Raw genomic sequence first — 72,089 nt, forward strand, 5'->3', positions numbered from 1 at the left:
GGCCCACTTAGTCCAGCTTGACCAGAATCCTGCTGAGTCAGTTCAGCAAAAATCCTCCCACCCCTGGTATCTGATCAAATGCCTCCTCTCCCAGGTGGCAGCTGCTCACCCTGGTCTGCCCTCAGCATGAATCTTGTTGAACAGATCTACCTCTTGGTGACTGCCCACCCATTGGCCCCGCCTCCTTGGATCCACCCCACTTGTCCTTGGAGCTGAGCTCCACATCTCTCCTCTACCTCCAAACCCTAGCTGCAGCTGGCTCTCTCCAATAAAGCCTTCCTTACCATCGTCAAGGGTCATGAAAAAGTTTCCTTTACCGGCTCTTTGGTTGGGCTTTCCATCCTCCCCATGCAGCAAGAAAAAGTGCTTCTGAGTAGAAGTCAGATTGTGTGACATCCCTGCTAGAAACTTCGAAAAACCTCAGACCTGCTTCCTCTCATACCTGGAATCAAATTTTTAAAACCTGAATATAACCTCCCACTGCCTTCATGATCAGAGATTTGACCCTAGGATATGAATCCCTTCCTGTGTTCCTCTGCTCCAGCGAGTGCCTATGCTGAACTCCCCTCAGTCCCGAGTTTTAATATTTATTCACTCTAAGACTTTACCCCCCACAAAACTCTCACAGCTATCAGCTCCTTGTCTTCATGTTCTCAATGACCCATTTCCTTTGAGAAAATGTCCATGTTCACATGATGCAAAACCTGTCTCATTCTGCTTCTGCGTCCTCTTGCCTTCATATTTTTTTCAGATGTTTTAAGAGAAATTTTATTTTTTAATGCAATGACATTCTGTATAACAAATGTAATGTGTGGGAGTCATCTATCTTTAGATGCTATTTCTCATAATTGGTGCTCAATCTCAATGCTTCCTTAAAATTCTTTTATTTTATTTTTTCAGTGTCTTTGTATTTTTATGTCACTTGTTTCTGTTTGAATTTATCTGTGAAAGGTCTGCTTCTCCCATACCCTATATGTGTACCCAAATTGAGTATAAACCCCAAGTGAGCATGGTTCTTACCCATCTTTATTGCAGTCCCTTCAGTTCTAAAATTGTTCCTGGCACCTAGTGGGAGATTTTACTTGAATAAATGAGTGCCCATGGCCACTTAATGAGGTGGGTGATGGCATACTTGTTTTACAACTGGCAATCTGGGCCTAGGACCCTTGGCTCAAATGCTCAACTGTTCAACAAATAGAACTTCAAACCCATGTCTGTTGAGGTCAGGAAATAACCCTGTAAGCAGTAGCGAATTGAAAAAGCATACCACTCAACTGCTTGGTGAGTCTCTGAGATGTTTTCTTTTTTTTTTTTTTAAGGATTTTTTTAAATTAACATATAATGTATTATTTGCCCCAGGGTGCAGGTCTGTGAATCATCAGGCTTACACACTTCACAGCACTCACCATGGCAATACCCTCCCCAATGTCCATAACCCAACCATCCTCTCCATACCCCCCACACCCCAGCAACCCTCAGTTTGTTTTGTGAGATTAAGAGTCTCTTGTGGTTTGTCTCCCTCCTGATCCCATCTTCTTTCATTTTTCCCTTCTCTCCCCCCCAGAGCCCCACCCTACCTCTCAAATTCCTCATATCAGAGAGATCATATAATTCTTTCTCTGATTGACTTATTTTGCTAAGCATAATACCCTCGCGTTCTATCCATGTCATTGCAAATGGCAAGATTTTATTTCTTTTGATGGCTGCATAGTATTCCATTGTATGTATGTATATGTGTGTATGTATGTATGTGTATGTGTGTATATATATATATATACACCACATCCTCTTTATCCATTCATGCAAATGGCAAGATTTTATTTCTTTTGATGGCTGCATAGCATTCCATTGTGTATATGTATGTGTGTATGTGTGTGTGTGTATATATATATATATGTATATACACATACCACATATATACACATACCACATATATATATATATACACATACCACATTTTTATCCATTCATCTGTTGATGGACATCTAGATTCTTTCCACAGTTTGGCTCTTGTGGACGTTGCTGCTATAAACATTTGGGTGCATGTGTCCCTTTGGATCACTACATTTGTATCTTTAGGGTAAAACCCAGTAGTGCAATCACTGGGTGGTAGGGTAGCTCTATTTTCAACTTTTTGAGGAACCACCATACTGTTTTCCAGAGTGGCTGCACCAGCTTGCATTCCCACCAACAGTGTAGGAGGGTTCCCCTTTCTCCACTTCCTCGCCAACATCTGTCGTTTCCTGCCTGGTTAATTTTAGCCATTCTGAGGTGGTATCTCATTGTGGTTTTGATTTGTATTTCCCTGATGCCGAGTGATGTGGAGCACTTTTTCATGGGTCTGTTGGCCATCTGGATGTCTTCTTTGCAGAAATGTCTGTTCATGTCTTCTGCCCATTTCTTGATTGGATTATTTGTTCTTTGGATGTTGAGTCTGATAAGTTCTTTATAGATTTTGGATACCAGCCCTTTATCTGATATGTCGTTTGCAAATATCTTCTCCCATTCTGTCAGTTGTCTTTTGGTTTTGTTGACTATTTCCTTTGCTGTGCAAAAGCTTTTGATCTTGATGAAGTCCCAATAGTTCATTTTTGCCCTTGCTTCCCTTGCCTTTGGCGATGTTTCTAGGAGGAAGTTGCTGCAGCTGAGGTCGAAGAGGTTGCTGCCTGTGTTCTCAAGGATTTTCATGGATTCAGGTCTTTCATCCATTTTGAGTCTATTTTTGTGTGCAGTGTAAGGAAATGGTTCAGTTTCATTCTTCTGCATATGGCTGTCTAATTTTCCCAACACCATTTGTTGAAGAGACTGTCTTTTTTCTATTAGACATTCTTTCCCGCTTTGTCAAAGATTAGTTGACCATACAGTTGAGGGTCCATTTCTGGGCTCTCTATTCTGTTCCATTAATCTATGTGTCTGTTTTTGTGCCAGTACCATACTGTCTTGATGACAGCTTCGTAATAGAGCTTGAAGTCTGGAATTGTGATGCCACCAACTTTGGCTTTTTCAACATTCCTCTGGATATCCGGGGTCTTTTCTGGTTCCATATAAATTTTAGAATTATTCATTCCATTTCTTTGGGAAAAAATTGATGGTATTTTGATAGGGATTGCATTAAATGTGTCGATTACTTTAGGTAGCATAGATGTTTTCACAATATTTGTTCTTCAGTCCATGAGCATGGAACGTTTTTCCATTTCTTTGTGTCTTTCTCAATTTCTTTCATGAGTACTTTATAGTCTTCTGAGTAGATTCTTTGCCTCTTTGGTTAGGTTTATTCCTAGGTATCTTATGGTTTTGGGTGCAAATGTAAATGGGATCGACTCTATAATTTCTTTCTTCTATCTTGTTATTGGTGTATAGAAATGCAACTGACTTCTGTGCACTGATTTTATATCCTACACTTTACTGAATTCCTGTATGAGTTCTAGCAGTTTTGGAGTGGAGTCTCTTGGGTTTTCCACATAAAGTATCATATCATCTGCAAAGAGTGAGAGCTTAACTTCTTTTTTGCCAATTCAGATGCCTTTATTTCTTTTTGCTGCCTGATTGCTGAGGCTACGACTTCTAGTACTGTGTTGAATAGCACTGGTGATAGTGAACATCCCTGCCATGTTCCTGACCTTAGGGGAAAAGCTCTCAGTTTTTCTCCTTTTGAGAATGATATTTGCTGTGGGGTTTTCATAGATGGCTTTGATATTGAGGTATGTACCCTCTATTCCTCCACTGTGAAGAGTTTTGATCAAGAAAGGATGTTACACTTTGTCAAATGCTTTTTCAGCATCTATTGAGAGTATCATATGGTTCTTGTTCCTTCTTTTATTAATGTATTGTATCATGTTCGTTGATTTGCAGATGTTGAACCAACCTTGCAGCCCAGGAATAAATCCCACTTGGTCATGATGAATAATTCTTTTAATGTACTGTTAGATCCTATTGGCTAGTGTTTTGGTGAAAGTATACCAAAAATAAGATTGAATACAACAAAGGGATAAAATATGACTATAACCATTAAAATTTTTAAAAAATTTTTTAAAGGTATCGATAAGATAAAATAGTTTAAAATGTTAAAATAGGAAAGAGGAAATAAGAATTTTAGAATAAATTTATAGGGGCACCTGGGTGGCTCAGTGGATTAAAGCCTCTGCCTTCAGCTCAGTTCATGATCCCAGGGTCCTGGGATCAAGCCCCACATCGGGCTCTCTGCTCAGTGGGGAGCCTGCTTCCCCCTTCTCTCTGCCTGCTTCTCTGCCTACTTGTGATCTCTCTGTCAGATAAATAAAATCTTTTTTAGAAATAATTTTAGAATAAATTTATACATTTATAAAAATATTTATAGAGTATTTTTAAGTTTAAAATTTTAGCAATTTGGGGTCTCTTCTGATTCCATACAAATTTTAGGATTATTTGCTCCAGCTCTTTGAAAAATGCCAGTGGAATTTGATTGGAATGGCATGAAAGTATAGATTGCTCTAGGTAGTATAGATATTTTTTTTTAAGATTTTATTTATTTATTTGTCAGAGAGAGTAAGTACAGGCAGACAGAGAGGCAGGCAGAGGCAGAAGGAGAAGCAGGCTCCCCACCGAGCAAGGAGCCCGATGTGGGACTCGATCCCAGGACCCCGGGATCATGACCCGAGCCGAAGGCAGCCGCCCAACCAACTGAGCCACCCAGGTGTCCCGGTAGTATAGATATTTTAACAATGTTTATTTTTCTGATCCAAGAGCACGGAATGGTCTTCCATCTTTTTGTGTCTTCTTCAATTTCTTTCATGAGTGTTCTGTAGTTCCTTGAGTACAGATCCTTTACCTCTTTGGTTAGGTTTATTCCCAGGTATCTTACAGTTCTTGGTGCTATAGTAAATGGAATCGATTCTCTAATTTCCCTTTCTGTATTTTCATTGTTAGTGTATAAGAAAGTCACTGATTTCTGTACATTGACTTTGTATCCTGCCACATTACTTAATTGCTGTATGAGTTCATGTAGTTTCGGGGGTGGAGTCTTTTGGGTTTTCCATATAAAGTATCATGTCATCTGCGAAGAGAGAGTTTGACTTCTTAATTGCCAGTTTGGATACCTTTTATTTCTCTTTGTTGTCTGATTGCTGTTGCTAGGACTTCTAATACTATGTTGAACAAGACTGGTGAGAGTGGGCATCCTTGTCGGGTTCCTGATCTCAACGGGAAGGCTGTCAGCTTTTTCCCATCGAGGATGATATTTGCTGTGGGTTTTTCATACATAGATTTTATGAAGTTCAGGAATGTTCCCTCTATCCCTATACTTTGAAGTGTTTTAATCAGGAACGGATGCTGGATTTTGTCAAATGCTTTTTCTGCATCAATTGAGCAGACCATGTGGTTCTTCTCTCTTCTCTCATTGATTTGTTCTATCACATTGATTTGCGAAAGTTGAACCATCCTTGCAACCCAGGGATGAATCCCACCTGGTCATGGTGGATAATCTTTTTAATGTGCTGTTGGATCTTATTAGGTAGGATCTTGTTGAGAATCTTAGCATCCAATTAAAATTTTTTTAAAGATTTTATTTATTTATTTGCCAGAGAGAGATCACAAGTAGGCAGAGAGGCAGGAAGAGAGAGGGGGAAGCAGGATCCCTGCTGAGCAGAGAACCCAATGCGTGGCTCAGTCCCAGGACCCTGAGATCATGACCTGAGCCGAAGGCAGAAGCTTAACCCACTGAGCCACCCAGGTGCCCCAGTTAATTTTTTAAATTATAAAATTTATAAACAGAATAAGAAATAAGAATAAGAAAAAATAAAATTTAAAAAATTTAATTTTGAAAGGTTTAAGAATCATGGGGGAAACGTCATGAATTCTATGTGTTGCTTTCCCCTAGCTCTGAAGTCCTGAGATTCTCATCCGTGAACTTGGTCTTGGCTGGATGTTCTTGCTGATCTTCTGGGGGAGGGGCCTGTTGCCATGATTCTCAAATAGCCCAAGGCAGAATCGTGCCACCCTTGTCAGGAGCCTGGCTAAGTAATCTGCTCGGGTTCAAGCTCGGGAGCTTTTGTTGAACGCTTTTGATAGAGCTCTGGAGGATGGGAATGAAGATGGCAGCCAGCCAGTCTCCAGCCTGGGGGAGTCGAGAGCTCTGGGCCCCACTCCTCAGTGCGCCCTCAGAGAAAAGCAGTCAATCCCTCCTGTCTCCCTGGTCTCCGGCCACGCTCTGAGCTCACCCAGCCTGTGACCGAGCATTGCTGTCTCTGGCATGCAGTCCCCTTTGGAGTCTCCAAACCCAGCAGATTCCTGCCATGCACTCCACGCCACTCCAGAGAAGGAAGGAGGGGTCTCCCTGGATCTGCCACTTGTGGGGTCCCTGCTCAAGAAGCAGTGGTCCAACTGTACCTCAGATCACAGTTTAAGGGAACCCGGAGCTAAGAGCCCCTCCTCGGCTCCATCTCTGCCCCCGACTTCCCCGCTCCAATACCTGGCAGCTCTGCTGCACTCAGGAAGCCCCGGTCTTTCTGTGACCCCGTGGGCCCTGAGACCACACTGTCCCCATGAGGGCTCCGCCCCTGCTTAGTCTCTGGAGCGAGGTCCCTCCGGGGAGCAGACGTCTAAAATTCCCATTTTGTGCTCTGCTGCTCCACTGCTTACCGGGATCTGGCCCCTCCCCCACCGTGGTCTATATTCCCATCGCTTCGGATTCACTTCTCTGCATGTCATACCTTCCAGAAAGTGGTTGATTTTCTGTTCCTAGAATTGCTGCTCTTATCTTCAATCTCCTGTTGGGTTTGTAGGTGTTCAGAATGGTTTAATAACTACCTAGCTGGACTCCTGTGACCTGACGTCATCTCAGTCTCCTACTCCTCCACCATCTTGCTTCTCCTCTCTGAGATGTTGTCAACTCAAGACTGTTCTGTAGTCAACCTCCATAAACATCCTAAAACACGTCAACCTGTCATGTCAGGTCATGTCAACATGTCAGGTTGTTCTAGAGAGCTAAAGTGGGTAGTTCTCATTAGCTCATTTGTACACCAAATTTACTAAAAACTAACATGATCTGCTAGGTCCAGGAGATGGATCTGTGAGGACTCGCTTCCTACTCTCAGAGATTTGCATACTCTCAAAAGGGTCCCAGACTCCCAAAATGGGAATCACTGTGTCAAGGCAAAAACTAAGGGAGTTCTGAGTGAAGTTTTCCTCTTCAGGGGAGTTGGTTTCCAAAGAAGCAGGCTGGGCAGTGAGAAATGCCCAGTTCCTGGCACAGGGGCAACCAGTGTTCTAGACAGGAGTACTCATTCATGGTCTCTTGTTTCTTCCCTTGATTCTTTAATGCCTGAAGCTCAGATCTCTCATGGAGGACAAGATGGAACCTTCTGCACATCTGGGTTTTGGTCTGCAGCCCCTCCTGGAGCAGCTCAGCCAGGAGGAGCTGAGCCAGTTCAAATCTCTGTTGAGGTCCCTTTCCCCGCAAGAGGAGTTACAGCACATCCCTCTGACAGAGGTAGAGGAGGCTGATGGGAAGCAACTGACAGAAATTCTCACCAACTGCTGCCCCAGCCACTGGGTAAATATGGTGACCATCCAGGTCTTTGACAAGATGAACCGAACAGATCTGTCTGAGAGAGCAAAGGATGAGCTCATGGGTAAGTAGAAACTAGCCCACAAGATGTCCTAGGAGGAAGGAGGAGTAGCCTCCAGTGTTTTATATGTATAGAAATAACACTGAGCCTTGGAGAGGCCACCCGTCTTGAACCCAAGTGCTAGACTTTCCTAAAGTCTGGTATCTCTCATTCTAGCTATTTCTACTCTACCCCGGGATTGTATACCTTCCCTGGCCACCTCAGTCTGTATCCCTTCTCTCGTCTAAGATTGTTCCTGGAGTATATTCCAGATCCCATTCTCTCACACATCCAAGGTGTTAAATTATTACATACCCTCTGGTTTTCAGCTCCCACTCATGTTTCCTTCCGCACACTCACAGACAAACCCCAACCTTCCTTCGATCAGCATCACTAACAGCATTTGGGGCTGGGTGAGGAGACCTCCTTTGTATTGCACGATATTTAGCTGTACCCTTGGGACCCCAGTGCTAGCATTCCAGCACCTCTACCCGTTAGATGCTAGCAGCACACACCTCTCACTTGAAATAACCAAAAATGTCTCTAAACACCGCCCAGTGTCCCCTAAGTGGAGCACTGAGTTTTAGGTCAGCGGTTGTCAGCTTTCACTCTTCTGGGCAGTCCTCTCAGGAGCTTCAATATGCTGATGTCCAGAACCGATCACCAGAGACTTTGAGCTAAATGATCTGTGTCTCCCCCAGATGTGGATTTCTTGAAAGCTTCCCAGTGATGCCTGTGTGCACACAAGGTTTTATAATGTCCTGGGCTCTGCTGCCTAACAGTGGCTGTATGCACTTAGCGCCCACTGGACATGTGGTTGGTTCCGTTCAGGCATGCTACCAGGCTAGGACACACATGGGCTTTTAACTGCATGGGTTAATGTACTATCTCATGAGCCACTCTTACACTGACTACACATCAAAGTGATAGCATTTTATTATTTTTATAATTTTTAATATTTTTTTAATTGTGTTAGTCACCATACGGGACATCACTAGTTTCTGGTGTATTATTCCATGATTCATTGTCTGCCTATAACACCCAGTGCTTCATGCAATTTGTGCCCTCCTTAATACCCATGACTGGGCTCACCCATCCCCCACCATGCCCCCTCCCCTCTAGAGCCCTGTTTGATTCCTGGAGCCTATAGTCTCTGGTTCATCTCCCCCTCCGATTTCCCCTTCATTTTTCCCTTCCTTCTCCTAATGTCCTCCATGCTATTCCTTCTGTTACACAAGTAAGTGAAACCATATGATCATTGACTTTCTTGGCTTGGATTACTTCATTTAGCATAACCCCCTCTAGTTCCACCCATACTGATGCAAAAGTTGGGTATTCATCCTTTCTGATGACTGTGTAATATTCCATTGTGTCTTAGTTACATGAAAATTATGAAAGTCAGTTGTACCTCTTTAGACCTTGCATTATGTAGCTACTAGGAAATACGAAGTTACACAGGTGAGAGGCGTTATATTTGTTTTGGAGAGTGCTCTAGAGAGTGCTCTAGAGAATATTTTCTCTCTTCTTCTTCAGCAAGGGTATTCAAAGGTTCTTCCTTACCTACCATTTTCTTTTTCCTTAAAAATGGCCTGTTTTATTCCATCTAGAGATCTGTTTTTAGCTTGCTGTTCCTGGCCTTCAATGAACAGGGGAGGGTTTTCACTCCCAGCTGGCCTCTGGAGATTATAAATTTGGAAACAGCATGAAGAAACCCCAAGCTGAGCAGCTATAAGGGTCTGGCTCTGAAAAGTGTGGGTTTCCCCACCTCCTCCTCTCCCAGAAGCAGCCGTGGAGTCTCTCGGAACAAGCCTCCAGCATTAGATAAGCTACCTCATTGACTTCTTATGTGAGACTTTGGAATTCAGGGGCTTGTTTTAATTAGACAAGACATGGTGCTGAGCACTAAGAATTCAAGGAAAGCCAAGCCTTCCTCTCTGCAGCCATCCCAGTGGGTGAGGAGGGAGACCAGGGGAGCTCCATGAGCCGGTATGTATACGAGAAGTCAGTAAATGCACACAGAAGCAGAAAGGCAAGAGCTTTCCTTGGAATCTGGATAGGCTGGATTTTAGCATGACCTACAGCAAGGGTTGGCCAACCAGACTCCCAGACCAGCTCCAGCCTGCCACGTACTTCTGACCTTCCCACAAGCTAAGAACTGTTCTTGTATTTTTAAATGGTTGGGGGGATCAAAAGACTGCCTTACCGCCTATGAAAATCATAGGAAACTCAAACTTCAGTATTCATAAATGAAGTTTTCTTTGCGTGTGACATGCTTATTTGCTCATGTTACCTATGACAGCTTTTGTCCTACAAGGTCAGAGATGAGCAGTGTGGCCTGAAAGGCAGGAAATATTTACTGTCTGGCCCTTTGCAGGAACTAGAAAATTAAGTTTGCTAACCCCAGCCCAAAGGATTTTTGAGCTAGTGATTATGAACATTCTCTCCTCTCCATATCCCAAATCACCAGTATCCTTAGTGATAAGACTTGGGCTCAAGGCAATAGTAAATGGGAGCGTGGTTTGAAGAGCAAAGGCACAACCATTGATAACCTCAACCTAGATGTCCTGACTTCTTCTATCAATACACAAGTGCCAAAGGGTTCTACAATGATGACCTAACCAAATGTCAGAAGTAGGCTGGTGGTCCATCAGATCTTACACTTGGCAATGCTGCCAAGTAGGTATTCATTCCAGTAAGTGTTCAGACTAAAAGCATGCAGAATTCTTTATTCAGAATCCTGCTCTTGGCTTTTATGACCTCGTTGCCTTTGCTCTGTGGCTTGTTGAGGATTATTTTTTCTTCCGTTCTTTCAGAATTCTTGTTCTTCTGCCTCATCTTCAAAAGGAATGACTGGCTGGCCATTTTCTCACTCAGCATCCTGGTCCTGGTTGATATCCCTTGGAGTCTTACTGGCTATTTATGTCCTGATGCCTTTGCAAAGGCTATCTTTACACCAGCATTTCCCCTGAACTTTAGATGCCCGCAGCCAACTGCCTCCTGGGACTCTCTTTGGGACTCTCCCAGGCTCACCACTTCTTTATCCAGTGTTGAGCTTATAGTACTCCCTCTCCCATCAGGACTCCACTGTATTCCTATATCCCCTCCCAGGACAGTTTGGTTTTATCTACCTCATCAGAAACCAGAGGATTAATCCATGAAAGCTTTGCAATGGCCTCAAGACAGAGCAAGGGTGCACATGTGTTAATTTCTCTCACTGTGTGAACTTGACTGGAGCCTCCTGGGACAAATCCGCCATGATGAGCACTCTAGGACGTGCAGCCTTCTTGAGCACCAAACCCGCCACAGTCACAGCCTTTCCTTTTGTTTAACTACACCCCTACATATACCCTCAGGGCATCATGTCCTTGACCTGCTCTGGAGCTAGGACTGTGGCACACACCCATTCTTACTCTCCTCCAGGTAGACCCCCACTAGCACTCCCAGCCTCTAGGGCTATGGAAGCAGGGTCGTGGAGACCAGCTGGTCTTGCAGCTACTGAAGACATACTTCTGTCCTCTTATTAAACCATTTCTTGGGGCCACCTGGGTGGCTCAGATAAGGGTCTTCCTTCAGCTCAGGGTCCTGGGAGAGAGCCCCATGTCAGGCTCCCTGCTCAGTGGGGAGTTTGTGTCTCCCTCTCCCTTTCCCTCTCCCTCTGCCTGCTGCTCCCCTACTTGTGCTCTGTCTTTATCAAATAAATAAAATCTTTAAATAAATAAACCATTTATTGTCAGGCTGGACTGGTCAGCCTTTTTCTTCAGTCTTACGGCTCCTTGGGTCTTTGGAGGTGATTGTGCATACAACTCCCTCCCGTGAGACAGTCACTGTGTGTTCTCAACCACATAGGAAGCCAGAAAAGGCACGTAAGCCCAAGATTGTGGCCTGATACACTTCAATCTTCTCTCCCGTAGCATGTAAAGGTCCTTTTTATGTCATCTGGGCTTAAGTATGAGACCCAGTTGTCAAACATAAGTCTTCTGGAAGTCCCACCCTGTCCCCAGGCAGAAGTTTCAATAGAGATGCCTATAATGGCCCCTCTTTTCTCAGGGTTCACCAGGACTCCAGAACCAAAATATGCAAACTTGGAAGAAACCCAACAGTGTGCAGAAGGAGAGGAACCAGGTTGGTCAGTGTTGGAGCGAGCCAAGCCACAACTACCGCATCCTGTTCTGTCCTCTCTGCACCCTCCTTTTGGGAGCTCCATCTGCCCCCACGTCCTTTCCTCCATGGTTTATAACCCCCAGTAGTCTCACAGAAAATGCCTTCCTCCCTCACTCAGGAGCAAAGCAGGGAGAGGACCCTCGGAAAGAACTGGATTCCTTCAGTTCACAGAAAATCAGTGGACTGTACGGAGTTTCTCTGCAATTTTTCAATTTCAGTTGCTCAGACTTTAGGAAACTCAACTCCCAGATGAGAAAGTTGAGATGTGCTGTATGTACATCCAGCACTCTGGTCCTTTAACATCACTGAGTGGCTGAAGTCAGCTGGGTAGTATCGTTTGTTAATGGCCCTGGTAAAATACAACCTGCGTATCCATAAATTTCACTCAAATTAAATGTGCTACCACTAACTTTCAGTAAACCTACAGGATTTCCCAACCATCACCACTATCCAATTTTACAACATGGACATCACCCCCAGAAAGTTCCCTTGTGTCCACACATGGTCACTCCCTAGTCTCTGTCCACCAGCTCCGGGCAACCATTATGTTATTGTGTCTCTCTAGATTTGGCTTTTCTGGTCTTTTTTTGTTTTGTCTTTCCTGTCTGTCTTTTATCACTTACCATAATGTTTTTGAGGTTTGTCCCCTTTGTTGAGTGTGTCACTGATTTGCCGTCCCTTTTTATTACAGAATGATACTCCATGGTGTGGCTATGCCACACTTGATTGTCCATTCGTTGATGGATGGATGGATATCTGAATTTTTTCTACTTTCTGACTGCCTTGCATCACGCTGCTATGAACCTTGGTGGGCTAGTCTTGACATACGCGCATTTTCACTTACCTTGGGCAGATTCTCAGGAATCATCTGGCATTCCACACAGGCATGACATCATTGCTTACTCAGACAATGGAGCAGCTGTACTGGGTTGGGCTGTATGGAGGTCTGTCTCCTGAAGCCCTGGTGTGTGGTCTAGACCAGCGGGAAAGATGGACGAGTAGCTTCAATGGATCACATTGAGTTTTGACAGAGCAACTCAAACAAGTATTTATTGTTATGGGTCTACAGAGGACAGGCAGGAAACTTGGTTTAGAAGGTCATTTGCTGGGGTGCCTGGATGGCTCAGTGGGTTAAGCCACTGTCTTCGGCTCAGGTCATGATCTCGGGGTCCTGGGATCGAGTCCTGCATCGGGCTCTCTGCTCAGCAGGGAGCCTGCTTCCCTCTCACTCTCTCTGCCTGCCTCTCTGCCTACTTGTGATCTCTCTCTGTCAAATAAATAAAATCTTTAAAAAAAAAAAAAAAAGGTCATTTGCTCTGTTTGTCTTTATAAACCCAGCCTTTGCACCTCCCAGCACACAATATGGACAAAGATTAGATTCTGCACTCCTTGGATCCGCTTTAACACTGTATTTCTGGTAAAAGAAATTCACGGGTCTTTGTGTCAAGCTCATTTTTTATTTGTATTTTGCAGCACTTACTCAAGTACAGGGAGAAGATGTCCCAAACCCAGAAGCGGCAAAGGAAGTTTTGGAAGAAGAAAAGCCAGGTCTGTATCCTGTCTTCCTGGAGGAGCCTGGTGTCAGGCCATTCTTTTTTGTCTTTTTCCTATGTACCACAAAGTATCTTTTTTTTCCTAATGAATAACCAGCTATGTCCTTCCTATCCCCTACCTCCAATCACTGAAGGTAAACAGGATAAATACAGAAGCATTTTGAAAGAGAAGGTCCAGCAAATCTGGAAGGACTTTTGGCCTGGAGCCTGTGAGAACATTCACACGGTCACCCAAAGATACGAGACACAGATTCCATTCTGTAATCCTAAAATGCTCGGAGGGCCATTTCCACACACGGTGGTGCTGCATGGTCCGGCGGGCGTGGGGAAGACCACTCTGGCCAAGAAGTGCGTGCTGGACTGGACGCAGGACAGCCTCGTGCAGACCGGCCACGTTGCCTTCTATCTCAGCTGCAAGGTGCTCAGCCGCAAGGGGACTTGCTCCTTCGCAGAGCTGCTGGCCGAGAGCGCCCCAGACCTGCAGCTCGCCCTTCCACAGGTCCTGGCCCAGGCGCACAAGCTCCTGCTGGTCATTGATGCTTTCGAGGAGCTGCGCGTGCCCTGGGGCACGGGTGCACTGGTGCACGAACTGGGGGGCGACTGGAGGACGCGGAGGCCTGCGCCGGTCCTCCTGGGCAGCCTGCTGAAAAGAAAGCTCTTCCCCACGGCCACCCTGCTGGTCACCACGCGGCCCGAGGCCCTGAGGGAGCTGCGGCTCCTGGTGGAGCAGCCGCTCTTGGTGGAGATGGAGGGGCTCTCCGAGCGCGACAGGAGGGCGTATTTCCTGCGACACTTCGGAGAGGAGGCTCAGGCGCTGCGGGCTTTCCAGCTGATGAGAAGCAACGCGGCGCTGTTCCGCATGGGCGCGGCGCCCGCCGTGTGCTGGATGGCGTGCACCTGCCTGAGGCTGCAGATGGCCGAGGGCGCGGACCCCCGGCCCACCTGCCGGACCGCCACACCGCTGCTGCTGCACTTCCTCTGCAGCCGGTTTGCGTCTGCGCAGGGCCAAGGCCCGGGTCCGCGCCTCGCAGCTGCCCTGCGCGCCCTGTGCCTGCTGGCCTCCGAGGGCACATGGGCGCAGACCTCAGCGTTCGATGGACACGACCTGCGCAGGCTGGGTGTGCACGAGTCTTACCTGCGTCCTTTCCTGGACCGGGGCATCCTCCAGAAGGACAGAGACGCCCGCGGCTGCTACCGCTTCGTCCACCTGAGCGTCCAGCACTTCCTGGCCGCTGCGCTCTGCGTCCTGGGGAGCGAGGGTCACCAAGACGTGGGGAGCCCCGTCTGGCACACTAGGGGTGTGCAGAGGCTGCTCTCCAAGGAAGAAGGCCTCAAGAACCCCCAGCTGGCCCCCGTGGGGCGCTTCCTGTTCGGCCTCACCAATGAAAAGAGAGCCAGGGAGCTGGGGACCACCTTTGGCTGCCCAGTATCCACGGAGTTCAGGCGGGAGCTACTGGAATGCACAGTGCGGTCCCCTGAACACAGACCCTTCTCCTTGGTGACGGACATGAAGGAGGCCTTGTATTGTCTCTATGAATCCCAGGAGGAGCAGCTTGTGAAGGAGGCCATGGCCCAGGTCACAGAGGTGTCCCTGCATTTGGAAGATACCTCGGACCTGGTGCATGCATCGTTCTGCCTCAAAGGTTGTGACCGCTTGCAGAAAATGTGGCTGCGGGTAGAAAAGGGGGTGTTCCTGGAGAACGATACTGCATGGGGATCAGAGGCTCAGGCTGATGGGTAAGGACCTGCCCTGTTCACTCTGTTAGTGCCCCGGCTTCTGCCTCATGCCCTGTTCCAGTAGCAGCAGGGCAGAGTGTCCTCCCTGTGGCTTAGGGTCAGAATTTTCTTCTTACCAGAACTTCTGCCGGCTTGCCATTCAAGGTGGGGAGCACGGTGCTCAGATTAAGGATGGGGCCTTTGAACCAGACCTTGTTTTGAGACCTGTGTCCTTTTTTCTCCAGCTGAGCAATTTTTGCAAATGGCTCGACCTCACTTCAGTCCTCGTGTTGGTTGTCTAGGTTGCCCATCTGTATGGGGTTGTCCCGTTTAGCATGACACATGGAAAGGCATTAAAGATGGGAAGTCAGAGGCTGATTCAATGAGGTTCTGAAAGCTGCCCCCATCCGCGATCATGGGCACGTCACTGATGCAACTGACACAATGAGATGACCCCAGGCAGTCATGAGATGTTGTTATTCTTGATGTAGCCTCAGGTAACATCAGCTGAGCTCATACAGCGTTTCCAAATACTATTTATCCCCTGGTGGCTACTTGCAATCTTCCCTGTTGAGGTGAAGATCCTGGTTTCATTAAAGGGTGTTTGAGTGGGATTAGAACTCCAGTCTGCTGGTTTATGAAGCCGCCCTCCCCTGTCACAATCCAAGTTCACTGCTCATGGTCCTGTGTAGGGCCCACCAGACACATATTGATACTTACCTTATCAACCTGCCTCTTCCTCAACCCTAGGTGGTCTTCAGAAATCCAGTATCTGAAATCCTCGTGTATATTCACGGGGCCAGAATCAAATGCCCCCCCTTGCTTTCCTGGTGGAGGTGTCTGTTTTACACATCCCCTTCACTTTCCCTCCCATTCCTTCCCCATGTAGCAGAGAGTCGTGAACTCGAGTCACCTCAGGGAGTGTCGGGACCCTGACGGCTGGGCCAGAACATTTCTCCACCTTGAAGATCACCGGCACTCACAGACCTCATTGGTTAAGTTCTTTATTGTAATTCCAGTACAGCTAACATACAGTGTCATACTAGTTACCCGGATACAATATAGTGACTCAGCAGGTCTACACAACACTCGGTGCTCATCGTGATGACTGTACTCTCAATCGCCATCATCGGTTTTACACATCTCCTACCACCCTCCCTGCTGGTAACCATCAGTTTGCTCTTTTTAGTGGAGAGTCTGTTTTCCCTTTGTATCTTCCTCTTCTTCCCCCGCCCCATTGCCCATTTGTTCTGTTTCTTAAATTCCACATATGAGTGAAATCCTGTGGTATTTGTCCTTCTCTTACTGGCACAGGTGGTTTCCTGTTACACACGGTAGCCACAGTCATGTCTTGGCAGAGGGCAGGCTTTCGTTCTTTTTAATGCCTGAGTAATATTCCATTGATTATATGTACTACATCTCTATCCGTCAGAGGTCACTTGGGCAGCTTCTCTGATTTGGCTTTTGGAGATAATGCTGCGATAAACATAGAGATGCGTGCATTCCTTCGAACTGGTGTTTCCCTTCGTCTGTGTCCTCACTTTGTTTCTTCTCTCATCCAAGTGTTTATACAGGCCTACGTGCTGGTTGACCTAAATCTTTCTTCTGCAGGAGGGTCATCAAAGAGCTGCTTTGAATGCAAATGAGATTGCACGAATAGCCTCCTGTCTATCTCATCCAAGATCCTAAGTCAAAATAGTATTTTTTTTAACTAGGTTATGTTAGTCACCATAAGAGTATGTCATTAGTTTTTGATGTAACATTCCATGATTCATTGTTTGTGTATAACACCAGTGCTCGATGCAATCCGTGCCCTCCCTAATACCCATCACCAGGCTCACCCAGCCACCCCCTCCCCTCTGAAACCCTCAGAGTCCATAGTCTCTCATGATTTGTCTCCCCTTCTGATTCTCACCCCCTAGTTCATATCTCCTTTCCTTCTCCTTCTCCTAATGTCCTCTGTGTTATTCCTTATGCTCCACAAGTAAGTGAAACCATATGATACTTGACTCTCTCTGCTGGACTTATTTCACTCAGCATAATCTCCTCCAGTCCCGCCCATGTTGATACAAAAGTTGGGTATTCATCTTTTCCAATGGCTGAGTAATAGTCCATTGTCTATATGGACCACACCTTCTTTATCCATTCATCTGTTGATGAATCTGTTGATGTTCCACAGTTTGGCTATTGTGGACCTGGCTGCTATGAAGATTGGAGTACATATGGCCCTTCTTTTCACATATATATCTTTGGGATAAATACCCAGTAGTGTAATTGCTGGGTCATAGGGTAGCTCTATTTTTAATTTTTTGAGGACCCTCTTTTTTCTTCTTAACCTTGGTTTAGTTAAAACCAACAATAGAGCCAACATGAACACTGCGGGTAATTAACCACAGTTGGGCTGCCTGGTTCTTGGAGCCCCCATCTGAGAAGAAGGCAATGGATGTCTTAAGGTGTGATTACAATCATTCTGATCTGAAGTGCAAATGGATGCTTTCCATGAGTGTTATTTTCAGGTGCCTTTTGCCACTTTCCCTTCTGTCCTGCTCATCACAGCAGGCCATAGCATTGTTGGTCTGTCACTCCAGGATGCTTAAATCACAGCTGCCTTCAGTCAGACCACTTCCTTCAGTAACACAGTGGGAATGAGCCCATGCTCTACACAACGGCTTGATTACCTTCCCTTGATAAGACCATTGCACTAACCCCACACAGCCTCAGATGTCTTTCCCCGGAGCATATAGACCATGCTCTTTGAAAGTCACAAACTAGGTTTCTAAAGGCTTGTCCTCCTCATGTTGCTTCAAGTTCTGCAATGAGGACATTAATTTTAAATATATCTTCCATCAAGGCAAGCACCACTAATAAAACCAAAGGTAAAACCTCAACCTAAAGCAGCCAGGCATGCTAGAGCTGTCAGAACCTAAGTTCTGTCTGGCTTCTTTCTTCCCCTATTTCAAACCTCAAAATGTCTACTTTGTGTAGGACTTGCTATTCTGTCAAGTCTACTAATAGAGCTTCTTGCCTTTAGAAACTGCTTATTTCTTCTCTAAGCTCTTTTGAATCTTAGGAAGATACTCACGTTGACTCAAAGTTACTCTCCCATTAGTGCCTTTGGAAGGGTATCCCCAAAACACAGTCTTGTGTAGCCTTGCCCTTCTCTAGGAGAAAGGACAATTGTCCTTCCGAAGATAGGGTGACGTGAGTGACCAGCCTCACCAGGCTTGAGGGAGAGTGGAAAGTAAGAAGTTAATTATTCAGATAAATGTTTATGCCCGGAAACCGGCCGCCTTGATTTGAAATCAGCCGAGCCCAGTTATAGGCTGAGGAATGGAAGGTGGTAGGAGGCAACGAAGGTGCTGGGTCTTATTGTTTGACTTTGAGTTCTGACTCTGTTATGGCTCTGTTACTGTGACAATGGGGGGCAAGTTAGATGCTTTCTGGGCTTCCTTTCCATTATCTTCAGGTAAGCACTGGACCTACTTCAAAGTAGTATTTTTAAATGACTAATTCTAAAATTACTCAAGGTTCCTAGCATATAGGAGTTCAGATTCCAGCTTCAACTTTCATTTACACTTTCTCTCTGTTATTATATTTATGTGCTGGTTACTCTTATTCCTTGCACATTTGTACCTTCAATTTTCTCCACAAAAACCTTCAAGTATTAGATTACTCTTAGGTCCCATAGTATTTCCCCATCAATAACTAAAATGTTTCAACTTTCTGACACATTGACACATAATAGTTTCAAGTGTTTGTACTGTTTTCCTGAAAATCAATATTTTTCTGATTGCAAAGATCCCATACATAAATAGAAAATTAAAACAATACTGAAAAAGATAAAAAAATCATATCACCTAAACCAACCCTACACCCAGAAGCAACCACAGAACAAAATAAACATTCTCTTAAGTCTGTGATTACATCTTCTCAAGTTTTTATGGACATTTTAGGTTACAAATACAGTTGTAAATTAGATTGAGAATATTATGCATATGGATACACGATCTGACATTCAGATCCCCTCTGACACGCATATCGCTCATTTTTTAAATCAATGGTGTATATTGTTTTTAATTTTTGTATCAATGATCTTAGACTTTTGGTTTATTCTAAACCTCTGTTAGATTATTGTGCAAAAAGTTTGAGTTCTGGGTAAAGTGGCTCAGTCGGTTAAGCATCTGACTTCGGCTCAGGTCATGATCTTGGGGTCCTGGGATGGAGCCAGAGTCGGGCTCCGTGCAGGGAGTCTGTCCCTCTCCCTATGCTCCACCCCCACCCCCCCCCACTCCTGCTCCTGCTTGTTCACTCACACTCTCTCTCTCAAATAAAAAATCTCAAAAAAAGAAAGAAAGCAAGCAAGCTTGTGTTCTTTCTCCAGTGAGCTGTCTTAGGTGATGACTTGTCTGACAGTGATGCTGTTATTCAACCATCTGACTTTAGAGCTCTGCCTGTTTATTGGGGTATATACCCAGAGCAGCCCTCCCTAAATAGCTTCACAATGACGGACAGGTGGTCATTTTCTCTCCAGCAATATTCGGTAAATTCCCCCCCTTGCCTCTTCCCAACAGGTTCCAGAATGATCAGTACGTGCTTCCTTTCTGGATGGATCTTCTTTCCGTGTTCGACTCAAACAAGAGTCTGGTGTTTCTAGACATCAGTCAGAGCTTCCTCAGTACCTCATCAGTGAAGCTGCTTTGTGAAAAAATAGACTCCACTCCCCATAATCTTCAGAAAGTGGTGTAAGTAGACGCTAACCCCTGATTAAAATTCCTAGGGCATAACCAGGTTCCTTACGTTTTTCATATTGGAGTAATATTTGAATCCCTTTCCCAAAGTCCAACTGGGTACTCAAAACATAAGGAATTGAGATGGTCCACACCTTACACTTGTCTACTGAATTGTATGAAGTAACTTTTTCCAATTTTTTTATTGTGGTATAACATAAAACTTATCATCTTAACCATTCTTGAGTTCACAGTGATAGATTTTTAAATGTGTAATTATGCAACAACCACCACCATTCATCCCCAGGACACTTCATCTTGCAAAACTGAAACTCTGCTCCCCGTTAAACAATAATTCCCCATGGTCCCTTCTCCCCAGCCCCAGGTGATTTTAACACACTGTAAAATACGATTTGGATGTCCACGAAACTCCATGACGACCATCTAGATCCTGGGGGCAGCTTCAATCCCATTAGACAATCATACGGCTATGCATAGAACAGAATTTCTCAACCTCTGCAGACAGTGGAGTTGGGCTGTCCTGTGCATCGTAGGAATTTTAGCAGCAGCCCTGGGCTCTATCCTCCAGACGCCGGTGGCACCCACATCCCTGCCTCCAACTGTGATGACCGAAAATGTCTCCAGACATTACCAGGTGTCCCTAGGGGATACAACATCACCCCTGCCTGGGAGCATTGTTGGAGAGATGGTATCAATGTGCTGAGACAGACCTGTGACCTGGGCTGGGTATATGTCTGAATCGGATCCAAAAATCTAGAAGTTGAATGAAGTTGGGAAGAAATAAGGGGGGCTCAGAAGCACCAGAAAAAAGTAATTACACAAGTTAAATACTCGTCATCAGAATAGAGTGTGGTCCTGTCTGCCTGTGACGGCACCTCAGTCTTCCTGTGGTCCCCCCTTGCAGCTCACGTGCTGGGAAAGTCCTGGGGCTTACACGTGGGCAGGCTGCGGGGGGAGGTTTAGGGAAGGAGAGCAAACATGAGTTAGTCCACAGAGTGGGCTCTGGTACCAGCAAGACGCTCTCCAGATGAAGGCGTCTTCATTCACAGGTTTGTCCACGTAGAGAAAGAAGGGTCTCTTCTTCTCACTTAGGGTCACGCCAGCCATGCGATCCTGATTCTACACGTGAGATGTTGAGCAGGACACAGTGTTCCTGAAACGTTCCCGTTGGTAACACTTGAGAGGAACGAGCGACTACCCTTCCTTATCTCTTTCAAAAAGCCACAGAACAGCTTTCCTCCTAAACAACTGTTGAGGACCAACTTCCCTTTTGCAAAGTCGGAGATGACGAAAGAAACGGGGGCTTCCGGGAGTTCCTAAAATTAGGTGTTTGTCAAGCCGTACAAAGTTTCAGTCAGTGCAAAATGGGTGAGTTCCGGGGACGTAACCTCACCCATGTGACAACAGTTAACAAAACTGCAAGGTATACTTGAAACTTGCTAAGAGACCTGATCTCCAGTGTTCTCGCCACAAAAAAAAAAAAGAGAGATAATGGTGACTATGTGAATTGAGAGGTATGTTCACTCCCTTGTTTGTGGTGATGATTTCACAAGGTAGGAGTACATCAAAATATCAAGTTGTGTGCCTTCATATGCACAGTCTCTTGACCACACCTCACTGGAGGTGGAAAATAGGGACAAAGTTCCCAGTGTTTAAACCTGTTGTGGCCCTTTGTTCCCATGTATGTAGAAATGCAAGACTTCACCTTTCTTGTCATTTCTCTAGCCTTAAAAACACTTTCCCAGCGGACAGCTATCGGAACTTCTGTGTTGTTTTTTGTGGTCATGAGACTCTCACGCATCTGACCCTTCAAGGAAATGACCAGAATGATATGCTGCCCGTATTGTGTGAGATCCTGACACACCCGCAGTGTAACCTGCAGTACCTCAGGTACACCCCATTATCCATGAGAACCCCTCGCGTGTGCACAGAGATGCGACAAGACTGTAGAGCAACTCTGTGTAAATTGGGGGGAAATCCCTTATTCTGGTTCGAAGCAGTGCTACTCCAGGCACGTGCCTCACAACAGAAAGTGGGCTGGAGTTTAGTTTCCACTTGTACTGATCACTGAACAACCTGGACAACCATCCGTAGTCGTCCAACAAAACACTCCTAAACTGAATACCATCTTCAATCAGAGAGAATATGTTTGTGGTTTATGTTTCTCTGATGTCATGGTTCAGAATACCAGATTCTGTCCAGATTTGTTTGTCCAGGCAAGGATGCATTGACAGCACCAGGTTTTCCCTTTCTTGGTAGTCCTGGGTTGAGAGATCTCCCCTTGGGATGTTCTCCGCCTTATTGCTCTGGTGAGGGTTTCCATCACTCATCCTGGGGTGCCCTTGATCCTCACTGGGCCACACTTGAGTCAAAATAGGAACACAGTTCAAGGTGATCTGTTGGTCTCTGATTGTGGTTCTGCCTCTACCGTTACGACCTCGAGCTATTCAACCAGATCTTACCTCATCCACAGGATGGGGAATGCGCATCTCCCAGGAATTTGAGGACTGAGTGAGACCGAGACCAAGCACACTTTTGCTCACTGTTGCATTATTGATAAAAGCCGTTGCCAAATTGACCATCGATAATGACCTTCCCTTCTCTTTCCTGTGAGGATTCACCAGGAAAAGAAAGTGTGCAGTTTGAAGACTTGGGGTATTAACTTGCTTCTCAAGGAATAAATGGATGCCCCAAAACGGAAGGAGGGGATTCCAGATAAATTTGTTTTATTGAGTGGAGCACTGGGTGTGGTGCATAAACAATGAATCTTGGAACACTGAAAAAATTAAATTAAATTTTAAAAAATTGTTTTCTTTTATGGGAAACCATTAAACATTCTACTTTGAAAAAAAAAAACTCTACTTTGTGTTCCAATGTCCATGTTAACTTCAGTTACTCTGTTATAGGTTAGGCTCTAAGAAAAGAAAGTGTTTTGTTGACTTTTACTTACATTTAGTTATAGGGTACACAGGGCACTTCACACTTCAGGTGAATTATCAACTTTAACGAACTCTCAGCATGAGGGTATGACTTATTTCCAATTTAAAGATGGAAATGTGGTTTGATGAAGTTATGTAACTTGGCCACATTTGCATGTACAGTAAATGGCAGATCTGGGATGTTTTACTATTTTTTTAGAAACCCCACTCCAAAGACCATGAGACACATAATGCCCCAACGGAATTCCATTCTCCATGGTAAGAACACTCTCTTCGGATAGAGTGTGGGTCCCTTGTTGGCTGAAATGCTTGGCTGACCAGATGTCTAGAGTAGTTGTCAACATGTGGTCTCCACGCTAGCGGCAGCCGTATGGCTTAGGAACCTGTTAAAACCCAGATTCTCAGGTCGGACTCAGATCCTCTGAACCATCGTCTGAGGGTGTGGCCCAGGAGTCTTCCGGGTGATATAGGACACCCCAAAACCGAAGTCGGTGGATTCTGCACCCAGAGTTTCTGATTTGCATTTCTAACTGCCTGCCAGGTGAGGCAGATGCCGCTGGGCCAGGGACCACACTCCGCATCCTCTAGTCCAGGACCTGACATAACGGGGAACGAGGGGCCGAAGTGGAGCCCGTTCTCCAGTGTTTGGTTCTTAAGAATGACCTGTTCCCATTTCTCTATCAGGTCGGTGTCATGTTCGGCCACCCCCCAGCCGTGGGCCCATCTCTCCTGCTCCCTGAGGATCAGCCGGTCCCTCACGTGCCTGAACCTCACAGGAACGGAGCTCCCGGAAGAGAGCGCCGAGTTGCTGTGCACGAGTCTGAGACACCCGAGGTGCTTCCTGCGGAGGCTGTCGTGAGTACCGTCTCTCTTCCCATGGAGCATCTCCATTTTGGGTCTGCAGCCACATAGAGAAGAGCGATGGTAGTACTGGGCGTGCAGGGCCGCCCGTAGGGGACCTCCTACTGATGCGGACACCCGGTTCCCACTTCGGGTCCCAGGCGGGTGGTTCATGCGTCTCATCCTTCTCTCACTCCTGGTCCTTCACAGTTGAGCCTCAAACACATGGTAAGAGAAGAAGGGGGGTCACGAGAAGACCTGTAGCTGGGGACTCGAGGCTTTGGGAACAGCCAAGAAAATGGGGCTTCGGAAATGTTCTCCCCCTCTGACCGCTCGTGTGACACTTTGGCAGGCTGGAAGACTGTCACCTACAGAAGCTTGTTGCAAGGAGCTGTCCTCTGCCTTGATCGTCAACCAGAGGCTGACGCACCTGTGCTTGGCAAAGAATGCCCTGGGAGACGGTGGGGTAAAGCTTCTGTGTAAAGGCTTGAGTTACCCGGACTGCCAACTACAGGGGCTGGTGTAAGTCCATGCTGTGTGTGTGCAGGATTCAAAGAGCGCAGGTGCAGGCATTTAATAGTCCCTCTGAGTAGCCCAGGTATGATGCTGGCAGTTAGATCTGACAAGAGGGTGTTAGGGAAAAAGTGTAAGATGTAGAGTCAATATTCCATAGGGATTTGGGGGAGGTGACTGGTTTCCAGGTATGCGGTTTTTTTAATGCGCTTTTTAAAGATTTTATTTATTTGTCTGAGAGGGTGCTCACAAGCGTGGGGAGTGGCAGGCAGAGGGGGAAGCAGGTTCCCTGCTCAGGGAGGAGCCCGATACAGGACTTGATCCAAGGACCCTGGGATCATGACCTGAACCGAAGGCAGATGCTTAACCCACTGAGCCACCAGGCGCCTCTTAGGCCTGTTTTTAGTACCACATAACATAAACTCCACCCACAGCTGACTGTACGTGCACTTACTGGCCAACTGGCTTGTTAAAATTCTCTTGTTAATACTGAAGTCACAGGACAGGTTTCGAGAAAGGAACGGAGCTGCATCAACAGTTTCTACTCAGATTCTATTCAGTGTCAGCATCTCCAGTATTCTTGCCGTCGACAAGATCGCCTCGGACGGCAGCTGTCAGCATTTCCTATAAACTAGTTTTGATCGAGGATATGCCTTAAGGCACCCAGTATCCAAAAACTACTCAGTCACTCAAAGTTCCATGAAGCATTCAGCTCATGGTTGGACAGAGGTGGAAGGAAGGGCTTTTACTCCCACTATCTCAGCCCCCAAACACTGATATAACATAAAGTTCCATAAGAAATAAGATGCTGGGGCACCTGGGTGGTTCAGTGGGTTAAGCCTCTGCCTTCGGCTCAGGTCATAGTCTCAGGGTCCTGGGATCGAGCCCCGTATCGCGCTCTCTGCTCAGCAGGGAGCCTGCTTCCCTCCCTCTCTGCCTGCCTCTCTGCCTACTTGTGTGATCCCTCCATCTCTCTGTCAAATAAATAAATTGAATCTTTAAGAAAAAAAAAGATGCCACCCACGCACTAGCTCTGTCTTCAAGTTATGTTACATGTAATTACCCCCAAATCATCTAAACAGAAAAATAAGTCATGGCCAACATTTATCAGGCTCCTGAATTAATTAATAAGTGCTGGGCGCTCTGCCAAGGTCTTGCCAGAGATTTCTTTCATTTGCCCCCCAGCCTTATGAAATCAGTGTCTGTCCGTCCAGTCTGCAGTGAGAAAGCTAAGACGTGGGCATTAAATGTCATCGCATTTGCACCCTGTGGAGGTAGGAGCTGCTGGTCAAGACCTCTTCTCTTCTTTCTGGACCTCAGTTCTGTTTTGTGAGCCATGTCCCCGCTTCACTCAGTTGCCAGAACTTGCTTGGGTCTTCCTCTGTTACCCCATAGTTCTGGGAGTTTCTATAAATGTACAAATGTCCAAGCCAAGGAGCTGTATCATGGCTTGTCTCAAAGGCTGCCTGTGGGCCCACATCCCTGGAGATATCACGTGACTGCTCTTCCCTGGGCTCTGACCACGTGACAGGGGCCCTTGTGGGAGCCAAGGCTGATACCACCGCTTAGTTGGGTTCACTGAAATGAAAAGGCAGCTGAGTTGGTGTCCTGTTACTGCTATAACAAATCACCACCAACTCATCAGCACAGCACTGTCTGTGTCCTTCCATAGACCAGAGGACCAGTATGCACAAGGCTGTGTTCCTTTCTGTGTTCCTTGCTTGTTCAGGCTGTTGTCAGAATTTGCTTCTTTGTGGCTGTGGGATGGGGGGGCGTCCCTGCACATGGAGAGCTGGCCTCACCCCCTAATGGCCACCCTGCTCCTTGGTTCATGGCCCTTTCCTCCACCTTCAAAGCCGGCTGTGGTGGGTCAAGCCCACACATTGAGCCTCTCTGCACTTCAGTGAGGAAGAACTCCTAGGATTAGACTCAGCCCCTCTCTGCAGTCCAGGATAACTCACCAGTCAAGATCCTTGGTCTCAGTCTCACCTGCCATGTAAGGCGTGGGGATTAGAGCACAGACATCTTGGAGGGACATTATTCTGTCTATGAAAGTAGCCAGTGATAATTTCAGCTGTCTCTGGTTTTCTGCTATAGTAATAGTAAACCAGAGAAAGGCAAAAAAAAAAAAAATGTTTTTAATGGCTAAGAAGTTGTGCTGCTATCTTGTGTAATTGATTCATGGATATCCAGTCTCTAGGGACAGACTTTTCCCGAGGAGAACTGGTGCCCTCTACTTCTACATACGACCTATCTAGTAACTGAATTTGGGACATAGAATTGGTCCCTTCCGCTAATAGGATTTGCAAGTCAAGGCAAGATAGATAATCTCTGTCCCATAGTTACAGTAGAAATGATAAACACCACTTAGTTTCCTAACTCTTTCTGTAACCAATGGTCACAAACTCAGAGGCTTAAAACAACAAAAATTCATTGTCTTAAAGTTCTAGAGGCCGGAAGTCCAAAATGGGTTTCCCTGGGCTAGAATCAAGGTGTCCACAGGGCTGTGTTCCTTCTAAAATCTCCAGAGAAGAATCTGCTTCCCGGCTTTGTCCACCTTCTAGAGGTGGCTGCGTCCCTTGGCTCATGGCTCCTCCCCCCATGCCCAAAGCCAGCAATGTCGTGTCTTCAGTGTCCTTCTCTTTGTCTCATCGCCTCTCCCCAGGCTGACTTTGACTTTCCTGCCCCTTCTTGTAAGGATCCTTGTGATTACATTGGCTCACCCAGATAATCTCCACACCTCCCCATTACACACAACATGAAACACTCACAGGGACCAGGGATCAGGGTGTAGACAGCTGTGGGTGCGTGGAGTGGAGGGGTGTGCGTGGGGTCCCTATAATCACTTCTGTAGCAATTCTAACTCCACCCACGATTTCATTTCCATGTCTCATCACCTACAAGCTTGCCTGAAACCTGTGGCTTGAATTCAACGGGCTTGGTTTGGGTACATCTCGTCAGGGAGGACTCAAGTTTATTTTCTCTTCGTAGCGCCCAGCTAGCCCAGTCGGTAGAGCATGAGACTCTTATTTTCTCTTCGTGTGATGGATTTCTAGGCTTTGGTACTGTAGCATAACCAGCAGTGGCTGCAGTTATCTGTCAACACTTCTCCAGCAAAATTCAAGCCTTACACACTTGGATCTGGGGCTGAATCACATAGGAATTACTGGACTTAAGTTTCTGTGCGAGGCTTTGAAGAAGCCAACCTGTAACCTCAAATGTCTATGGTAAGTTATGTTTATTTTTAACTTTAATCTGTCTCTAAAATATATTAGTGTAGCAAATCTCCAGCTCAAATGCAAGAGACTGGAACAAATCTGGTTGAGTATTTTAAAAATCCAATAGGATGGGGGGGGAGACAAGATGGCGGGGAAGTAGGAGGAGGCACCGTTTCAACCTGTACCCTCAAGTGAGCTGATTACCTACCAAAGAACTCCGATCACCCATGAAATCAGCATGAGATCAGAATTATACATGTCTGGATCTCTACAGGGACAGAAGACACCAGTGGGCAGGTAAAGCAGAGTGGGAACATTGGACTGATATTGGAAAAAAAAACAAAAGGGGGAGAGAGCCACCAGAGGCAACCGATTGGAAAGGAATACCCCAATACGAGAGTGCCCTGCGTCTGGGGACCAGCATTAACTTGGACCCTGGTTGAAAGCACTCAAAAAGAGCAAAGGATCGTGGGGGGAAGTTGTGAGAATCGGAGAGGTTAGGGACAGGGGCTTAAGTCCCCAGACCCAGGACAGCCTCCCCTGGCACTGAGCCAGAGAGTGCGGCGGACCAGGTCTTGGTCCCTGAGCCGCCAGCACGCCAGAGAACGCATGGGGTCTGGCTCCTGTGAGGGGTTGGGAGCCTCGCCAGACAGCAGAACGCCGCACTGTGCTATCAGAGCCTGAGACGCCCGTGCCCCACACCCTCCCCAGAGAGAGGTGTGTGAAGGCCCAGCCTGGTGCTCTCAGACCCGTGCACCACACTATCAGAGCCTGAGATACTCACACCCCACATACTCCCCTGGGAGAGGTGCGCGCAAGCCCAGCTCTCTTAGACCCAGAAAGACCAGGCACTCCCAGCCCCAGCCAGCAGGAAAATCTCAGTGTGTGATCCCTGCTTGGAACCTCTCTGGTGGTCTGGAGCTGCCCAGACAGCCGCTGCTGCCATGGTTTTAGATACAAGCAGGAGATCCTGCGTCCCTAGGGACCGTGACTTGGAACCTGCTCTGCCAGCGGCCAAGGGGGGAATTTATATGGGCTCTGCAGCCCCCATAGGGGAGCAGACTGAGGCTTCTCTCTGAGAGGGAGGTCGGGGTGCAGTTTGCTTTCCTCTAAACCTCTAAAAACCATCAAAAGCTGTCAAGGTGAGAGAAAAGAAGTGAACAAACATAAAAACCTCCAGAGAACAAAAGCCTGAAAAAACCGGTTTCCTCGGAGCCCACCCCCTTGAGGGGGGCGGGAGGACTTAACTCAGGGAACACCATTGACTGAAAACCCACGTGGCAGGCCCCTCCCCTCAGAAAACAAACCAGGAAAGGAAAAAAAAAGACTACAAGAGAACAACCACCACTACTTCATAGATATAACTTTTATTTTTAACTCGTTCCCACTATTCTGGTTCATTTTTTTTATATAGATAATTTTTTAACCTATTTACCAGTACAGTGAGATGTCCAGTACAGCAAATTCCATAATAACCTTCTAACCTGAACTTTTTGATACATGCACCTGTGTTTTTCTTTTGCTTTTCTATCTTTTTATTTTTTTTAATTTTAGTTTAGTCCAGTTTATTCCTTTTTTATTTTTATTTTCTAATATTCATATAGAGTTAAACTTAAAGGTAACCCCCTTTCCCCAATCAATGCTACTCCTATAGGTAAACCAATTTTTTTAATTAAATTTTTTATTTATTTTCAGCGTAACAGTATTCATTGTTTTTTCACCAACCCAGTGCTCCATGCAATCTGTGCCCTCCCTAATATCCACCACCTCGTTCCCCCAACCTCCCACCCCCAGCCCCTTCAAAACCCTCAGGTTGTTTTTCAGAGTCCATAGTCTCTCATGGTTCACCTCCCCTTCCAATTTCCCTCAACTCCCTTCTCCTCTCCATCTACCCTTGTCCTCCATATTGTTTGTTATGCTCCACAAATAAGTGAAACCATATGATAATTGACTCTCTCTGCTTGACTTATTTCACTCAGCATAATCTCTTCCAGTCCCATCCATGTTGCTACAAAAGTTGGGTATTCATCCTTTCTGATGGAGACATAATACTCCATAGTGTATATGGACCACATCTTCCTTATCCATTCATCCGTTGAAGGGCATCTTCAATACCTAATTATACTGTACCTAATATACTGTACCTAATATACCTAATTATACTGTGTTCTACGCTTGAAAGTTGCTAAAAGAACAGATTTTTTTTTCATTCCAGTGTCATTAACATGGTATTATTAGTTTTAGTTACACAATATAGTGACTCAACGCTTCCACACAACACCCAAGGCTCATCAGGACAGGTACCCTCCTTCCTTCCCCCACCCACCTCCCCTCTGCTGACCATTGGTTTGTTCCCTTGTAGTTAAGAGTCTGTTTAAAAGAATAGATCTTAAATTTCTTCACCAAAAGAAGAAATTATGTTGGGATGGAGGTGTTAGCTAACACTACAGAGGCCATTGTCTGGCAAGACATAAATGTACCAAATCAGCACATTTCGCATCTTAAACTTACACAATGTTTTATGTCCATTATATCTCCATAAAGATTAAAGAAAGTCTCTAGAAACTTCTACTTTTCCACAATAAAACATTGCTCTCAGCAAATTGTCCTCACACAAAAAATGGTGACTCTGTGAGCTGACAGGTGTGTTAATTAGCTTGATGTGGTGATCATTTCAGTGTGTACATATATTAAATCATTATACTGTACACCTTAAATGCATACAATTTTTATTTGTCAAGTATATGTCAGAGAAGCTGGGGGAGAAAATTCACTGGAATGGTTAAAGGAAGAGTTTCTAGTCTAGGTCATCCAAAGGCCACCTGTGGACCATGTTAAGGATGCAACACTTATGGCATCAAGGAGTGGCTGCCCCAACTCCCAGCCTCCCCGGGGTAGGAACTCGATACTGCAGCAAATGTCCCATCCATGAGCAGATAAATGGCTTCCACTCAGTTCTGTCTCACAATCCTATGTGACTTAGGTACCATCACTCAGATCCACTTGAATCTGGAGACTGACCTCTGAGGGACTCCCAGAGGGTAGCGGTTTCTTGGCCCCCACAGCACCACAAGGTAAGGTGAGTCCTGGTGTCCAACCTCTGCCACATAGTCGAAATGCTTATGCCGTTGAGAATCCCAACACCTAGGCTGTACCTCAGACCCGTCCAGTCGGGATCTCCTCAAGTAAAACCTCTGGTTGTTACAATTCGGGGCAGGGGCCTATTTGCTGGAAGGTAGTGATGCTAATGATGACTGGGAGGGGCCTCTCTTAACCACTTGTCCTACTGGTATAGGGAAGTGTCCGGCGAGCCTTGACTTCCGGATGGTGTAAGCACAGTTACGTGTACTAGGAAACGGAGTTGGATGCATCCACTGTTAGCTATGATAATGAAATATGTTCGCATGTTATTCGGTGTGCCATGAAGAAGGTATTAGGTTTAGCCTCTTTAAAATCCTGGGGAGTGTTTAAACACATGACCTAATCTCATGTGTGTGTGCATGCACGTACTCATATATACACAAACCCTTGAACATTTGTGCAACATTGCTCAGAACAAAATCCCTTATTCCTTTTTTCTTTCAAATACCAAATCCAAACCTTTTTAAACTCCTGCTGCCATCTTCTAGAAAATCTAGAATCTGATCTCCTACCGCCTCTACATCCTGGTAATATCTAGATGGTTGTAAAGCCTTCCACCTAGTCTGTATTCTGCCTTCTCTGCTCCCCTACGGTTTTCAACCAGGTACTAGGAATAACCTCTAAGGTGTAGCTCCTGTCCTGTTTCTGCTCAAAACCCTCAGTGGTTCCCCATCTAATTCCAAGTAAAACCTGCAATTTACAAGGGCCTAAGGGCCTTCTGTGAGATGGCTCCCTCTTATCTGTGGCCTCCTCTCTTTCAGCTCTCCCCGGCTCACTCTCAGGCTGGCTACCTTGATATTGTTTTACACGATAATCTGACACAACCTCAGGGCCTTTGCACAAGCTATTTATCTGCCTGGGGAGCTCCTACTCCAGGTCTCTCTATGGTTCATTCTCTTCAACACTCAGGTCTTCCTCAACTATTGTAGTGAGTGCCCCCCAGCTTCTCCCTTTGCTCTTCATAACCTTATTGGATATGACACACTACATTCATCTGTTTCCTATTAGTACATGAGCTCAGAGAAAGGAGACTTCTGTTGTTCCTTGTTGCATCATCAACACCCAAGAGTGTGCCTGTCACATAGGATGGTATCAGTACACATTGGTTGAATCAACTAATTTTGTGTCTCCCCTATAGGTTGTGGGGATGTGCCATCACCCCTTTCTGCTCTGAGGTCCTCTCCTCTGCCCTTGGCAGCAATCAGAGCCTGGTCACTCTGGACCTGGGCCAGAATTCCTTGGGGTATAGCGGAGTAAAGATGCTGTGTGATACCTTGAAAGTTCAGCGTTCCTCCCTCCGGACACTCAGGTATGATTCTCCTGCTGCTCACAGTGTTTCCTCCAGGATGGTAGGTTTGTAGGGGGCCACAAACCACGGGAGTTTGTTGTAGGCAACTACAGCTAACATCTCGTTTTCATCCGTTGATGTTTGGTCACCTGATAATTCTCCCGCCAGTCTCTTCTGTTGCTTTGGCCAGTAAAATGAGTCAAAGGATGAGACCCAAACCCAGTCGGAAGCCAAGAAGCTGAACTGGGGGCTTCTCTAAGTGACAGAGAGTTATGGTGGCTGGCCATTGTCGTGTTAGAAATACCAAGCTGTATCTGTCCTGCAGTGTTCTGAAAAAGCTTGTGCTGGGGCCATGTTGGTTACAGAGGTCTGGCAGTTGGTCCACCTTAGAAGCATGTTCTCTGGAGTGAGTCTGCTTTGGAATGAAAGGAGTCCGTGTCCTCCGTTGGTCATCAAAGCAAGCTGCCCCTGAGCTGTGTTGTCTACTTCTACCCTGGCAACAGAGAACCCTACAACTCTCCTTCATCTTACACAAACTTGTGTAAATTCTCAGATGCCATGTAGACAACCAATGGCTCGAAATTATAATTATGTAGAAGAAACAGATTATATGTATACGCAACAAGGTAGCTTGCTATCGGAAGAAATGTGTAGTCTCAAGTTTGTTTGTCTTTAGCCCCGTTCTGGTGAGCTAGTCCTGTCACTTCACACATCAGCGAGTTTTAATCCAGCTGTAAAGACCTCACGGAGAGAACACTGGAGCTGTTTCTTTATATATTCTTTCCTGAGTCTTTGAATCTCAAGACAAGTGATTGGGGGTGGGGGGCTTCTTCCTGAATCACAGATCCTGGACCCGCATGGAGACCCGGAGTCAGAATGTGGTTTTTAGTCCTTTGATTTTATCAGCTACCCCATATCCTTCTGAGATGCTCTTTTAAGTTAACCAGAGTCATTTTCTCTTGCTTGGTGACCAAGAGCCCTGCCATCACACCCCATTCATAGAGTAGCACCTTTGTACGTGCTGGTGTGGCTCACACCATTTCTTTCTTTTTTTTTTTCCTTCATTTTTTTTTAAATTTTTATTTATTTTTTAAATTTCTTTTCAATGTTCCAGAATTCATTGTTTATGCACCACACCCAGTGCTCCATTCCATCCATGCCCTCCATAATACCCACCACCAGGCTCACCCAACCTCCTACACCCTGCCCCTCCATAACCCTCAGTTTGTTTCTCAGAATCCACAGTCTCTCATGGTTCGTCTCTCCCTCCAGTTTCCCCCAACTCCCTTCTTCCCATCTCCCCATGTCCTCCATGTTATTCCTTATGCTCCACAAGTAAGCGAAACCATATGATAATTGACTCTCTCTGCTTGACTTATTTCACTCAGTATAATCTCCTCCAGTCCCATCCATTCTGATACAAAAGTTGGGTTTTCATCTTCTCTGATGGAGGCATAATACTCCATAGTATATATGTGGACCACATCTTCTGTATCCATTCATCCATTGAAGAGCATCTTTGCTCTTTCCATGGTTTGGCGACTGGGCTTACACCATTTCTGCTTCCTTCATCACTTGTGCAGACACTGCTTGACTGTGGGAATGAATTCCGTGCTTCCAGTGCAGACCATGACCAACCTCCAACAATCATGAATAGACACAATTACATTTGACCTTAGAGGGTCACATTGAAAACATTTTGAAGTTCCTTGGCCCTTACTTTTTTTTTTAATGTTTTTTTTCTTTTCAGCGTTAACAGTATTCATTGTTTTTTCACCACACCCAGTGCTCCATGCAATCTGTGCCCTCCCTAATACCCACCACCTGGTTCCCCCAGCCTCCCACCCCCCGCCCCTTCAAACCCCTCAGATTGTTTTTCAGAGTCCATAGTCTCTCATGGTTCACCTCCCCTTCCAATTTCCCTCAACTCCCTTCTCCTCTCCATCTACCCTTGTCCTCCATATTGTTTGTTATGCTCCACAAATAAGTGAAACCATATGATACTTGACTCTCTGCTTGACTTATAGGCAAAGTTATTTTGATTGTACTTTTGATGTATGTGAACACTGTGACATGATCACCATAATCAAACTAATTAACACATCCATCACCTCATATAGTTGCCCTTTGTATACATGTGTGTGTGGTGAGAACACAAGGTCTACTGTCCTAGCAAATTTCAGGTATACCGCACAAAATTATTGTCACCATGCTGTACGTGAGAACTCCAACTCATAGCTGAAGGCTTATTGCATGGATGTACTGTGAACCTTAAACGGCAAAACAAAAAACGATTAATATACTAGAAAAACCAGGGACACCTGATTGACTCCATCAGTAGAGTGTGACTCTTGATCTTAAGGTCATGGGCTCTAACCCCATATTGGGTGTGGAGATAACTTTTTTTTTTTTAGCTTTCTTAACTCTCTTTATTTTTTTATTGCATTATGTTAGTCACCATACAGTACATCATTTGTTTTTGATGCAATGTTCCAAGATTCATTGTGTATGTACCACAACTAGTGCTCCATGCAATACATGCCCTCCTTAGTCCCCACCACCAGACTCATCCAACCCACCACCCCTCCGCCCCTTCAAAACTCTGTTTATTTCTCAGAGTCCACAGTCTCTCATGGTTTGTCTCCCCTCTGATTTCCCCCAACTCCCTTCTCCTCTCCATCTCCCCCTGTCCTCCATGTTATTCCTTATGCTCCACAAGTAAGTGAAACCATATGATAATTGACTCTCTCTGCTTGACTTATTTCACTTTGCATAATCTCCTCCAGTCCTGTCCATGTTGATGCAAAAGCTGGGTATTCATCCTTTCTGATGTCTGAGTAATATTCCATCGTGTATACGGACCACATCTTTATCCATTCATCTGTTGAAGGGCATCTCGGCTCTTTCCACTGTTTGGTGACTGTGGCCATTGCTGCTATGAACATTGGGGTACAGATGGCCCATCTTTTCACTATATCTGTATCTTTGGTGTAAATATCCAGTAGTGTGATTGCCTGATCATAGGAAAGCTCTATTTTTTATTTTTTGAGGCACCTCCATACTGTTCTCCAAAGTGGCTGTACCAACTTGCATTCCCACCAACAGTGTAAAAGGGCTCCCCTTTCTCCACGTCCTCTCCAACACACGTTGTTTCCTGTCTTGCTAATTTTGGCCATTCTAACTGGTGTAAGGTGGTATCTCAATGTGGTTTTGATTTGAATCTCCCTGATGCCAAGTGATGATGAACATTTTTTTCATGTGTCTTGTTAACCATTTATATGTCTTCATTGGAGAAGTGTCTGTTTGTGTCTTCTGCCCATTTTTTGACATGATTATCTGTTTCTGGAGTGTTGTTTGAGGAGTTCTTTGGATATTACTTTTAAAAAATATATGCTAGCTATGGATTTCTCAAGATTTCTGCTGGTGAATGGTGGGAGACAAGGGAATTAGGTTCAGGTGGTAAGGGAGGAAATTAGGTATATCTTTCAAAATAATCTGAACTTTATCCTGCAGCTGATAGAGGACATTTGAGCAGGAAAGCAACATAAATAAAAGTGATATGTTTCAGCAAAATTAATCTGGCCACAGGGAGAGTTAATGGAGAAAGAGCAGTTAAGGTTTTATAATGATCCTCATGCTCAGGCATGAGCACCATTACAAAGGAAAATCCACATTCCCATTTTTTTCCTGTATAGAGATCATTCTACAGACCTCTCTTAATTCCAGATTGCCAAGTGGAGTGTGGATGATCTAGGTAAATTATGAGAAATCAAACCGTCCCTCAGTTAGAGCTCTCCAATGAGAACATATATCCTTTTAAAATCTGTACCATTCTACATTGAAGACTTTTCTCTTTTTTTTTTTTAATTTTTTATTTCTTTTCAGCGTAACAGTATTCATTGTTTTTTCACCACACCCAGTGCTCCATGCAATCTGTGCCCTCCCTAATACCCACCACCTGGTTCCCCCAGCCTCCCACCCCCCGCCCCTTCAAAACCCTCAGGCTGTTTTTCAGAGTCCATAGTCTCTCATGATTCACCTCCCCTTCCAATTTCCCTCAACTCCCTTCTCCTCTCCATCTACCCTTGTCCTCCATATTGTTTGTTATGCTCCACAAATAAGTGAAACCATATGATACTTGACTCTCTCTGCTTGACTTATTTCACTCAGCATAATCTCTTCCAGTCCTGTCCATGTTGCTACAAAAGTTTCATAGCATTTTTTAAATTTTTTTATTAATTTCTCTTCAGCATAACAGAATTAATTGTTTATGCACCACACCCAGTGCTCCATGCCATATGTGCCCTCCATAATACCCACCACTTGGCTCCCCCAACCTCCCAACCCCCATCCCTTCTAAACATTTTTAAGTTTGGCCTGATTAGATCTCTTTTCTGCCCTTAGAGATTCTATATTATCACTAATGCTTTTTTTCAAGCCTGGCTATTGACTTCATGATTGCTTTCCTGAAGTCTATGTCTGACCTCCTGCTTATATTCATATCCACTGGTTCTGTGGCAGAGGCCATTGTCTCTGGTTCTTTGTTGAGAGTTCCTCTTTCTAATCATTCTGTCAAGGGCTGGTGGAGCAAAGGGACAGAGTCCAAAATGTCAACCATGACCCAAGCCAGATGCACCCTAGCAAAATCCGGAGTGGTCAGATACCAACACTGAAAATACAAAGCCAAAATGGAACCCAAGAGTAAAGTTTTAAAATTGAAAAAATTAAAAAATTTTTAAATAAAAATAAACTTGAAAAAGAGGGGAGGAGTAAGGGGGCTACAATCTCTCCATGTAGACAAAGCAGAGTGCTTTAGTTGTTCCTGGTTGTATTTTGGTCTGTGTGTTAGAGGAGACTATGCCCCAAAATTACTAGGAAAGTAAAACTTGTATATATAAAAAGGTAAAACTGAGTAGAGTGAAACACAGGCTAAAATAAAGCATATATCTATAAAAAAATATAGGTGTATAAAAATAGAAGTTAAAAAAGTGACCATGAAAAATGAGTTGGTGTAATAGACATCTAGTTAAAATGAGGAGAACGTATAAAGAAAAATACAGCAGGGGGAAAATGTCATGAGAAAAAACGAGAAAAAGAAAAGAAGAATTATATCTGAAAAATAAACTAGGCATTAGGCCACACCTGGAGTTCAATACACATTTTTCCCCTGGAGTTGGGATTTTACAGTCTTATACGATCCAAAGGGTTGTCATCTACCTGTTCTTCCAGCCTGTCTCCTGCCGCACTGTTTCCGAGGTATCCCTGCCTGGGCAGAGAGGCCCCACCCCCTGTCAGGGGGTATGGGCTCAATGGAAACCAGTCTTCAGTGCCTCTTTTGTTCCGTAGAGGCTTTCTGTACCTCTTCAGGGGATCAGAGCAAAAATGGCCACAGCCAAACCTCTGACCCAGAGCAGAAAATTCAGTCTGCCCTCTAATAAACTCTCCAGGACAAGCAGTCTCCATTTCTTCTTCTTTTTTTTTTTTAAATGTCAGTCACCATACAGTATGTCATTAGTTTTTGATGCAGTGTTCCAAGATTCATTGTTTGTGTATAACACCCAGTGCTCCATGCAATCCGTGCCCTCCTTAATACCCATCACTGGGCTCACCCATCCCTCTCCAAAGCCCTCAGTTTGATTCCTGGGGCCCATAGTCTCTCATGGTTCATCTCCCCCTCTGATTCCCCCCCTTCATTTTCCCTTCTTTCTCCTAATGTCCTCCGTGCTATTCCTTATATCCCACAAGTAAGTGAAACCACGCTTGTGCCTCTGAAAGCTTCAGCCTCCCACGCCACACGCCCACAGCTGCTCTCTCAGAAGTGTTTGCAGGGCCTGGGAGTATCTCTGCCCTTTGTGCTCCTAAAACCACGAAGGGCTATAGACTCACGTGTGTACCTAAAGCTCTGGAATCAGGTCCGGATTCTGCCCTAAAGCCCTTTCCCAGCCACTACCATGCTGAGTTTTTGCCCAGTTGCAGGCACAGGTTCCAGATTTTTTTTAGGTTGTTCAAGAAAAGAGCAGAAATTGACCCTCCCAGTTCAAGGTTTCTGGCAATCTGAGCCAAGAATCCCTTTCTGGTCTTGCTGACTGTAACCTGTTTCCTGGCTCCAAGGCTTGGGCCCTCTACCCTTTTGGGAATCTCCTTTTGCTCTGTGGTCCCTCATAACCTGAGACCACAATGCCTACCTAGAATTCTGCCTTTTCATTTCCAAAGCCCCCTTCAGGGAGGGGTGTCCCTTACTAGAGCATGTTTCTAAGGGTTCTGATTTGGTGCTCCAGTGTTAGATCACTTTCCAGGTGCCAGCTTATGGCAGCTCCCTCCCCTTCTGTTTGTCTTCTGATGTCTCCTCACAGATTCAGGACTCCGCACATCCTACCTTGCCCAAATCAGTTGCTTTTCTGCTTGTAGAGATCCAGATATATATTCTTAACATCTCAGGCTGATTTCACAGGTGTTCAAAATGGTTTGATAGATATCCAGCTGAGTTCAGGGGACCAGTTGAAATGGGGTCCCCTACTCCTCTGCCATCTTGCTTCCTCCCTCTACATATTTTTGCTTTAATTATTCCCTCTTGCTTTCCCCTCACCCAGTTCCCTATTTCCACATCACACAGATCAATATGGTTACCAAAAGATGAATCCTACAAATAAAGCTGCTATTAGCACAGGTCAGATAAAAGGTGTTGGTCAGCTAGTATCACGTAGCCAAGGGGAACTAAAGTCCAGTCTGACTTGGTTCAAGTGTGTGTGTTACATCCTGGGCCCACCAAAGAGAAGTTGCCAAAGTGAGCTGTAGAGTAGGTAGGTGTTAGGACTACTTCACAGATACATCCATCAATTCCATCTCTCCAAGCATGATATAAGGATGGCCTGAGACCATGAAGCACTATAATGTTAACCTGGTATTGTCTCACTTTCCCTACCAAATCAATATGGAACCCTGCTTTGCAGCACATAGTAATCCATAAAGTCTGCCCCTGCACTAAACCATGAGACTTGAAGGCACTTGAACATTTGGAGTGAATCTTCTTGAAGCAACAAGAAACCTTTTTGCCTCATTGTAACTCCAGGTTGAGGATAGATAAATCTGATCCTCGAATCCAGAAGCTGCTGAAAGAAATCCAAGAACATGACCCACAACTGACCATTGAAAGTGATAATCAAGATCCAACCAATAACCGACCTTCTTCACATGACTTCATTTTCTGAATCCCCTAGAGCTGTTCATTCCCCAGTAAAGTTTGGGATCATAATGGTGATGGTGAACTCCCTCTGAGCCCTCTCAGTGATGTTAGGTGCTGGGCCAGATATGACCATAGTCTTCGTCTCTAAGTCTTTTGGCTTCCATGACACATACACCGATGGTTTACCCCTGTTATGGATAGAATGCCTACATCTTGAGTCTATCAAGAGAAATAAAGGTGTGAAAGCATTTGTGAAGGAGGTTGTTCATTAATGGATTCTGACCAAACCTAGAAGATCCTTTATTTGGGGAGAACCTAACCCAGAAAGAAAATGGGGACAGAAATGTTTGTGATCACTTTGGTCTGTTCACCTTGCCAGGCACTGCCCAGTTCTGGCCTTCCTTCACCTCCGTGGATAGCCGCCTGGTAGGTCTTCCTCGTAGAATAGTTCTCCTACCAATCCTACAATATATTGTAGCATTCTTAAGTGCTTCAGGAAAGTCCTTAAATGATCATCTCCTTGCTCTGTTGAACAGATTCCAACCTTCCAGAAAATATGACTTCATGGTATCTACTTCATGGTATGTTCTTCCCCGTAGAGTTCCTCTTATTTTCTTGTGACAGAATCCCAAATGTTCAGGAATCCCAAGGCAACAACTGTAAGAATTGCTTTCTTTTTATTAAGGACTATTTTTTAAATTTTTCTTCCAATCATCCTACTTTCCCCTTTTTCTTCACTGGGGCCCCCTGGTTCATGATTCTCACCAAACACACCACATATCCAGACATCCCATTCAAACCTCTGTTTAATGTGCTTGTGTGTCATCATCTCAGTGATGGCCCTGCATATAGTGTGGGCTCCTGGATTTTCCTACAAGTTTCCTTCTGTTTCTCTTACGGCCTCTTGTTCAGCTGGATATAGGTCTTTCCTAGCATCTCCATTCTCAGGGTCCGAGGGGTGGTGGCTACCTTCAGTGGGAGTGGGTGGGGTTTTTAAAAGAAGAAATAGAGGCACACAATTTTTTAAAGCTAGAAAAGAATCTCAAGGTCTTCTAACAAGGGTTTCTCAGTCTCTGTGCTATTGACACTTGGGTCCAGATAATTCTTTGTTAAGTGTTTCTCAAGAGAACATACTCTTGAGAGAGACTGTCCTGTGCATTCATAGTGTTAGCATCTCTACCCTCTACCCACTAAGTACCAGCACCTCCCTCCAGGCACTGATAAATATCCTTTGGGTGCAAAATGCCCCAAGGTTTCCCCTTTAGGGAAAAAGAAATTGAGTAGCCTACGTGCATCAGTTTAGGGATGGAGAGTCTGACCATTCCACCTGCGAGTTAGAGATTCTGTGAGTGCGGTTATCAACTACGGAGCAAGATAGGAGGAGGATATGGCTATAAATTGATGAAACCAAAGCCTATGTCTGAGGAAATGGCATTTGGGATCAAGGAGTGGGAGAAGGGTGTCCTCAGGGTGAGGAGGTGTAGTGGGGAAAGCCCTGGGTACTCACACATTTAACCCAATATTTCTGGTTAGGAGAAAGCCTGGGCTGATAGGCTCAAGAAATAAGTATGAGTCTGAATTAACCAGCCAAGCTATGGCTACCCAGAGAAAACACGGGCCAACAGGAGGCATGGGAGAGTTTTATGCAGAGCATAGAATGGGGTCAGCTATGAGACTTGGTGATACAGAGGTCAATAGGGAACACAAATTAGGGAAGGTTGACGAGGTCATTATGATGGTCCAGTCAGGGTGCTACAAGATCCACAATGTGCGAGATGTGAGTGAGGAGACACTGGCATCCACTAGATACTTCCCACCCCAGATGAAAGGAGTCCTTGGATGAAAGCCAAATAGACAGTGGCTCAATGGGTCCTTGATGGGACACCAAGGAGAGGCCCCAAGAGTCCTCCTTCTCCATAGTCATAACCCCTGTCCTCCTGGTCCCACATTCCATACACTCCACACATGGTTTTACATCCCTTATCTCATAGCTACAACCAAGCCTTGGAGTTCTAATTGTGGCGCCCATCCTGACGACTGTGTTGTCTCGGCGTCTGTGGGAGGGGAGGGAGTGGCCTGCGGATAGGTCTGACCCTGTATGGCAGGGGTTTCTTTCTGCTGTGCCAATCTTCTGCCAGGAGCCCCACCAGCAGTATTAGAATCACAACCCCAATGCATATCCGGACCAGATTGCCCTTAGTGTAGTGTTGCTGGGCAAGACCTGGAGGAATGAAGAGAGACAGGAGCGGGTGATGAAAACCTATCTCCAGGACCCACTTCAAGACACATCTTGGGTTCCTCATACACATATCCCTCACCTGAGATCCTATTCTCTGCTACCTAGGATGTCAGTCTCCTTCCTAGAGGGTTCCTCCCCTCCTCACCAAGGGTCGGGGCTAGATAAGCCCAATTCTCTAGATATCATTTCTTCCATACACCCCCTTCATAGGCCTCCGATGCAACCCCTCCACACACACACAGACACTACCTGGCCATTTGGCTAATCACAGCAGAAAAGACTGTTGTATGTGGTGGAGAGATGGAATTTACCTTTCCCTTATTCTTTAAAAATCTCAGCTTTCCCACCTGAACTTACTGCCCAATTCTGAGTCTCAAGTATAATATTTACCTTCCCCTTAATATTTTATAAACCAGGACCCAAGACCATAGAGCTGTGGCTTCTGTACAGGGAAAGCAGTCAGCTTTAGGGGAAGACACAGGGCTGGGAATGAAGAGGGTCCAGAGAGGACCACTTACTCACCAGTTGGAGACTCTGGCCTGTTTGCAGAGATGGTGATAGTCCTAGAAGACTCTGGGAATCAAAAAGAGAAAGTTTAAAGGGACAAGACCGTCTCCTCTAGCCCTGTTCCTGCCCCTTTGCTGAATGCACACACTTTTGAGGCAGAATCCCATGACTATAAGAGCATGAACTACAAAGTTGGGCTGCCTAAATTTATCTCAATCTTCCCACCTGATCTCATTGCTCAATTCTGAGTTCCAGGTGCTGATATTTACCCTCCCCTTAATATTTTATAAACCAGGACCCAGAACCATAGAGCTGTAACTTCTGTACAGGGAAAGCAGTCAAATTTAGGGGAAGACACAGGGGTGTGTGGTAACCACCTACTCACCAGTTGGAGACTCTGGTCTCTTTGCAGAGACAGTGATAGTCCTAGAAGACTCTGAGAATCAAAAGGGAAAGTTTAAGGGGAAAAGACTATCTCCCCTAGCCCTGTTCCTGTTCCTTTCCTGAATGCACACACTTTTGAGGCAGAATCCCATGACTATAGGAAGAGCATGAACTACAGTGTTGGGCTGTTTAAATTTATCTCAACCTTCCCACCCGATCTCGTTGCCCAATTCTGAGTTCCAAGTGCTGATATTTACCCCTCCCTTAATATTTTATGAACCAGAACCCAAGACCATAGAGCTGTAGCTTCTTTTTTTTAAGATTTTATTTATTTATTTGACAGAGATCACAAGTAGGCAGAGAGGCAGGCAGAGAGAGAGGGAGAAGCAGGCTCCCCAGTGAGCAGAGAGCCCGATGCGGGGCTCGATCCCAGGACCCTGGGATCATGACCTGAGCTGAAGGCAGAGGCTTAGCCCACTGAGCCACCCAGGTGCCCCTGAGCTGTAGCTTCTGTACAAGGAAAGCAGTCAGCTTTAGGGGAAGACACAGGGCTGGGAATGAAGAGGGTCCAGAGAAGACCACTTACTCACCAGTTGGAGACTCTGGCCTGTTTGCAGAGATGGTAATAGTCCTAGAAGACTCTGGGAATCAAAAAGTGAAAGTTTAAAGAGATAAGACCATCTCCCCTAGCCCTGTTCCTGCACCTTTCCTGAATGCATGGACTTTTGAGGCAGAATCCCATGACTATAAGAACATGAGGAGCTCCTGGGTGGCTCAGTGGGTTAAAGCCTCTGCCTTCAGCTCAGGTCATAATCTCTGGGTCCTGGAATCGAGCCCCACATCAGGCTCTCTGCTCAGCAGGGAGCCTGCTTCCCCCCCTCTCTCTGCCTGCCTCTCTGCCTACTTGTGATCTCTCTGTCTGTGTCAAAGAAATAAATAAAATCTTTTTATAAAGAAGAAGAAGAAGAAGAAGAACATGAACTACAGAGTCAGGCTGTCTAGATTTGAACCCCAGATCCATCACTAATTAGATGTGGGGCCTCTGTCAATAGATGTAATACCTATGGACCAGTTTTCCCATCTGTCCAATGAAAATGATTATAGTGCATCACAGGTTAATGTGAAATTTAAACCAATAACTGTAATAACAGCATAAGGCACACCGCTTGCATATGATAAGCTCCCCACACGCGGCAGCTCTGACTCTCCAGGTGCTCAGCCCTACACATCAGAAAGGTACGTGTTTTAATATACGTGAAAATTGCTATAATAGGTAGTCCAGAGGACAGAGGAAACTATACAACCCAGCATCAGAAAAGGCTTTCTTGAGGGACTGAGGCCATGAGGAAAGGGAAGGAAAAGCAGAGCAAGCGGCTGGATGCAGAGTAAGGAGGAGATACCAGGGACCCAGGAGCGCTTCCCGTGACTCTGTGGGGCTGAGATTTGCGTGAGGAATGAAAACAAGACGGGAGGGATCAACAGTGGCTGATCTAAGGGCATTGGATCCAAAAGTATTAAACATCAAGCCAAGAATCCGGGGCTATAATCCTAAGAGTGATGGGGAACCCAGAGGGATTTTGAACAGAAGGTGATGAAGAATCTCATCAGGGAGGGTCTCAGAAGGAACTTGCTGGCATCAGGAATCGAACAGAGAGCTACTCTGGTGGACCCGGTGGAGATATCAGACCTATACTCAGGGGATCTTTCAAGGTTTCTGTCTGGAGGGAAGTGGATAATTTTCCCAGGAAAAGTGAGGGGAAAGAGAATTACAGCATGAGGGTGGGACTGCAGTGGTAAGAAGAGGCAGCGGACAATAGGGGACTAAGGTTATGCACGTGGATTAGAGCAAAGTCAGAAGACCGTGTATAGGAATGAGTGATGGTCCTCCCATCAAAGCCTTGGTTCCGCCATCTTTGAAATGGCCCCATTTCCGAGAATGCACATCTGTCCCCATGCTCAGAACCCACCTCTATCCCATCCTTGATCTTCAAACCAAGGGCTTTCCTTGGAAGAGTCAAGTGATCTCCTGAAGGGAACGTAAAGCCTACAGCTTTAGATGATGAGAGAAAACTCTAGCGTCATACTCTTTTCTGCTGGGTTCTGAGCTCTTGGTTACTTACTGATTGTAGAGCTTTTGTTGGTGAGTGAGATGCTCCGTCTCCTGGAGGCCTCTGCAAATTCTAAGCAAAAAGATAATAAGAAAGTGGATAAGGTCAGTCTTCTCAGTGAGTTCCTACTCTGCATACCCCTTCTGAGATCTCTAGGGTTCCCGGAACCCCTTTCTCTGACACACACTGCATAAAACTGAGGAGAGAAGCATGCAGAGTTGCTGTAAGACATGTCTTCTGTACCCCAGTGGCTGAGTAAGAATTCATCCACTGATGGACCAACGTTATTTCCTCTTTGGGGCTACTGTGGATAATGTTGCTATGAACATTTATATACCTGTGTTTTATAAACATACATTTTTATTTGTTCCTTTTGGGGGGGAGCACATAGCTACAACGAAATAGCTGGGTCCTATGGTAATTTTATGATACAGTCACAGAATAATCCTTTTGAGGAAATGCTGAACCATTTTTCCACAGCAATGATCCCGTGTTTCACTCCCACCAGCAATGCGCGAGGGCTCCACATCCTCAACAACCCTCTAGTTGTGCATTATTATTATTATTCATTACTGTTACTGCCATTCTGCTGGCTATGATGAATTTCATGGTATGTGACTTATCTCAGTTTAAAAAGTAAGTAGCGGACCAGTAGATGTGCGTAAGCTCAGTGCTTGGTAACCAGCCTCTGAACACAAGAGCATCCCCTCCCTACTAAGGCCATTTTCTTAACCAGGGACCTCCCTCATTACATGAGCACCAAAACATTTCCTAAAACCCCTCAACCTATTAATATGTAGCTCCTATTAAGGGTGGGCACAATCTTGGTGGACATTTCTGATGGAACCAGCCCATCAAAGCCTAGCTTATGCTCAGGAATCTGTAGTAAAGTGAGAGCTTAGATATTGTTTGCTCTATATTATTTCTCTTCCTGTGAGCCTCATTAATAAATTGTTGTTTGAGGGGCACCTGGATGGCTCAGTCCATTAAGCATCCAACTCTTGGCTTCTGCTCAGGTGATGCTCTCAGGGTTCTGAGATGAAGCCCTACATGGGGCTCTGCACTGACTGTGGCACTTGCTTAAGATATTGTCTCTCTCTCTCTCTCTCTGCCACTCCCCACCTCACATCTGCATGCTCTTGCTCTCTCTCTCTCTCTCTCTCTCTCAAAAATAAATAAATAAATAAATAAAATTTTATTTGAATTTAGATTAAACATGAGGAAGTATATGTCTACCATGGAATACTATGCAGCCATAAAAAGGAACACACTGTTAATAACACACAATAACTTGGATGCATCTCAAGGACATTGTGCTGAGTGAGAAAAGTCAATCCCAAAACATTCCATGATAGGTGAACCTTTCCGGGTATATATAACATTGTCAAAATGACAAAATTCAATAGAACAAATTAGTACTTGCAGGGAGTAGGAATGGTGGGAGGGGGAGAGGGTAGGTATAACCATAAAGGGGTAGCCTGAGGGATATCTTTGTGGAGTTGGAAGAGTTCTGTATCTTGAGAGCTGTGGCAGTTACATGGATCTACACATGTGATAAATTGTGATAAATCACCATAGAGCTAAATACAAATACCGTGTCAATGTCAGGTTCCTGGTTTTAAGCTGTACTGTAATTATGCAAGATGTAACCATTGGGGAAATCTAAGCAAAGGGTATACAGAATTCTTTTGTATTGCCTTGGCAACTTCTTGCGAACCTACCTCTCAAAATTAAAATTTTTAAAGTTTTAAATTAAAAGTTTTAAAATTCCAATCAGAAATACACACACATGCACATGTGCACACACACACACACACACACACACACACACGCATGCACACATACACACATGCATTGTGCCTCATTTGGCAAGACAGCCTCCATACTGCCCTCCACCACACATGTCAGCGCATTCTTGTCCAACTTGGCTCTTTTCAACATGCTTCTGTTCCTCAGGGTTTGGGTCTACCCTGCAACACAGAGAGTGTTGGCGAAGCCACAGACTGATGCACAACTTCTTAAGGCAGAGGCTGGTATGCGATCCACCAGAATCAAGTAAGATGCTTTGAAGATGGGAGAATATGATGGCCCATGCAAAATTTAGGGCAGTCCTTCTCAAAGTGACATCCCAGAGTAGCAGCCTCAGTGTCACCTGGAAACTTGTTAGAAATGAACATAACTGGGGGCCTCTGGGTGGCTCAGTCAGTTAAGCCTCTGCCTTTGCCTCAGGTCATGATCTCGGGGTCCTGGGATCAAGCCCAGCATCGGGCTCCTTGCTCAGTAGGGAGTCTGTTTCTCCTCCTGCCTGCTGCTCCCCCTGCTTGTGCATGCTCTCTCTCTCTCAGTCTTTCTCTCTCAAATAAATAAATAAAATCTTTTCAACAACAACAAAAAATGGACATAACTGGACCCCACCCCAGACCTTCTGAATCAGGAAGTGGTGAAATCCGGAAACCTGGGTCACCTCCAGGTGATTCTCAGGCCCCCTAATGTTTGAGAACCACAGGCCAATGGAATCAGAGACTCAAAACTAGCATCCAGGAATCTACGATTTTATAAGCCACTCGGATTATTCTTCTCCACAGTAGAAATTATAAATCATCCCCCTAAGGCTGGAGAGAAGTGGAGATATAGGGCAGCATGGTAATGTCTATCTAATATTATTATACCCATGTTCTTTACACATACAAATAAGTAATTTTTTAAAAGTCAAAATTTGTGAAAGAGACAAGGGAATTAAATAGAAAAATCTAGATAACGGGGAGAAAGAAAAGAAGGGGTCTGTGGTTCTATACCCCAGACACTGGGATAAATCCTGCAGAACTTACCTGTCACAGAGGAAGGTGGTTCCATGGGTAACCAGGCGGGGGTCACAGAAGTCCCTGGAAAATCAGAAAAAGAGAAAGTTCTGTGCTCTGTTAGCTATGGGTCCTGAGCAAACAAAAAAGCATTCTGCGACCCAGTTTCCTCACCTAGAAGATGAATACAAAGAAGTTCACACCACTGGGAGTCCTGGGTGTTAAACAGCACAACGAGCACATTCTGGGACTAATTAAAAATTACAATCTCTGTAGCTGCCTCCCTGCTCTTTGAACTTCACTTCTGTCCCTTTTTCTGGACCTCTGTGATGTGCACCTGACTTTGTCCCCAGGAGCAAAACTGGCTCTTAAGTCCTGGAAAGCAGATGAGGAGGCAGAAGCCGTGGGATACATGTAGGGAGAAAGGGTGACACCTGTGTCACAGAACACAGCCCCTTTCCAACCCCACCACCCTAGCTTTGTAGCTACATCAACCTGCCAACCTCCTTTCACCCCAGGACCTTTGCTCATGCAATCCCACACACCTGCAGCCCGTCCCACTGCTCTTACCTGTTTACCTCTTACTCTGCCCTAAGAACAAGGTGAAACAGTGGCTGCTGTGAGAGGTGCTCCCAAACTTCCTCCCCTTCAGGGTTCTAACGGCACTGAGTACTTCTAATTCATCGTGCATGTCCCAGGGACAACAGGGCGGTGTTGGATACTCTCTAAGCCTCTTTGCTCTAATTACTATATGTACATTTCACATGTGTGTGTGTGTAATACGTGTGTGTGTAAAGGAAAAGATACCATAGAGAGAGCGTTTCAAGTCCCCAGGAGAGCACAGCCACAGCAGAGACACTTTTGAAATACGTTCAATGAAAGAAGCAATAAATGAGCAGGGACCCAAAAAAAGACAAATCTATAAAGGCAGGAAGATTCCTTGTTTCCTTGGGCTGGAGGGAGGGGGAGGGAGGGGCCGCATGCAGACAGGAAGGATGAGATATGGTGGTGGAAATGTTCTAAAACTGGACTGTGGTGGTGACCACAGAACTCTAAATTTACTAAAAACCACTGCATTGTACAACTCAAACAGGAGACTGTTTGTTCACCTCCTATTACATGCCAGGAACTACTGTTTGTGCTGGGGATACAGCAGAAAAGAAAATGGACACAAATGTCTGTCTTTCTGGAGCTTACCTTCCAGGATGCAGGGAGCAGACAGGTGACAAACAATGTATGCACAGGTGTGGATGCCATGGAGAAAAATTGGGCAGAGAAGATGGCAGATAGCATCAGAGGGGCAAGAATGGGACCTTTGATAGAAGGCTTGAAGGAAGCAATGGGTTGAGCCATGAGATCTGGAGAAAGCATCCTAGCAGGTGCAAGGTCCCTGAGGACATAGTGAGCCTGAGTATTCGAGGAAAAGCAAGACGGGATGTAGTCAGTAATACTGTAACCACTTTGTATGGTCACAGATGGTAACCAGACTTATCCATGGTGACCATTGCATAGTGTATATTAAATATCAAATCACTATATTGTACACCTGAAACTAATATTCCATCTGCCCTAATTAGTCTTCAGTTTAAGGGAGGGGATGCTGATGGTTCTAAGGCAGAGTGGATGAGGGCAGAGCAGCAGGTCAGATAATCAGACAGGTAGAGAAGGGGCTTGGTGAGACGAGAGGAGCAAGTGTTGTGGGGTTTGAGCAAAATCATCTGATTTTAACAACCTGCTCTAAAGGGGTTCCTCTTGCCATCACTCTGCAAACATTCTAAAGGGGCAAAGGTATACAAACTTGCAACCAGTAGGTGCAAATAAATCCTGGAGATTAATGCACAGCATACGGTCAACCACATTATATTCCAGATTTAGTTGCTAAGAGACAACATCTGTGGTGTTCTCACCACAAAAAAAAAGCAACGGCAATTATGTGACAGGTTGGAGGTATTAGCTAATGCCCCAGTGGTAATATGTTGTAACAGATAAATGTATCAAATCAACATGTGCTACATCTTATACAATGTTATATGTCAATTATATCTCAATTAATTGATTTTTTTAAATTGAAGGGGACAAAGACAGACACAGAGGGACCAGTATATGGAGCAAATCAGTTGTACATGCAGACGTGTTCCCTTGTCAGATCAGGGACAGGCTTCAGAGATGTGGTAGGAAGCATGAGTTGGGCAAAGACAGCAGGATTTACAAGAAAATGCCTCTGAGTATTGCAGCAGAAAAATGTGACCTTTTAAATTTTCATGTTATTTTTAAATGTACATTATATTTACCATCTTTAACATTCATTTTAAGTGCACAGTTCAATAGTATTAAGTGCATTCACATTGTTGTGCAAGAAATCTTAGAACTTTTTCATCTGCAGACCTGGAATTCTATGCCCATTAAACAATACTAACTTCGCTTTTTCCCTCCGTCAGCCTTTGGTAATTCCCTTTCTACTCTCTGCCTCTATGGTTTGGATGACTTTCAAATGCCTCCCGGGAGTGGAATCAGATGATATATGGCCTCTCGTGGCTGCTTTATTTCACGTAGTGTGATGTTCTCCAGGTTCATCTATACTGTAGCACATGGCAGGATCTCTTTCATCTTCGGGGCTGCATAATAGTCCGTTGTGTGTCTGCACCACAGTTTCTTTACGAACTGTGCAGTCCTCTTTTGAAAGAGGCATGCTGTAAGAGTGAAAGACCGAAAGCGGCTACAATGCAAACACAGCTCAAAAGTGTGAGGCTGAGTGAGAGAAGCCAGTCACGAAAGACCCCGTGTTCTAGGACTCCATATATATGCAGTTCCCTCAAAGAGGCAGACTGATAGAGATAGGAAGTCGTTTGTGGTTGAATGGAAAATGACAGCAAACAGGTGCCAGAGGTCCTGCAGAGGTGATGGAGATGAGCCGACTGGGTTGTGGTGATGGTTGCACAACTCTGTGAACTCACCAAAAACTATGGACATGTAAAGTGGGTAACCTTATAGGTCTAGAAACCGTACCTGAATAAAACAGAATGGAGGGCCATTTCTAGTGTATAATGACCTCACTAGCTAGATTTCAACAAAAATAAGTCTGAATACAAGTACATTTTCATTTTACCCTGTACTATGTTTAATCCATGGGAGACCAAAAGGGTAAGACTTTTCCCTTTGCTGGGAGATGGATAGGGTCATTAGTCTTTTGTATATTGGGGCATTTCATTTTTGTAATTTTACTTTATTTTTTCAGTGTTCCAAGATTCATTGTGTATGCAACACAGCCAGTGCTCCATGCAATAGGTACCGTTTTGTTTTTTTAATATTCATTTTTAATTTTAGAGAGTGCATAAGCAGGGTGGGGAGGGCACAGTGGGAGGGGAGGAAAGAATCTCAGGCAGACTCCATGTTGCACACCGAGCCCCGTGCGGGGCTCCGTCTCCTGACCCTGAGATCATGACCAGAGCCAAAACCAAGAGTCTGACAGTTGAAGAACTGAGCCACCCAGGCGCCCTTATTGAGGCGTTCTCAATAAATAACTCATTGGGGCGCCTCGCTGACTCACTAGGAAGAGTATGCCACTCTTGATCTCAGGGTCAGGGGTTTGAGCCCCATGATGGGTTTAGAGATTATAAAAAATACATAAATAAACTGTGGGGCCCCTGGGTGGTGCCATGGGTTGAGCATCTGACTCTTGGTCTCAGTTCAAGTCGTGGTGGCATCAGTCCGTCCCACATCAGGCTCCGTGCTCAGCATGGATTCTGCTAAACTTTCTCTCCCCCTCTCCCTCTGCCCCTCCCGGTATGCACTCGCTCATGCTCTCTCGCTCTCTCTCTCGCTCTCTCTCAAGTAAATTAATCTTTAAAAAAATAAAATGAACTTTAAATAATTCGGTTGCTTCAATACTTGTGAAGGAACATAGCAGTAAAACAGTGGTGGACAGAAAACATCAATAATGGTTTTGAAATCACATCAGTTGTGGTAAAGGATTTAGCAGCGAGCGTTGCGTGGAGAGGCCTCGTACTTAGACTATTGCAAATAAGAAAGACAGAGTGTGTTTGCGTGTGAAGAGAGTCAAAGTTTCCTTCCTATTATAGTGGCATTTTTCAAAGGAATTTCCATAAGTTTTTTGCTGCTGTGTGTTTGTTTCAAATCTAGACAAGACAAAAGGCATTATCACTGGTATTAAGAATTATTTTTTCTTATTTCTTTTCTATTTCTATATACTCTGCAGTAGATAAAGTAATAGCCTCTCAAACGTGCTCATGTCCCAATCCCCAGTCCCTGTGGATATGGCTTCTTACATGGTGAATGGGAGGGTGTCGGGGTGGGTGCCTGGATTTTCCAGTTGGGCCCAGTGTCATCATAGGGTCCTTAAACATGGAAGCAGGAGGCAGGGAGGCAGAGAGACTGACGATGCTACATTACTGGCTTTTGTGATAAAGGAAGGGACCACGGGAGCCAAGGGGTGCAGGCACTTCTAAAATCTGGGAAAAGCACAGGACAGATTCGCCCCTGGGCCTTCTGGAAGGAACGTAACCCAGCTGACACCTTTGTTTTGTCCCAGTGAGACCCATTTGGTACCTGACCTCCAGAAACGGAAGGTAATAATACATTTATGGTTTTTTAAGCCACTAGATTAGTGGTGATTTGTGACAACTAACATACCCTCCAAAGCTTCACGCCTCTCCTGGCCTCCCAATGCCTGCACACGTGTTGGCCCTCCCCTGACACTTCAGCAGAGTGTGCAAGAGCTGAAGAAGAAAGGCTTGGTCTGCAGCTCCCTCACCTGTGACCACAAGCTCCAGGGGGTCGCTGGGGGCCGACCACAGGTACGGCAGCTTGCTGGAAAAGCTGTAGCATCGGTAGGTCCCACTGTGGGCAGCAGTCACTGCGGTGATGGGGAAGTCAGCCCAGTACTGCTTCTCAGATCCCTTCTGGGGCCCAGCATCCCCTTCCTTGTACAGAGCAAACTGGTCAAAACTGAATTGGCTTCGACACTGGAGAGTGACTTCTCCTCCTGGGGACACAGCTGGGCTGGGCTGGGCTGAGATCGAGGGCTTGTTGAGATAAACTCCTGGGAGAAAAGAGAGCTCTGGTGTTAAAGACCGTGGCCAGCATGTTGGCCACGGGGGTAGGCAGGTCCCCCACCTCCTAAGAGCTAGGGAACTTTCCAGGTATATCCATTCTTAGAGAACCCACTCGCCCTGCCCCCAGTTCACAAAAGGGTTAAGGGAGCATAACCAGGATCCTATCACGGTGCCCGGGCTCAAAGCCTCATTTTGTCCCTTAGGGGCTGTGTGATCCTGGAGAGAAGTCCACCCTTCTAACTGTGCCTCAGTGTTCTTTACTGTAAAAATGAATCGTTGAACACTACGTCAAAAACTAATGATGCACTACATGTTGGTTAATTGAATTTAAATTTAGAAAAAGAAAATGGGAATGACTGAATGAAGCAACGTAGCATAGTTGCTTAATACATAGGGAGCTCCCAAACTACGATGGTAGTAACAAAATAGCACACTGCTGTAGTGCGGTTTTAAACCAAAATTAATTCAAATAATTCATACTGAACAAAATAAGCAAGATTTTAAATAAAAACAGACCCCAACTGTGACTCATGGAGAGGCAAAGGCTCAAAACACTTTCATGCATTTTTATGGTTAATTCTTTCCACACTATTAACATAGTTGAAAAAATTGAAAAACTTTAAACTAGGCTATTCAAATTCATAAATTATTTGAAGTTTAAATATTTGATTCATACAAAAACATTTTTTTAAAGAATTCATTATCCTTTTACTCTCCTGGCCTTCGGGAAACAAACTCATCAATGATATTTTCAAAATCTCTCCGGAAAATAACCACTTGAAAATGCATTAGAAATAAAAGCACTAGCCAAGAACATTTTATTCCATCAAAAAGTAAAAAAGAAGGCATTGGAATGTGGATAGAGTGTATACATGTTGCCTTTGGCATGGGACTCAGGTACGGCTTGAAAGGGCCCTGCCTCGTTCTGTCTTGATTTAAAAGTGTGATACTTTGTTCAGTGTGGGTGTTTTTGCATTGATTTTGATTGTTTTAGAAAGATCCTGCATTGGGGCTCCTGGGTGGCTCAGTTGTTTAAGCGTCTGCCTTCAGCTCAGGTCATGATCCCAGGGTCCTGGGATCCAGCCCCACATCAGGCTCCCTGCTCAGCAGGAAGCCTGCTTCTCCCTCTCCCTGTATGTCTGCTTGCGTTCCCTCTCTTGCTGTGTTTCTGTCAAATAAATAAATAAAATCCTAAAAGAAAGAAAGAGAGAGAGAGAGAGAGAACGAAGAAAGGCAGGCAGGCAGGCAGGAATTGCACTGACCTATCCCTTACATGGCTCACTGCACCTCCCCTATGAAAGCAGCTAGCACTTCGCTCCCCACCCAGTCCCGGCCCCCTGGGTCTCGGGATTCTCTGAGTCATCCCCCTCCTCACCCTCCTGGAGCCCCCAGGCCACAGGTACAGCTGCCCCCCACACCCCTCCAGGTACCTGTAGCCACCAGCTCCAGCCGGTCGCTGGGGGGAGACCAGAGGCTCCCATTCTGGTAGGAGCAGCGGTAGCACCCTGCGAAACGTTCCTCCATGGCCGGGATGAAGAGGTCGGGCTGATCCTGGTAGTCGTCGGACCTCAGCTTCTCCAGGCGGTACAGGTCCACGTCCGGAGGCCCCTGGCAGCGGAGGGTAACCGGCGTCCTCAGCGGCACTAGGGAGCTAGGCAGGGCCTTGAGGGAGGGCTTGGGCAGTGGGCCTGGAAGGGAAGTGGAGCCTGATGGAGGGGGGCGTTCAAACAGACCCTCCTCCCGGGGCCACCCCCACTCCTCCCGCCCTCCCAGGCCTTGTGCAGGCGGAGCCCAGAGGAGGGACCCGGGGCTCCAGGGGAAGGACTCACCGTGCTGAGCTGCCACCACCTGCCCCAGACACAGCCCTGAGCAGAGAAGAAAACCACCAAAGGCTAGGACCTCCCGAGCCCACACTTCTCAATGCAAGGCGGGTGACGACACATCTGCAGGCAGTAACTTTCTCTCGTTATCACTTTTCTAAGGACATGCGCTCACATAATTGAAGCACCAGAGATGGCCAGCCATAGAAGGCGGCACATTGTACGATTCTATTTATCTGAGCCCTGTTCACTAGGTCAGTCTGCCTGCACACAGAGAGATTAGTGGTTGCCAGGGGCTGGGGAAGGAGGATGGAGAGCTGATTGTCAGGGGTCTGGTTTCTTTCTGGAGTGGCGACAGTGTCCTGGAACAAGACAGAGAAGACGGCTGTGCGCCTTGTGAATGTACTGTCATGAATGATAAGTTTTATGCTAAGTTTATTATTTTACCAGTTTTTTAAAAGACAGAAACATTTTTCAAAATGCTGGAGCAAACAATCCTAAAATTTGTATGGAACCAGAAGAGACCCCGAGTCGCCAAGGAAATGTTGAAAAAGAAAAACAAAGCTGGGGGCATCACGTTGCCTGATTTCAAGCTTTATTACAAAGCTGTGATCACCCAGACAGCATGGTTCTGGTACAAAAACAGACACACAGACCAGTGGAACAGAGCAGAGAGCCCAGATATGGACCCTCAGCTCAACGGTCAAATAATGTTCAACAAAGCAGGAAAGAATGTCCAATGGAAAAACGACAGTCTCTTCAATAAATGGTGCTGGGAAAACTGGACAGCTGTATACAGAAGAATGAAACTCAAGCATTATCTTACACCGTACACAACGATAAACTCAAAATGAATGAAAGACTTCAGTGTGAGACAGGAATCCATTGGGGCACCTGGGTGGCTCAGTCATTAAGCATCTGCCTTCAGCTCAGGTCATGATCCCAGGATCCTGGGATCGAGTCCCAAATCCTGCTCAGTGGGGAGCCTGCTTCTCCCTCTCCCTCTGCTGTTCCCCCTGCTTCTGCGCTCTCACACATGATCTCTCTTTCTCAAATAAATAAATAAATAAAAATCTTTAAAAAAAAAAAAAAGGAATCCATCAAAATCCTAGAGGAGAACATAGGCAGTAACTTCTTCAACATCAGCCACAGCAACTTCTTTCAAGACATGTCTCCAAAGGCAAAGGAAAGAAAAGCGAAAATGAACTTTTGGGACTTCATCAAGATAAAAAGCTTCTGCACAGCAAAGGAAACAGTCAACAAAACAAAGAGGCAACCCACGGAATGGGAGAAGATATTTGCAAATGACAGTGCAGACAAAAGGCTGATATCCAGGATCTATAAAGAACTCCTCAAACTTTCACACCCAAAAGCAGATAACCAAGTCAAAAAATGGGAAGAACACACAAACAGGCACATGAAAAAATGTTCATGATCACTAGCTATCAGGGAGATTCAAATCAAAACCACATTGCAATACCACCTTATACCAGTTAGAATGGCCAAAAGTACCAGGACAGGAAACACCAAGTGTTGGAGAGGATGTGGAGAAAGGGGAACCCTCTTACACTGTTGGTGGGAATGCAAGTTGGTGCAGCCACTTTGGAGAACAGTGTGGAGATTCCTCAAGAAGTTAAAAACAGAGCTACCCTATGACCCTGCAGTTGCACTACTGGATATTGACCCCAAAGATACAGATGTAGTGAAAAGAAGGGCCTTCTGTACCCCAATGTTCATAGCAGCAATGGCCACGGTCGCCAAACTGTGGAAAGAACCAAGATGCCCTTCAGCGGATGAATGGATAAGGAAGATGTGGTCCATATACACTATGGAGTATTATGCCTCCATCAGAAAGGATGAATCCCCAACTTTTGTATCAACATGGACGGGACTGGAGGAGATTATGCTGAGTGAAATAAGTCAAGCAGAGAGAGTCAATTATCATATGATTTCACTTACTTGTGGAGCATAAGGAATAACATGGAGGACATTAGGAGGAGAAGAGAAGTGAGTTGGGGGGAATCGGAGGGGGAGATGAAGCATGAGAGACTGTGGACTCTGAGAAAAAAACTGAGGGTTTTGGAGGGAAGGGGATGGGGGGTTGGGAGACCCTGGTGGTGGGTATTAAGGAGGGCATGTAGGGGCGCCTGGGTGGCTCAGTGGGTTAAAGCCTCTGCCTTCGGCTCAGGTCATGATCTCAAGGTCTTGGGATCGAGCCCCACATTAGGCTCTGTGCTCAGCAGGGAGCCTGCTTCCCCCCACCCCGCCTGCCTCTCTGCCTACTCATGATCTCTCTCTGTGTCAAATAAATAAATAAAATCTTTCAAAAAAAATAATAAGGACGGCACGTATTGCATGGAGCACTGAGTATGGTGCCTAAACAATGAATCTTGGAACACTGAAAATATAAAATGAATTTTTTAAAAATGAGATTAAAAAAACATACACTTAAAGGAAAGGCACCTGGGTGGCTCAGTCGTTAAGCGTCTGCCTGCAGCTCAGGTCGTGATCTCAGGGTCCTGGGATCGAGCCCCACATCGTGCTCTCTGCTCAGCGGGGAGCCTGCTTTCTCCCTTTCCCACTCCCCCTCCTTGTGTTCCCTCTCTCGCTATGTCTCTGTCAAATAAATAAATAAATAAAATTTAAGAAAAATATATACTTTAAAAAAATTAATGATGTGCTGAAACTAATGATAGTGACTAACATGACCCACACAAACAAACAAAGCCATCCAGGAATTACTTACACCCCTCCCCATGCACACACTTTGGACAACTCTAAAGAGAATTACCTCCTCTCTGAAAAGGGGGCTGTGTCCAGGATGTAGTCTCTTTTTTATCCTAGATTTATCAATATATAATTGATGTACAATGTTGTGTAAATTTAAGGTGTGTGTGTTGATTTGATATTTATATATCACAAAATGATTTCTGTCACAGCATTAGCTAATATTAACCAATTATTATTACATAATTAGCTAATATTAGCTAATTAGCTAACACCTCCATCCTGTCACATAATTACCATTTCTTTTTTTGTGGTGTGAATTAGGATATTCTGCAAGAAGGTGTTATTGGCTATAATCCCCATGCTGTAGCGGGTCCCTGGGTGGCTCAGTTGGTTAAGCATCTGCCTTCAGCTCAAATCATGATCCTGGGGTCCTGGGATTGAGCCCCAAGTTGGGCTCCTTGCTCAGTGGGGAGCCTGCTTCTCCCTCTGCCTGATGCTCCCCCATTCATTCTCTCTCTCTCTCTCCCACTCAAATAAATAAAATCTTTTTAAAAAGAGATCTCCATGCTGTACATAAGATCTAGATGGGATTTGTTACATTGTATCATGTCTAGAGATCATCAACTGTGTTGTTAATCATGGATTTCCCACTGTTTGAACTTTTTGTCTAAATCAATATTCTGGGGCACCTGGGTGGCTCAGTAGATTAAGCGACTGCCTTCAGCTCAGGTCATGGTCCCCAAGTCCCAGGATCAAGTCCCACATCAGGCTCCCTGCTCAGCAGGGAGTCTGCTTCTCCCTCTGACCCTCCCTACATTCTCATGCTCTCTCTCTCTCAAATAAATAAATTAATTAAATATTTACCAAAACATAAATAAATGCTTTCTCTTATAAAAAAGTAAACCAATATTCTGTAATTACATTATTATGACTGTGCAAATATTATTCACACCTGAGGCGTGTAGTATTATACCTGTATATTTTTCCTATTTATTGTCCCTAGAATCAGTATTTGTCTGGTTTAGTGACATCCGCATAGTTTTCCTTGACCCTGTGTCTAATTCTTCCACAGTTTCAAATAGCCTTCCCGTGTAATCTTACACACCTATCAAACTGCATAATCGATAAATTCCATCTTCTCCCCTGGAGGTGACTTTCCCCCATTTTGCCTTCTACCTTCTCTAGGTTGAACAACTGCCTTTTTTCTCTCAAGCTGCCTTTTTTTTTTTTTAAACTTTTTGCCCAGTTGGTAGCATTACCTGTTCTAGTCTTGCTAGGGTTGTCAGATTTAGGAAATAAAAACACAAGACTCCCACTTAAATATAAATTTCAGATAATCAATGAAATTTTGTTTGCATAGTATGACCCATGAGATTTAATGGGATATACTAAGCTTACAAAATTATTTCTTGTTTATGTGAAATTAGATTTCACTGACCATGCTGTATGTTACCCGGTAACTCTTATCCTTACCCACACGCACACAGGCCCACGTGTGTGCTGCTTGTCTCCACGATAAACGTAAGGAAACTGAACAGAGAGGCTAAGCAGTTTCTTTCAGTTCACACAGCTGGGATGGGGCTGAACCTGGATCATTGCTGACTCACACTTGTCTCCAGCCCCCTCTGAACCTCTCGTCCACACCAGCTTCTGCTCCCTGTACCCAAGCTCAACCCACATCTTTGTCCACTTCCCAACACAGCCCTGCCATGGTCCTCTCACGGGTTTCCATCCAGCCTTCTAACGTGACTGGACATACTCCCCGTGCCCTTCTGAGCACTTCCTGGATGGACTCGGAATCACCCCAGCCCTACTGGTTAGGGACCATTATTAGCCCCTTTTATAGATCAGACTATGGAAACAGTATCCTGTCCCCCGTCCTGCAGCTGGTAAGACGTACATTGAAACACCGGCAGCATACTTTGGTCATAAAGAATGTGAACCTGGCACTAAACTCTTGAGTTTATTTGAGCCCTAGATCCTTGACCTTGAACAAGTTCCTTAATCCCTCTGGGCCTCATCTTCCTCGTCTGTGAAATGGGAACATGAATAAAGGCCTCATCAGGCCTTTCTGGGAATTAAGTGTCTGCTAAAAAGCATGGAGTGGGCTCAAGCCCACAGTACGTGCCAATGAGCGTGTGTTAATGAATGACTGACAGGCGGTCTGTGCTCATGGTGTGTTTCCTTATCCCCAAAGCACAGCTGTTCCTTCCTGCTTGGCCCCTTGAGCCTCTGTCCTTTTAGCAATAAGGCTCTTCTGAATAAATGAGGGAACTGGGCACATGACCAGCCTCGCGGGGCCAGGCAGTAAGCGCACAGGATCCCACCACCAACCCCGCCAGGAGAGACTCTTCCCACAGACTTGCTGAGGTGCCGTTGACAAAGAGAAGCCATATATCCAGGGTGAGCAACGTTGTGATCTGACGGACATGCACACTGTCCGGTGATCAGCACAATCGAGCTAATTAACCCGTCCCCCGCCTCACATAGGTTGTTTTGAGTTTTGATTTTTATTTTTTGTTTTGTTTTGTTTTTATTTATTTTTTATTGTGTTATGTTAGTCATACAGTACGTCATTAGCTTTTGATGCAGCGTTCCATGATTCATTGTCTGCGTGTAACACCCAGCACTCCCTGCAGTCCGTGCCCTCCTGAATACCCACCCCTGGGCTCACATAGGTGGTTTTGATTTTTGGTTTGGTTTGGTTTGGTTTGTTTTGGTGAAAATGCATAAGATCTACTCTCTCAGCAAGTTTCTATAGTATTGTTGCCTTAATCACTATTCTGTGCATTAGATCCCCAGAACTTATTCATCTTACAACCAGAAGCTTGTTCTCTGTCCCCCGACCTCCCCGTTTCCCACCCCAGACTCTGGCAACCACCAGTCTGCTCTCTGCCTTCATGCACCCAACCTTTCTAGATTCTACATGTAAGCGAGACTGTGTGGTATTTTCTTTCTGTGTCTGGCTTATGCCACTTAGCATCATGGCCTCGGGGCCCACCCGAATTGTTGCAAACCGCAGGATTATTTGTTCCTGTGCCGTGAGGTTTGCTGGCAAATCTGTCATCTAGTCCTGGTGTCACCAAGTCCATGTTAAAAATATAAATGAATGAATTAATGAATGAATGGATAGATAGATGGATAGATAAATAAAATTTGAAGACTGGTATACAGAGACAAATTTTCAGCCAAAACCGGAAGACCTATTTATTTCCTGGCCCACCCAGCAAGAGACTAGAATGAAGTAACAGGCAAACACCACCTCCCTGGGTCCCAGTTTTCCCAACCCACCAATGAAGGGGCCCTCACAGATCACCTATTGCCCTGAAATGCAATTTTTTTTTAACATTCTTAGTCTCATAGCCCATGGCCTATCCCTCAGCATTTCCCAGATCAACCCTCGGGACTCACCAAGGCAGAGAAGGGCAGACAGGGGTGCGGCCATGGTCCTTCAGCCCGTCCAGAGCTCTGTAGCCCCGGAGGGAAGCGGCAGGGGCTGGAGCAGAGACACAGGATGCGATGAGGATGCTGCCTCCCCCCCCCTTCCCCCATCAGCCTGGCTTTTCCCACATGAGGCTCATCAAGCTGGAGCCATCCCCTCAGTAGAATGACTTGCACACAAGCTCACAGAAGCTCCTTTATCTTCTGTCACCAGCCCCAGCCGGCCAGGCACTGAGATGGACCGCTATCTGATGGATCTCCTTAGCAGAACAGTTTCATGGAGCTTTCCTTGGGGTGGGGGTGACGTTTGAGATGAAATCTGCTTGTAAGAAATTTTCATGGAAGACCGGCAGGTTCAGCAGGACCCAAATCCTGGAGGGGCGAAGAGCTTGGCATTTTCATGTAAGTGGGAAGTGGTTAGTGTGCCTGGAATCAAGGACCATAAAGCTGAGACTGAAGAAATGTTAGGGGTCAGATCAGGGTGTCCCAACCTCGGCTCTGTTGACATCTGGAACCAGGTGACTGCTGGGGTGGGAGCAGGCTGTCCTGTGCTTCTGGGAGCTCATGGCCAGTCGAGAACCACTGGGTTGGATCATTCAGGAGGTTCTGAGACCGAGATAAACTGGGAGTGCAAATATCTCTTTGCAATCCTACTTACTCACTTACTTTCCAGGCACTATTTTTTTTTAATTTTTATTTATTTATTTGTCAGAGAGAGAGAGAGCAGAAGCATGAAGAGCCGCAGGCAGAACAGGCAGAGAGAGGAGGAAGCAGGCTCCCCGCTGAGCAAGGAGCCGGAGGCGGGACTCGATCCCAAGACCCTGGGATCATGACCTGAGCCAGAGGCAGATACTTAACCAACTAAGCCACCCAGGTGTCCCTCAGACACTATTTTGTCTGACCCTCGCCCAAGGCTGAGAAACAGGTGTGGCAGCTTTAGTCCCATTCAAACAGGAAAACTTGAACTTGGAAGAAAACGTATTTTTCTAGTTGGAGCATGGGTGCTGGGAGCTGAGTAATCGACTTCTTCCGGCTTAGCACATGCACACCTGCATCGAGGCCGTCCCTCTCTTCCGTGATTTGTCTCTGCCCTGTGGTTCTCATTTCGATTCTCCACCTCCAAGGAGCAGCTCTGAGATAGTCCGTGCAAATTCATTCGTCTCTGCAAAACTTTGTTTTGTATCTTGCAAACTGTATATCGTGTTGTAAATTGTTTAATGCCGTGGAAGTCATTCCTTTTTCCATTGCACGCTCAGCGTCTCTGGACCATTCATATGTCTACAGGACAGTTGCTTGCTTCGACACGTTAATCTTCCCACTGTCCCAATAATGGACAGCCTGATTATGCCCAAATATCTCCACTATATACAATACTGAGCTAAATATCACTCTACAGGTACCCTTCTGGACATATGTGAGAATCTTTATTTTTTTATTTTTTATTAACACATAATGTATCATTTGTTTCAGGGGTACAGGTCTGTGAATCATCAGTCTTACACAATTCACAGCACTCACCATAGCACATACCCTCCCCATCACCCGGCCACCCCATCCCTCCCACCCCGCTCCACTCTAGCAACCCTCAGTTTGTTTCCTGAGGTTAAGAGTCTCTTATGGTTTGTCTCCCTCTCTGGTTTCATCTTGTTTCATTTTTCCCTCCCTCCCCCTATGATCCCCTGTCTTGTTTCTCAAATTCCTCATATTGTTAAGATCATATGATAATTGTCTTTCTCTGATTGACTTATTTCGCTTAGCATAACAGCCTCTAATTCCATCCATGTTGTAGCAAATGGCAAAATTTGGCGGGGGGTTATGGCTGCATAATATTCCATTATATATATATATATATAGAGAGAGAGAGAGAGAGAGAGAGATCTCACATCTTCTTTATCCATTCATCTGTTGATGGACATCTGGGCTCTTTCCATCATTTGGCTATTGCGGACATCACTGCTATAAACATTGGGGTGCACATGCCCCTTTGGATCACTACATCTGTATCTTTAGGGTAAATACCCAGTAGTGCAATTGCTGGGTCATGGGGTAGCTCTATTTTCAACTTTTTGAGGAAACTGCATAACTGAGAATATCTTAAAATATGTGTCTGCTGGGTGCTACACACAAACAATGGATATGGAACGCTACATCAGAAACTAATGACATACTGTGCAGTGACTAATGTAACATAATTTTTTTTTAAAGGTATTCAACAAGAAATTACCAGATCTTGAGTTAGGTGTGTCTTCAATTTACTCACTGCCAAATGGCACTCCATGTTTGCTGTACCCATTCCTTCTCCTGCGGTAGGGCAAGAGGGTCCCCAGACCTCCCCACACACCCAAAACCCAGGGTTTCCCAGCATCCTAGTCTTTGGCAGGTGGTGCACCAGTTTGCCAGGGCTGCCACAGTATCACTGACTCAGCAACTTACACAGCAGAAGTTGATTGACTAGGAGAGCATGACTAAGAGAGCATCTGTGGGAGGGCAGGAGAGAGGGTGTAGTTAAGGAGAGACTCACCTGCATGTCCTTCTCAGGCTGGATGTCCTCCAAGACATTACCTCCAAGGAAGAATGTGGGGTTAAGCCTCCAGAGAGAACCTGCAGATTATCGAGTCCTGTAATCAACATCTCAGGGATGGGTAACTGAAATAGGTAAGGGCAATGGCACCACATCCAGTAGGACGTTCCCCCACCTTCTCTGCTTCTTCCAGGATACCTTCTATCTTCCCTGAAAACATCCTTCCCCCACCCTAGCTGTCCCTCCTTCTCATTCCCCCTTACATTGATTTTCTTCCTGGAAGTCCATGACTGGGCTAGAGCTGAGAGAAAGGAGAAGGAAGCGTTAGGGCAGGTCTGAAAAATAAGACAGGTTTCCTATGAGGGGAGTCCAAATTTTCCTACCTCTTACACTTCATTCTTGGTCTCACCATCAATATTCCCCATGGAGAGTCAGCAATCCCCCTCCCACCTTCAGGGCATACCATGTTTGACCCAATGCCAGCATCAAAAACGGAGGAAGAGGAGGGAGAGGAGAAGTGAGACAACAATGGCCAAGATCCCGACCGCCATGGAAAGTTATCCATTTTCAGGAGCAGGTGGGTCTAGGAACTAGTAAACAGTAAAAGCTATCATTGAGCTCTTGTTGGATTAATTTACCCATTTGATAAACATTTCTTGTGTGCCTTCCCTACATGAAGCAAGTTCTTGGATGTTTGGGAAACCGTAGTAAACATACCCAGCAACAGAATCTATGCCTGGGAACCGATACATAGAAGTAGTGTTACACATAGAGATAAATTCTAGGATGAAACCATTTACATTGCATTATAGGAAAAGCTTTCTTTAGGGGATGAGCCCTGAAAGATAAGAAACACCCAGATCTCTGAAGCGCGAGGAGAACTGCCTCCAGGCAGAGGGAACAACATAACCAAACTCAGAGGTGAGAAGGAGTCGTGTGTGACCCACCCATAGAAAAGACGAATGGTGCCTGATGGGAAAAGGGGGTCCTGACGCAGGTGTAAATGTCAGGAGAGGTCAGCAAAAGCCCAAACTGTTAAAAAAAAAAAAGGAGTCTGGATTTAAGTCTAAATACAATAATGAGCCACAAAGGGACTGACAAAATATTGGATTTCATATATCAAAATTTTCAATTATATATATATATATATATATAATTTTCAATATATATATAAATTTTCAATGTGTATATATATTTATAAAATTTTCAATGATTCATGATTTTAGAGACCAAGTCGAAAGAGAAGGCATCAGGAAACATGCTGCAGGGTGTGGTTGTGTCCTAACAATGTGGTCGTGGTGGAAGAAGGAAATGGACTTGAGCTTTTGAGGATAGAAATGATGAGATCTGAGACTGGGTGATGGAGTACGTAGGCACTGGGAGCAGAAGAGGAACATCAAATACCATTCTCAGTGACCTGGTCATTGGAGAGAATAGATAGCACCTACTGAGATGGGAAGATAAGTATAAGAAGGAGGTTTTGAGATCTGTCAAGTAAGATCTCTGCTGAGATGTTTGTTAGGTGTCCGAGTGGATGCTATTTTGATCAGGATGGCGTTGAAAATATAGACCGTTCTGGGCAGCGTAGACATTTTAACAATGTTTATTCTTCCAATCCATGAGCATGGAATGTTTTTTCCATCTTTTTGTGTCTTCTTCAGTTTCTCTCATGAGTGTTCTGTGGTTCCTGGAGTACAGATCCTTTACCTCCTTGGTTAGGTTTATTCCAAGGTGTTTTATGGTTTTTTGTGCTATTGTAAATGGAATCGGTTCTCTAATTTCCCTTTCTACAGTTTCATTGTTAGTGTATAAGAAAGCAACTGATTTCTGTGCATTGATTTTGTATCCTGCCCCATTACTGAATTGCTGTATGAGTTCTAGTAGTTTGGGGATGGAGTCTTTTGGGTTTTCCATATAAAATATAGACAGAGTTTGACTTCTTCTTTGCCAGTTTGAATACTTTTTATTTCTCTTTGTTGTCTGATTGCTGTTGCTGGGACTTCCAAGTACTATGTTGAACAACAGTGGTGAGAGCGGGCCTCCTTGTGGTGTTCCTGATCTCAATGGGAAGGCTGTCAGGTTTTCCCCATGGAGAATGATATTCACTGTGGGTTTGTCATAGATGGATTTTATGAAGTTAAGGAATGTTCCCTCTGTCCCTATACTCTGAAGCGTTTTAATCAGGAACGGATGCTGTATTTTGTCAAATGCTTTTTCTGCATCAGTTGGGAGGACCATGTGGTTCTTCTCTCTTCTTTTATTGATTTGTTCTATCACATTGATTGATTTGCAAATGTTGAACCACCCTTGCAACCCAGGGATAAATCCCACCTGGTCATGGTGGATAATCCTTTTAATGTACTGATGGACCCTATTAGCTCAGATCTTGTTGAGAATCTTGGCATCCATATTCATCAGGGATATTGGTCTGAAATTCTCCTTTTTGATGGGATCTTTGCCTGGTTTGAGGATCAGGGTAATGCTGGCTTCATAGAAAGAGACTGGAAGTTATCCTTCTGTTTCTAATTTTTGAAACAGCTTCAGTAAAATACGTATTATTTCTTCTTTGAATGTTTGGTAGAATTCTTCAGGGAATCCATCAGGTCCTGGGCTTTTGTTTTCTGGGGGGTTTTTGATCACTGCTTCAATCTCATTACTGGTTATTGGTCTTTTCAGGTTGTCAGTTTCTTCCTGTTTCAGTCTTGGTATGTATAGTGTATTTCCAGGAATGCATCCATTTCTTCTAGGTTTCTTAACTTATTGGCATATGGCTGTTAATAATTTCTGATTATTGTTTCTTTTTCCTTGCTGTTAGTCATGATCTCCCCCCTTTCATTCATAATTTTTTAAATTTTTATTTATTTTTTAATTTCTTTTCAGTGTTCCAGAATTCATTGTAATTTTATTAATTTGTGTCCTTTCTCTTTTCTTTTGGGTAAGTCTGGTCAGTGACTTATCGATTTTATGAATTCTTTCAAAGAACCAACTTCTATTTTCATTTATGCATTCTACTTTATTTCTGGTTCTAATTCATTGATTGCTGCTCTAATCTTAATTATTTCCTTCCTCATGCATAGGTTAGGCTTAATTTGTTGTTGATTCTCCAGTTCTTTAAGGTATAAATATAGTTTGTGGGGTGCCTGTGTGGCTCAGTCAATTAAGCGACTTCCTTCAGCTCAGGTCATGATCTCTCAGGGTCCTGGGATCAAGTCCCACATCGGGCTCCCTGCCTCTCCCTCTGCCCTTCCCTCCCACAGTTGGTACACTCTCTCTCAAATAAACAAATAAAATCTTTAAAAATACATAGTTTGTGTTTTCAGGATTTTTCCATTTTTTTGAGTGAGGCTTGGATGGCTATGTATTCCCCCCTTGGGACCGCCTTTGCTGTATCCCATACATTTTGGACCAACGTGTTTTTGTTCTCTTTGGTTTCCATGAATTGTTTAAGTTCTTCTTTGATTTCCTGGTTGACTCAAACATTCTTGAGCAGGATGGTCTTTAGCTTCCAAGTGTTTGAATTTCTTCCAAACGTTTTCTTCTGATTGAGTTCCAGTTTCAAAGCATTGTGGTCTGAGAATATGCAGGGAATAATTTCAGTCTTTTGGTATCAGTTGAGACCTGCTTTGTGACCTGGTATATGATCTGTTCTGAAGAAAGTTCCATGTGCACTTGAGAAGAATGAGTATTCTGATGTTTTAGGATGGAATGTTCTGTATATACCTATGAGGTCCTTCTGGTCCAGTGTGTCATTCAAAGCTCTCATTTCTTTGTTGCTTTTCTGCTTAGATACTCTGTCTGTTGCTGAGAGTGGCATGTTATGGTCTCCTACAATTAACATATTATTATCAATATGACTCTTTATTTTGGTTAATGGTTGGCTTATGTAGTTGGCTGCTCCCATGTTGGGGGCACAGATATTTACAATTGTCAAATTGATCTTTTTGTTGGATAGACCCTACGATATGTGTCCTTCTGTATCTCTGACTACAGTCTTTAGCTTAAAATCTAATTTGTCTGATATGAGAATCACTACCCCAGCGTTGTTTTGAGGTCCGTTGGCATGAAAGTTGGTTCTCTATCCCTTCACTTTCAGTCTGGATGTATCTTTAGGCTCAAAATGAGTCCCTTGTAGACAGCATATGGATGGGTCCTGCTTTTTATCCAATCTGCAACCCTGTGCTGTTTTATGGGAGCATTTAGGCTGTTCATGTTAAGAGTGATTATTGACAGTTATGATTTTATTGTCATCATGTTGACTGTGAGGTCCTTGTTTCTATAGATAGTTTCTGTAAATTTCTGGTCCATATCCCCCTTGGGGTCTTTCTCCTTTTATAGAACCCCCCTTAATATTTCTTGCAGGGATGGCTTGGTGGTCACTTATTCTTTCCATTTCTGCCAGTCCTGGAAGCCCGTTATCTCTCCATCCATTCTGAATGACAGCCTTGTCAGATCAAGAATTCTTGGCTGCATATTCTTCTCATTTGGTACCTGAATATGTCTTGTCAGCCTTTTCTGGCTTGCCAGGTCTCTGTGGACAGGTCTGATGTTATTCTGATGTTCCTCCCTCTGTACCTAAGGAATCTCTTCCCTCTGACTGTCCTTAAGATGGTTTCCTTGGTTCTAAGATTTGTGAGTTTTACTATTACTATTTACTATTTACTAAGATTTGCAAGTTTTACTATTACAATGCTGGGGCATTGGTCTATTCTCCTTGAGCTTGGGAGGGCTCCTTTCTGCCTCTAGGACATGAATGCTTGTTTCATTCCCCAGACTAGGGAAGTTCTCTGCTATGATTTGCTCAAATATATCTTCTAGTGCTCTCTCTCCACCCCCTCAGGGATCCCAGTAACAGTGACATTGGAACGTCTTACATGTCGTTTATTTCTCTAATTCTGTTTTCATGGATTCGAAGCTGTTTGTCTCAGGCCTCCTCCTGATCCTTCTTTTCTATCAATATTTCTTCTGGATCACTAATTTGTTCTCCTGCCTCATTTACCTAGCTCTTAGAGTATCCAGATTAGATTGGATCTCATTGATAGCATTTTTACATTCTGCCAGATCAGCTCTCATTTCTGCCCTTAGAGAATGTTGCCATTAATTCTCCATCCTAGCTATTGTCTGCATACCTGTAACCCTGAAGTCTATTTCTGACATCTTTCTTATATCCGTATCCATTAGTTCTGTGGCAGAGGTCACAGTCTCTGAATCTGTCTTATGTTCGGGGCTCCCCTTAGTCATTCTGGTGAGAGGTGGTTGAGGGAATGTACAGAGTCCAGACTATTGACCACAACCCAAGCAAGATACACGTGTTTTATAGGGACCTCAGGCCTCTTGTTCTTCCAGCCTGTCTTCTGGTGGAGGGACCTGCCACGCTGTTACTCAGGCAACCCTGTTTGGGCAGAGTTCCCCTGTCCCCTGTGGCGGGGATGGGCTCAGTGAAAACTGGTTCTGGGGGGCTTTTGTTCTCTGGTGGCTTTTCCTGGCAGCTTTCCGTGTCTCTCCCAAGAGTCAGAGCAGAAGTCGCCGTATGCAAACCTCTGTCTCAGAACAGAGAGATCACAGTCGGCTCTTCACTGAGCTCCCCAGGTCACACTGTCCCTGTTTCTGTCTGTGCTGCTAAAAAGCACACGTCCTGGGTTGTGGACCCCACGGCAGCACTCTCAGCCCTCGCTCCCTGGTCCAGGCACATCTCCGCCCTTTGTGCTTCTAAAACCAGAAGCCACCCCCAGTTCGCACGTGTGTCCCTGCAGCCCAGGTCTCAGTCCTGGAGGCTGCCCTAAAGTCCTTCCCCCGCTCCTACCAGTCTGCAAGTCTGTGCTCCCTCCCCAGAGTGGGAGTCTTTTGCACTCTGGCGGCACAGGATCCCAGAGGCTCCCTCTTCCGTTTATCTTCCGATATCTGCCCTTACAATCACGGCTCCCTGCTTCATATCTCAAAACCAGCCACTGGAGATATTCTGTTTGTGGAGATCCAGACCTATCTTCTTACATCTCAGGCTGATTTCGTGGGTGTTCAGAATGGTCTGGTAGATACCTAGCTCAATTCAGGGGACCGGTTGAAATGGAGTTCCCTATTCCTCTGCCATCTTTGCAACTCTCTTAGTCAGCTGATCTGAAAATAAGTAGGTGATCCTGGATTATCCAGACAACCTGAATGAGTCACAACTGTTTTTAAATGTAGAAGAGGGAGTCAAAAAAAAAAAAAGTCAGTGAGGCAGTGGGAGAAGAACTCAACTGGCCCTCGGTGGCTCTGAAGATGGAGGAAGGGGCCACAAGCAGCCATTTTTCCTTCTTCATCTCCCTGGGCTTCTCTGCAGGGGCTGAAGCTTGCTGGAAAAGACAGGCTTTCTCCCCCTCCTCATCCTCACCCAGTTCCTATCAGATCCACCAGAGTTGGCCCCCAACCTACACCCCTCTTGCCACCCCCTCCCCTGGGTAACTCATCCCCTCCCAGCATTTTGTGACTAACCTCAAAGGACAGCACCCTGCTCCTGAATTTCCAGCCCCAGAGGACTCCTTTGGTTGGACTCTCATTTCCAGCCATCTCTTGGATGCTTGTGTTAATGGTGGTTCCCTGGCCACTTGGGGAAAACAGTGCCTCCTGGTAAGGCACTGTGTCTCTCCTCTCCTTCTACTATCCTTCTACTAGGTGCCGTGGTGCTCCCATGGCTGGGGGTCCAGGCATGTAGGTCCTATCCACCTACATGTCACTACATCCCCATTAAATGTCTCCCCCAGACAATGTGCTAAAAACCAGGACCAGCAAAATGGCTTTCATGCTTGCTAACAGCTATAAGATGTCCCTTTCTTTGGAGGTACCATAACTTGCTTGTGATGACTCATATCAGTGGCTTTTAGATTGTTCCTCATCTTCCCATATTAAAGAAACCAACCAACATGCTTTTACAAATGCAGCCGGCTTTCTTTTACAAATCCTGGTGCACACGTGCATGTATATTCCCAGGCTATGTTCCAAGGATGGAAACCGCTGGGTCCAGATCTGTATTTGGGGAGATATCATCGGGGAGATTACACCCTGGAGAAGTCCTGCATGGTGTGTATCAGGGATGGTGACGGTGAATGCAAAGACTGCCCCCAGGTGTGTCCCAGCTCTGTGCCTTCCCTCCACATTAGGGATGGGAGTGTAAAGGTCAATATGGAGCCCCACTGCCCCCAGCACAAAAATTGAGGGTAGTTGGTGTGTATGTATGGGAGAGAGAGAGAAAACAGGAGACGGAGAGAGGGGAGATTGAAGTTTTCTGAACCTGACACAGTAAGGTTGTGAAACAGAAATATAAAACCCTTATGTTCCCTCAAGTGTTGACTCCATCATCATTAAACAAGCATCTCCCAACCCAGAAAACTTCTCCACAAAGGAAGAGGAGAAAGAACAGTTTTATTATTGAAAAAGTATTCAAGTGAGGACAGGATGGGCATCAGGACCAGATCTGCCAATGAGATGGCGAAGACAGGAAACAGTCCTGCCCTGTCAAAGACCAACAGAGTCAGCTCCTCGCATCCAGTGTCTCCAGATAATTAGTCCTCAAGCAGGAGGACCTGATGGCACCATGTGTCCCACAGAGGTCATCCTAAATTTATCTGGTGACCGGGGAGACCACATGCGTCAGCAGACTGGCTTTAGGCAGAGGAAAATCAAACCCCTCCCGGCTGTATGTTCGGAGGCAGTTTTGCAACATGGAGTTGAGCTCCTGCCCTCCTTCCGAAGGTGGGAGATAAGAATGCCACCTCCCTTCGCCTTTACAGTCCTTGAGAAAGAAAGTCCTGGGTCACAGAGCTGGCAAGAGGCTTACTTACCTTCTAAAAATGTTGACACACACTTTAAAGAGACAGAGAAAGAAATTTGAAGTTTTCTAAAGAAATGCTCTAAGTGGGTTCCCCTTTCTCCACACCCTCTCCAACACTGTTAGTGGGAATTCAAGTCAGTCAGTGCAGCCACTTTGGAAAACAGTGTGGAGATTCCTTAAGAAATTAAAAATAGAGGGGTGCCTGGGTGGCTCAGTGGGTTGAAGCCTCTGCCTTCAGCTTGGGTCATGATCCCAGGGTCCTGGCTCTCTGCTCAGCAGGGAGCCTGCTCCCCGCCCCCCCCCCCGCCTGCCTCTCTGCCTACTTGTGATCTCTGTCTGTCAAATAAATAAATAAATCTTTTTAAAAAATTAAAAATAGAGCTTCCCTATGACCCTGCAATTGCACTAGGTGGGTATTTACCCCAAAGATACAGATGTAGTGAAAAGAAGGGCTATCTGTACTCCAATGTTCATAGCAGCCATGGCCACAGTTGCCAAACTGTGGAAAGAGCCCAGATGCCCTTCAATGGATGAGTGGATAAAGAAGATGTGGTCCATATATACAATGGAATATTGCGCCTCCATCAGAAAGGACGAATACCCACCATTTGTATCGACATGGACGGGACTGGAGGAGTTTATGCTGAGTGAAATAAGTCCAGCAGAGAGGGTCAATTATCATATGGTTTCACTTACTTGTGGAGCATAAGGAATAACACAGAGGACACTGGGAGATGCAGAGGAGAAGGGAGGTGGGGGAATTGGAGGGGAGACGAACCATGAGAGACTGTGGACTCTGAGAAACAAACTGAGGGCTTTAGAGGGGAGGGGATGGGGGTTGGGAGGGCCTGGTGGTGGGTACTAAGGCGGGCACAGATTGTGTGGAGCACTGGCCGTGGTGCCTAAACACTGAATCTTGGAACACTGAAAAAAAAATTTTTTAAGGGTGAAAAAAACTCAAAAAAAAAAAAAAAATGCTCTTAGAAACAGGAACAATGCTCCTTCCCACGTTTCCAACGGGTAGACTCGAGCTCTTGATTGTGGTTGATTGAAATCGCTGTCACGGGTTCCGCGCTCCCCGGGTGTCGCGAGGTTCGGCTCCGATTCGGTGCGCGGAGCAGCGGGGTCCGAGCCTCCCGGAAGCTGCCCGGGCCCCGCGCCCCGTCCCGCCCACCGTCCCCGCGCCCCGTCCCGCCGACCGTCCCCGCGCCCCGTCCCGCCCACCGTCCCCGCGCCCCGTCCCGCCCACCGTCCCCGCGGCCCCGCGCTCCGAGCTCTTTTGTCTCTGGGCGTCCGGCTTCGCGTCGGTGAAACCACAGTCCGCGTCTCTGCGACCGGCTCACCTCACCCCGCACCGTGCTTTCAAGGCTCGTCGTTGCGGTCGCCGGGGGGAGGGTGAGTAACTTTCCACATTTCCTTGACCCGGTCACCCCGACGGCCCCGGGCGGCCCCCGGCTTTGGGCTGTTGCGAGGAGGCTTGGGGCGGGGAGAGGAGCACGGCCGGGCCGTCGTTCGCCGCGTGGCGCGTGGGGCTCCCGGGCGGCCCCCAGCTCTGCTCGCGGCCGTGCACGGCTGGGCTCGGGGCTCCTCGTGTCCCGGTGCGCTTGGGCGGCGGCCGTGTCCGACCAGCGCCGCTCGCGCCCGTGCGTGTCTGTGAACGGGGCGGGCGGGCGGGGCGGTTGCGGCCTCCCGCGGACGGCGGTTCCGGGCGCGCGCGGCGCCGTCGCGGGGACGTGTGGCCCGCGCGCGCCCCCTGCTGTCGCTGTGCGGAACTACAATCGC

The 72,089-nt window shown here is 45.6% G+C and overlaps 2 protein-coding genes across 2 annotated transcripts; one reads left to right on the top strand and one right to left on the bottom strand.

Moving 5' to 3' along the window:
* Positions 1 to 7,315: 7,315 nt before the first annotated feature.
* Positions 7,316 to 38,908, top strand: NLRP2 (NLR family pyrin domain containing 2; the record flags this gene model as incomplete). The annotated part of the gene is given in 10 exon segments (XM_080828627.1): positions 7,316 to 7,607; positions 13,432 to 15,034; positions 19,585 to 19,755; positions 21,487 to 21,651; positions 23,385 to 23,555; positions 23,893 to 23,906; positions 23,909 to 24,062; positions 27,110 to 27,280; positions 31,551 to 31,721; positions 38,770 to 38,908. Coding segments are annotated over 10 exon segments (3,051 nt in total).
* A 1,987-nt stretch (positions 38,909 to 40,895) lies between these two features.
* GP6 (glycoprotein VI platelet) lies at positions 40,896 to 53,934 on the bottom strand (the record flags this gene model as incomplete). Its single annotated transcript, XM_080828628.1, is given in 8 exon segments — positions 40,896 to 41,104; positions 42,015 to 42,065; positions 44,134 to 44,193; positions 46,950 to 47,003; positions 51,691 to 51,978; positions 53,422 to 53,679; positions 53,821 to 53,895; positions 53,898 to 53,934. Coding segments are annotated over 8 exon segments (1,032 nt in total).
* Positions 53,935 to 72,089: the final 18,155 nt, after the last annotated feature.

This window comes from Martes martes (genome assembly GCF_963455335.1).
Source record: "Martes martes genome assembly, chromosome: 17".
Lineage (NCBI taxonomy): Eukaryota > Metazoa > Chordata > Mammalia > Carnivora > Mustelidae > Martes > Martes martes.